This window comes from Felis catus, chromosome C2 (assembly GCF_018350175.1).
Source record: "Felis catus isolate Fca126 chromosome C2, F.catus_Fca126_mat1.0, whole genome shotgun sequence".
Lineage (NCBI taxonomy): Eukaryota > Metazoa > Chordata > Mammalia > Carnivora > Felidae > Felis > Felis catus.
The window spans coordinates 98,979,191-99,051,279 of record NC_058376.1 but is presented as its reverse complement, the minus strand read 5'-3'; positions in this window follow the sequence as shown (position 1 = coordinate 99,051,279).

The window sequence follows — 72,089 nt, the reverse complement described above, 5'->3', positions numbered from 1 at the left end:
TCCATAGTGGCTGTACCAGTTTGCTTTCCCACCAACAGTGTAAGAGGGTTCCCCTTTCTCCACATCCTTGCCAACAACAGTTGTCTCCTGTGTTGTTCATTTTAGCCATTTTGATAGGTGTGAGGTGCTATCTCATCGTTGTTTTGATTTGTATTTCCCTGATGATGAGTGATGTTGATCATCTTTTCATATGTCTGTTAGCCATCTTTATGTCTCTTTGGAAAAATGTCTATTCATTTTTTCTGCCCATTTCTTAACTGGATTATTTGTTTTTTGGGTCAAAAAAACTTACTGACTTTGGTAAGTTCTTCATAGATTTTGGATAATAATCTTTTTCAGATATGTCATTTGCAAATATCTTTTCCCATTCCAAAGTTTGCCTTTTCGTTTTGCTGATTGTTTGCTTCATTGTTCAGAATCTTTTCATCTGATGAAGTCCTAACAGTTCATATTTGCTTTTGTTTCCCTTGCCTCCAGAGACCTATCTAGCAAGAAGTTGCTACATCTGATGTCAAATAAGTTACTGCCTGTGTTCTCCTCTAGGATTTTGATAGTTTCTTGTCTTACATTTAGGTCTTTCATCCATTTTGAATTTATTTTTGTGTATGGTGTAACAAAGTGGTCCAGTTTCAGTCTTCTGCATATTTCTGTGCAGTTTTCCCGAACCATTTTTTGAAGAGACTGTCCTTTTTCCATTGGATATTCTTTCCTCGCTTTGTTGAAGATTAGTTGACCATAGAATTGTGGGTCCATTTCTGGGTTTTCTATTCTGTTCTATTTATCTGTGTGTCTGTTTTTGTGCCACTGCCATACTGTCTTGGTGATTACAGCTTTGTAATATAGCTTGAAGTCCAGAATTGTGATGTCTCCAGCATTGCTTTTCTTTATCAAGTGCTTTGGCTATTTGAGTTTCCACACAATTTTAGGATTTGTTCTAGGTCTGTGAAAAACACTGATGTTATTTTTGCCTTGAATGTATAGATTGCTTTGGGTAGTTAGACTTATTAACAAATATTTGTTCTTCTGATTCATGAGCATGGTATGTTTTTCCATTTCTTTGTGTCATCTTCAATTTTTTCATAAGTTTATATAGTTTTCAGAGTATAGATATTTTGCCTCTTTGGTTAGATTTATTCCTAGGTATCATACGGGTTTTGGTGCAATTGTAAATGGGATCAATTCCTTAATTTCTTTCTGCTGTTTCATTATTGGTTATGGAAATGCAACAGATTTCTGTACATTGATTTTGTATCCTGTGACTTTGCTGAATTCATGTATCAGTTTGGTGGAATCTTTTGGGTTTTCTACATAGAGTATCATGGCGTCTGAGAAGAGTGAAATTTTGACTTCTTCCTTGTTGATTTGGATGCCTTTTATTTCTTTCTGTTGTCTGATTGCTGAGGCTAGGACTTCTAGTACTGTGTTAAACAACAGTGATGAGAGTCGACATCCCTGTCTTGTTCCTGACCATAGAGGAGAATCTCTCAGATTTTCCCCATTGAGGATGATATTAGCGTGGGTCTTTCATACATGGTCTTTATGATGATGAAGTTTGTTCCTTCTAAACCTGCTTTGTTGAGGGTTTTTACCAAGAAAGGATGCTCTACTTTGTCAAATGCTTTTTTTGCATCTCTTGAGAGGATCATATGTTTCTTATCCTTTCTTTTATTAATACATGTATCACATTGATTGATTAAGAATGATTTATTAATGGGAAATGCCAGTCAGCTTTGGCTGGAGTGGTGAGTTCCTCTTGAAATTGGTAGAAAAAAATGTAGGAACATGTCAAAGATGTTCTGAAAGACTGGAAAGAAAAGTAATTTGATCTATAGAAGTTTAGGAGCACTGGGAAATGTGATGGCTGCTTTAGAATTATTTTTATTGGTACTATAGAAATTTAATTGTACAAAAGTGATTAGAAGTAAAAACAAATCAGAGGCTATTTTAGGAAATAGACAATGTAGGAATACAGGCAATGGAAATGAAGGAAGAGTAAAGTTTACACATACAAAATTTTCAGGAAGTTACAAAATACTATCAATGGTATGTGTGATAAATGTAGGAACTGAGACAAAAGAGTAAATAGGCGAAGGAAGAATAACATTTGTAATAGAAATAGTGATTTAGTTGGAAAACTAGTTTAATGGCATAAAATATTTATAGTATCACAAATTTAATTTAACTTTTAGTCTGGAAATGGATCTAAAATGAAATATATAAATGGATCAGCAACCCACATTAAGATATAAGAAGAGAATATTATTTCTCTAAACATCTTCAGTCTTCCTCCTTTTTCTTCCATTCTATTTTTTTCTTTTTACCTATTAATTTTCTCCCTTTATTGTGTCTAATTTTTTTATTTTTATTTTTTAAGTTTATTTATTTATTTTGAGAGAGACAGTATGAGTCCAAAGCAGGCTTCACACTGTCAGCCCAGAGCCCAATGCTGTTCCTAACAATGAGATCATGACATGAGCTGAAATCAAGAGTTGAATGCTTAACTGACTGAGCCACCCAGGACCCTTATGTGTCTAATTTTTAGATCTCTCTACTTAAATGTTGTAATTATAATTACGAAGTTCTTCCCTTACTTCCTTGAAATTTTGTGGTGTTTATGGTTCACTTTTCTGATGAAGAAAATCAAATTTCATGCTTCCAGTTCCTTTCAGCTGGTTAGGGTTTTTTTTTTTTAATACTTGGATGATCTACTCTGCATCCTCTAAGGGTTAGTCTTTGAAAAAAATCTATTAAATTTTCTAGGAAAATATGTATCAGTCCTGGAAATATTCAAATGGGACTTCTGTCCTGATTCATTAGGGGCTCTTCCTTGCTTTTTCATTATGTGCCATCTCTGGCCTTTATAATCTTTGCTGTCAGCCAAATTGTTGTTAAACAGCAATTTCAATTCTATGTCTACACAACTCTTCCAGATTTTCTGAGAAATTGCTATGGCTTTAAATGCCATTAAATTTTAGGGAAAGAATATATTTATAGTGTCTGTGTGTGTATAATGTGTATATGTAAGATATATGTGTATGTATATAGTGTATATAAAATACATACTATATATAATACAATATGTATATACAGTGTGTGTGCTTGTATGTGTTTATGTGTGTATCACCACAGTTGAATATTTGTTTCTTCCCCAGTGGCCATAGAAAATATTAATGGTAGGATGATCCTATTATTTTACTCATTTATCCATTAATTAATTCAACAGATATTTGTAGAAGACATAGTATGTACAAGGTTTGGAGATACAGCAGGAAACAAAGCACATACATTTCTGTCCTCAAGAAGCTACAAAGCAGCTTAGTTGGTAGTGGGATTGCATACAATCAATTAATAAATAAAATACATACTGTCTTAGAAGGTGGTAGGATCTACAAAAACACTGAGCAGAGGCACACCTGGGTGGCTCAGTCCGTTGAGCATCTGACTTTGGCTCAGGTCATGATCTCCTGGTTGAGGAGTTGGAGCCCCACGTAGGGCTCCCTGCTGACAGCTCAGAGCCTGGAGCCTGCTTCAGATTCTGTGTCTCCTCTTCCTTGCCCCTCCCCCACTCATGATCTTTCTTTCTCTTCCTTTAAAAATAAATAAACATTTAAAATATTAAAAGAAAAAAACAAAACCACTGAGCAGAGAGTAGAGACTGGGAATGTGTGGGATGAGATGTGACAGACTTGCAGTTTTAAGTAGAATGTTCATGGAAAATAACCTTTTAAGTAAACACATGAAGGAGGTGATAAACCAAGCCCTACTGCTCTCTGAGTGTGAGATATCACAGGTGGAGGAAGTAGTATAAACGAGGAATTTACTGAAAATGTTTAAGGAACAGCAAAAGGCCAGTGGGTATGGAGTAGAGTAAGAGAGGAAAAAACTAGTAGTAAATAATGTAAAAAAGGAAATTGGGAACCTGATCTTGTGGAGTCTTTGAGGCCATTTATACATACTCTGGATTGTTTAGTAATTAAATGGGAAGTAACTGGAAGGTTTTTAGCAGAGGAAAGCACTACCTAATCTTAAATATATACTTTTTGCAAGATCTCAAACTCTAAGCTTCTCTCTAATTTCAGATTCATTTCATTTGATATATTCTTCATCCCTCCACTATTAGATTGTTTAAACTCATCTCGAGCCTAAATTTTTAAACACACCAGAAAAATTAAATACATGGCACTAATACCATCCTTTCTCCTCCATAATTTATAGCTGATATCACTAATCTGGTACAGTAAAAATAGTTTGTCTTCTTGAGCTAGACAAAGCCTCTGAATCTTTTCTGTCTGAATCCTTCAGGTAGCACCAAAAATCAATAAAGTTAGAACCTAAAAGGAAATCTCTCATCAAGCATTCCAAATCCTGCTCTATAATAACTTGTCACCATTCCACTCTTCATCCATTGTCCCTCTATCTACTCTAGAAATCCTGAGTTCCTTTATGTACTTAAGTCTTGGTTTTCTAGTTTCAAAAGCTGGTCAACCCATGCTATTGAGTATTCTTTTCTTTATTATCAAGTTGCCAATTGTATGGAAGACAGAAAACATATTAATTTCATTTTTGAAACTTTTTTACCACTACTCCCCTGTTAGAATGACCAAAATCTGGGACACTGACAACAGCAAATGCTGGTGAGGATATGGAACAACAGTGTTCTCATTCATTGTTGGTGTAAATGCAAAATGGTACAGCCATTTTGGGAGACAGTTTGTCAGTGTCAGACAAAACTAAACATACCCTTACTATACAATCCATCAATCACACTCCTTGGTTTTTCCCCAAAGAAATTGAAAACAGGTCCACACAAAAACCTGCACATGGATGATGGTAGCAACTTTCTTCATAGTTGCACAAACTTAGAAACCACCAAGATGTCCCTCAGTGGATAAATGGATACATACTGGCACATCCAGACAATGGAATATTCTGTGTTAGAAAGGAATGAGCTATGTGATGCCATTAAAATATATGGAGGAACCTTAAATCATATTACTAAGTTAAAGAAACTAATCTGAAAAGGCTACATATTATATGATTGCAACTATATGACATTCTGAAAAAGGCAAAACTATTGATACAGTAAAAAGATCAATAGTTGTCAGGGGATGGGAGGAAAGGAATGAAGAGATAGAGAACAGAGGATTTTTAGGGCAGTGAAAATACTCTGCATGATATTATGACAATGAGGTCATTACACGTATTTCCGAACCACAGAACGTACAACACCAAGAGTGGACCCTAAGGTAAACTACGGACTTTGGGTGCTAATGATGTGTCAGTGTAAGTTCATCAAATGTAACAAATGCACCACTCTGCTGGGGATAATAGGGGAAGCTAAGTGTGTGTGGGGGCAAGTTGTATATTGGAAATCTTTGTACCTCTCTGTCAATTATTCTGTGAACATACAATTACTCTGAAAAAATCAAAGTCTTCTAAAAATCTTTAAACTCAACTGTGTCTTTAAACATTTTTTATAACATTACTCAATTTACATTTTTTTTTCACTTGTATTGCTCTCTTGAAGTCCCTGGTTTCCCTGGTTTCTCAACAGATTTTGACACTTCCTGTTTTATTGACAAAATGGAGATTATCTGATATGAGTTCGCTCAATTTTCAAACCTCTAAACTCTATAGGTAACTCCTCTTCTTCATTTGTGTTCCCTTCTTTCTGGACAAAATTTAAACTATAACTACCGATTGATGCCTTGAAAAGTCTTATCACTAGTCACTTTCCCCTCATGTAGCCCCCCTTTTTTATCCTTTATCTTCGGTAAGTTAAAATGTGAGAAAGTATTCTTATATTTTCCTAAGTTAAAAACAAACTTATAAAATCTTAAAGACTCCACACACATGCACACACACACACACACACACACACACACACACAAAACTTGTTAAAATTAATTTTAAAAAATTAGTGAAATTACAGGATACAAGATCAACATATAAATTCTATTGTATTTCTATATATGTGAAACTATCAGAAAGAGAAACTAAGAAATAGATTTCAGGGGCACCTGGGTGACTCAGTTAGTTGAGCATCCTACTCTTGATTTCAGCTCAGGTCATGGTCCCAGGGTCCTGGTCTCAAGCCCTGTGTCTGGCTCTGCACTGAGCATGGAGCCTGCTTAGGATTCTCTCTCTCTTCCTCTGCCCCTCTACCCTGTTCTCCTGCTCTCTCTCTCTAAATAATTAATAATAATAACAATAATAATAATAATAATAATAATAATAATAAATTTACAATTGCATCAAAAAGAATAAAACACCTAGGAATTAACCAAGAAGATGAAAAACCTATACACTGGAAACTACAGAACAATAATGAAAGAGATTAAAAAATACACAGATGGAAAAATATTTCATGCTCATGGAATGAAATAATTAATAGTGTTAAAATATCCATATTACCCAAAGCAATCTGCAAATTCAAAGCAATCCTTATCAAAAATTCCAGTGGAATTTTTCACAGAAGTAGAACAATCCTAAAATTTGTATGGACCTACAAAACCTCTTGAATAGCTAAAGCCATCTTGAGAAAGAAAAACAAACCTGGAGGCATCATGCTCCCTGATCTCAAACTATATTACAAAGCTATGGTAATTAAAACAATACAGTACTGGCATGAAAACAGGCACATAGATCAATGGGACCAGAGACCCCCAAAATAAACTTACTCATATATGGAAAATTAATTTATGGCAAAGGAGCCAAGGATATACAATGGGGAAAAGATAGTCTCTTTAATAAATGGTGCTTGGATAACTGGAGAGCCACGTGCAAAAGAATGGAGCTAGACCAATATTTTATACCATACACAAAAATTAACTCAAAATGGGTTAAAGACTCAAAGCCCTAATACTCCTAGAAGAAAACATAGGCAAGGTGTCTCTTATAGCTGGGATTCTCGGATGATCCAAGGCTCACCCAGTGGTCTCACTCCATTGCTCTGTGGAGGGCATCCAACCTGCTGAAAATGAGGTAGTTCTTTTAATGATCTCTGAATCTCCCTCAGGGTCATTTTTCCCTCTTCTTGAACAATAGTGAGTATTTATAGCTGATCAACTCTATTGTCCTGTCCTTGCAAATGTAGGAAGTCCAGCAGTTTCCTTCATTTCATCCCACTTCTGTTCACTTCAGTTCAAATTAGCAGTGTTTCTGCTCATAAAATTCCACGATATCCTTATAAGTAAATGTTTAGTCTTGGCGGTCATATTTGCCACAGCAAATTTAATTCTCTGCCATTCTAGCACTAAAGCAGCCATAGGTAGTATGTGAACAAGTGGATGTTGCTATGATGTAATAATACTTTATTTATAAAAAAAGGACATGAGCTGGATTTGGCCAGCAGGCCATAATAGCCTACTCCAATCTAAAGTATTATCTACAAAACCCTTTATCAATAAAAAAACAGCTTTAAATTTTAAACCTTATTTTAAGATTATAAAAAAGTAGCATTGCACAAACCATGCAAACATAAATTGAATGTTGTATGAATTGTTTTGTCCATGGCAAAATAATTTTTCTTTCTATAGTTCAATGTGGGTGTGTAGAAGTTAATTATATTATATAAACCTTGGGGTACATTTAGATACCAGTGTCTGTAAAGACAATGTATTTATGCAATGAAATAATTCATTTTCCCTACTTGATTTCATAGTATAGTGAAAGCTATATAAAGTTATCAGGGGATGATCCAATTCTTGGAATTATGGGCAAAAGTACAGAAACTAGGAATAATAAGGACACTTTAAAGATTTTTTTTCTCCTCTCCATATTGTCATATAACCTTGTTGTACTCTTTAAACCTACACAACATATGTCAATTATATCTCAATATAGTTGGAAAAAATATTTAATAAAAACAATTATCACTTCTACAATTGATCTCCATCTTCACAAAATGTGCTGGTGTATTTCTTTTGCTGTTATTATTAATGTTTAATGTTATTTATCATTTCTAATATTTATTGCTGACACTTTAATGAGAATTTGGTGGAGAAAAGAGATCAATACATGGGAGCAATCTACTATTTTTTTTCTTAATTCTTTTATTTTCCTTTCTCTTTCTTCTTTCTTCCTTCTTTCCTTCCTTTCTCCATTCCTCCCTCCCTCCCTCTTTCCTTTTTTCTTTCTTTCTTTCTTTCTTTCTTTCTTTCTTTCTTTCTTTCTTTCTTTCTTTCTTTCTTTCTTTCTTTCTTATTTTCTGTATTACTTAACCTTATCCTTTAAATACTCTTTTATACTGGCAATGGAGAAAAATATATGCTATCCCATTTTTAAAAATCTACTGTTGTTTATATAGTCAATTTTTAAAAGCAAAACATGTACCTTGCATCCTATGTTTCCATTCCCTTTTTTGCAGAGGCAACTACTTTTATTTAACTTATCCTTTGATTAACTTTCATACCATTAAATAGCATGCTTGTATTTCAGCTTCCTGAAATCATGTTGTGTATAACATCTAGAGTTCTGTATAATATGTGCAAATGTATATAAAATGTATATATGCTGAGTGTAAGTATATATACGTACATATACATCCATATACATACACATATACATATGTACATAATTTTAAGCACTTTTAATGACTTTTTAATAAGAATAAAAGAGATTTTTCTCTTTTTCTCCCACTCCCCTTACACACTCTCATTTTCCCTTTTGCTTTTTATCTCCAAAGGGTTCTATTAAAATGTATATTAGATACATGTATTCATTGTTTACACAATTTCGATTTTGTATTATTCAAAGCTGTGAAGTCCAAAGGATTTTGACTTTTTTTTTTTTAGTTTCATGCATAAATTTGTCTTATCCCTGGAGTTAATGATAGGCTTGTTTTTGTGTTGTTGTTTTTTTTTTTTTCACAATTTTCTGTGTACCTATCAATTGAAACATAAATCTTTTGCCAATGTTCTGCATCTGTAAATCTCATCTGGAGGGTCTCTCAATTTTATTCTCATGGAGAACTTCCTCCTGGAGTCTTCAAAATTACTGTTCTGAACTGGTGACTCAGTCTCCCTACTTTCTAACCATCACATTTTGAATATCATTTCTCCATGGTCCTGGGGATCCCCTTTCCTATCTTCTCTTTTAGTTCCCTTGTATGTGTTCTATGTCCTTCTCTTTATTAGTTTACTGCACTTTGAGCAGAGTATATCATATGGAGAAAGGTTGAATGGAGGCTACTTTTTAAGACTTTCAATTTTGGAAAGTGCTTTTACTTTACCTTTATCCTAGATACATGACTAATATAGGTATAAATTTAACTAATCAATAAAGAAATCTCCATTAAAACTTTTAGAAGCATTGCTCTATTTTCTTGCTTTCAAGTGCTGCTGCCAAATCATTTCAAGCCATTTTGACTCTGATCCTTTCTTCACTTTCCTTATTGTGAAAGCTTGTCAGATCTTCTTTTTGTCTTCAGTGTTCTACGCATCAGTGTGCACACTTAATAGAAGACTCTTCACTTCCCCTCACCTTCCAAGGTGACCAAGTCATTAGATATGCTAATCACTGAGAAGAAATTCTGATGCCTCTGTAAGGTGGAGAGAAGTGGACTGGCTACTCTGAAAAGAGGAACATGTCTGGAATCTAACTTAACAAAAAACAATAAGTGAGAAAGTAGTCTTTCCATTTAAGTCACCCTTACCAGAGTTCTGCTGCAGGCATGTTCTGAACATTTTGAAATTGTGTGGTATACATGGAGTTAGCTTTGTTCTTCCTCATTGTCAGCTTAGATGTTTGGCCTCCTGGCCCTCTCCCTCCCACCACAGATCTTCTAAGGGTTTTGTTGCATCTACCTTTCAACTTTTAAAATTTTTTGTTGCTTTTCTGTTCTCATCCATATGGCTACATGTGTAATGTAAACCCAAGCCAGGGAAACCACAGCAAACCAAAACAGATTTTTTTAAATACAAAATAAAAACAATAGCAATAAATAATCATGAACAGGGGAACAAAACAGGTATGTATTTCATATGCTTTATTTACAAATTTCATTTTTACTTTTGAAAATCTGCAGTTTTAACAGGACTGTATTTTGGTGATTAATTACCATTTTGTTAATTTTTCCTGGTACAAGTAAATACCAAGATTCAGGCTGTTATCCAGTTTAAGGAAATGTTCTTCTTCCATGTCATTTAAATATCGCCTGTGTTTCATGAATTCTGTCCTATTTTTCAGAGTGATTGAGATGTCACCTAGATATTGTGTCATTCGTATATTTTTAAAAATTTAAGAGGGGAAAAATACAGTACTATAATTTTCGGTCATTATATCTTAGTAAATTACTCTTGGAAAATTTCCCTATATTGTGATAAAATATTTAATAATGCTTGAGAGTAAGTGACTATGTCTAAAATATCTTTAATCATAATGTAAAACATTGGCTCCTGGCATTAAGATTCATGAGATTTGCCTACATTTTGGATGGAATCTTCAAAAATATAATGGAAATTCAGTTAGGGGAATAATCATTAATAATTTAATAACTAAAATTTTTCTGAGTATTGTTTGGGATAGAGGAATAAGTCACCATGATTTTGACCAAATAACAAATGAGTCATTTATTATAACATAGTATCTAGGGCTTTTGTTTGTTTATAAATTGGTGGCTCACGCATGTTACTCTTACCTTCCTTCCTTCAATGTCCCTTTGGTGTTTCAGTGTTTGACTTGGTTTGGTTTGATACGTGCTGCATTAGACTAGCCCAGATTAGATTCTCCTGTCTATATCATGGTTCTCCAGAGACATCTATCTATCCATATCTATCTATCATCTATCTAGAGGATTTATTTTAAGGAAAATTAAGTCAGTTATGGAGCATGTCAAGTTCAAAGTCTCTATGGCAGGCCAGCAGGGTAGAAATTCTGGCAAGAGTATGTTGCAGTCTTGAATCTGCAAGCTGAAAACTTGGGCAGAATCTCTATGTTGTAATCAGGACAGCAGAGTTTCTTCCTATCTTGGGGACTTCTTTAGGTCTTAAACTAATTGGATGAGGCCCACCCACATTATGGAAGGTAATCTGCTTTACTCAAAGTCGACTGATTTAAATGTCAATCACATCTAAAAATCCCTTCATAACAATATCTAGCCTGATGTTTGAACAAATAATTGGGCACCACAACTTAGCCAAGTTGAAACCTGAAATAACTATCAAACTGCTACATCTGTTTGTATATATATATATGCTTTGTATATATATAACACACATACATTATATATCTATCTATGTCTATCTATTGACACCATACACATACATTATATATCTATATCTATATCTATCTATATATACACATTATGTATATACTATATATATTTAAACTGAGTCATTTTCAAACAGGTAAATAAAAATATATGTAGTCTCTTAGCCATGCTTCATGTAACAAATTTTTGGAGAGAAGTTTAAGCATTGGCAAAACTGATCCCTTAAATTAACATTCAATTATAGAAAACTGATCAAACAAATTTTTAAAACTTCTTCTGAGCTAATTAAAAAGATCAACTATCTGAAAGGCAAACTGTTTTCAAACATTTTACCAGATAAGTTGAATTTATACTATTCCATTCTTAAGTACAGATTATTTAAATAGGGACTAATCCTTATTCTTTAAACTTTTTTTATTACCCAAGTTTCTGGGATGATGTGTTGGACTTTAACTTATTCACATTAAAGGTTTCTTATAATATTAATATCAATCTGTGTCCCATCTTTTATCTTTTTTACTTCCCTACCCAGCGAACAGCTTTTTAAAAAAGTTTTTTTGAAACTACTTTGTTCCTTGTGTATCTTACTTCTCTTTGTTTAGTTATTTTGTTATATTTTACCACCTATGAACTCCAATTTATCTGATATTTAATTTTCTTTCATTGGATCTGCTTATCACATACAAATCCAATTACTAGTGCTGCCAGTGTGGTTGATTTACCCAGGGGTAAAACAGTAATAAGGAAAGAAAGGAAAAGAAAAGAAAAGAAAAGAAAAGAAAAGAAAAGAAAAGAAAAGAAAAGAAAAGAAAAGAAAAGAAAAGAAAAGAAAAGAAAAGAAAAGAAAAGAAAGAAAAGAAAAGGGAAGAGAAGGGAAGAGAAGAAAATAAAAAAAGTAAAGGAAAAGAAAAGAAAAAAGATAAAAGATAATAAAATAAAATAAAATAAAATAAAATAAAATAAAATAAAATAAAATAAAATAAAATAAAATAAAAAATAGGCATGTACAAAATGTACAATTTGGAAAATATTTAGGAAATACTCACTGAAAGCAACTTCACAATTATTATTCGCTTTTATTTCCCTAGGTTAATTATATTTGAGACTCCTTGTCCCCTAAATTTATTTCTTAGAAAAAGTTTTAATGCCAATAACAATTGAACTAATGTCCTTTAGGAAAGTCCAGGGTAGATGTTGTGTTAAAATCAGCCTGTCTTGTCATAGATACCTAACCAAGCCTTTGTACTGCAGGGGGTAGAATTTACTCTGACCCTAGTTACTGATTATGAATACACAAAAGCAAAAGGATTGGCAGTCTTAGGCACCTACAGTAATGGGAATACAGCTGTTATTCATCTAAGTACTTCTTTTAATGAATTTTATGTGACTAAGTAGCTTTATATGTTAAAGTTTCACAATCAGTCAACTGTACCTTGGATATATTTCTTTCTCTTTATGTTTTTAATAAATGCACACTAGATGCCAAAGTGTGTTATTTTGTTTTTCTTGCTTGTTCTAATCAGAAATAAGTAGACACACACACACACACACACAAACACACACACACACACAGAAAAAGAAAAAAAGAAATAAGTAGAAACACAAAGTTCAAGCAATTGTATTAATTAAAAATTTAAAGTAGAACATTTAATTTTATTTAATCCATAGTCTTCAGCCAGCAAAATAGAAATTATGATTTTAAATCTCAGGACTATGATAGACTGGTTGCATTAATGGCCCCAATTCCTTGGTTTTACTGAATGTACACTTTGCAATGTTGCTTTGCAGATCCTCCCATGAAGCATCCAGTATAATTTGTCATATCTTGATTCTGAGTTCAGATATGTGACTTGTTTTCACCTTTGGGATGCTGGCAATTGTGATAAATAAGGGCTGGCAAAGACCTGGTGCCTTCATTAGTGAAGCTCACTCAGGCTACCCACTGGAAGGATGTAAGAGAGAAACGAAACAGAAGAAAGTTGCTATGGCCAATAGCCAGCCCACTTCCAGGTTCTTGATTCCCCTGGAATAGCCAGGTGAAACTCTGATATGCTTCTGAGTCTAGGTGAGACCAGAAGATTTGCCCAGCTGAATTGCCAGTCCACGGACTCAAAATAAAGTAAGTTCATCTTGTTTTAAAACATTGTGTTTTGGAGTGGTTTCTTATGTTTCATTAATGTAGTAATAGACAACTGATAGAAGAGTAAAAAATTCAGATTTTCTATTTCTGTTAATAACAAATAAATGGTATAATTTCTCTCACTTTTTAAAAGTGTGTATTTGTGGATACACTAACTTATTTATTCAAATTCATTCCAATTCCCCTCTCCCAAATAAATTTATATAAGTTGTGCTGTACTTTTCTGTGTGTGTGAAGTTTTAACTTACATATTGATATTGTTTGGAGGTTATATCTGTCTCTTTTTGCTTTTTAAATGTATCTGTGTCGTTCTGTGTATATATTGATTGTTGACTACAAGTGTTATATAGAATCCCACAGTGCGCACTAGTCATATTTTACTTACCCATTGTTCTAGAGATGGAAATTATGTTGTTCTCTATCTTCCTACTAACACAAGAAATATTGTAATGAAAATCTCCATGGGTGTCTGTGGGAGAAATTTTGATAACATATAAATATATATTTATATATGTCTTAATATATAATTATATATTATATATTATATAATTTTATATGAAGACATATATAATATATATTTATATACATATATTACGTATATAATGTATATTTATAATATGTCTTCGTATAATTATGTTATATAAATAAATATGTCTCAGAGTATCATTGCATAAATTTATTTCCTAAGCAAACTACTGTTTATATAATTACCTGATTTTATAATATTTTATATTATAATTATAGTTTTATTTTTTCTAGTTTTGTCAATATTTAGGCATTTCTTCAGGTAGTAAAGCCTTTTTTTAAATATAGAGATTATGTTTATGACCCTCCCCACATCCTCTTTCACATAAATCCTACATAAGAGAAAACAATTTTAAATTATAATAGGGGAGATTTGTGTTGTCAATCTGTGGAATTATTATAAATTTAAATAGACATCAGGACAATAATTGAGAGGTTGCATAAGTGATATTTTCTTGAAAACTAATTTGCAATTATCTGTCTCAGAATGTATGAATATAGAAGTGGAGCAAATGGTCTCTTGCTTGTTCTGTTCAGCACTGGCACTCAATAAAACCAAAATCATCATGAAACAAACAATAACATCATGTCATCATTTTAAGAAAACAAAAGTATATGAGAGAAGTGGGAAAATATTAAAATAAAAAGGATAGACCCATATAGGGAAACAAATATGATCATTATGAAGTTTAAGAAAACAGACACAATCTTAAAAAATATTCTTAATTCTGTTATCTGGAGATGAACTTTTTAGTATTTTAGTTTATGTTTTTAGATCTATCCCTCTGCATATATTTTACAAAAATATTCAGAGAAAATTTGCAATTAGCCAAAATGAAGATGAAAGATTGTTCTGCTAGTTCATGTTTCTCAACAAGAAAACTATTGGTGTTCTTAGTGGGGCCACTCAATTCTTTGGCTATTTTTTCTCTCAATCTCTCAATTGACAGAACATTTAACACCCTTAGACCTCACATCCAAAATGCTTTAGAAATGGAAGAACATTTTAGGATTGAGAATATTTTCTTTCATCTTTTCTCTCCTTAGACATAAACAATTCAGTCTAGCTCAGTAAACCCAACTGTGCAATAGTGCTGGGTGTATATAGCAGCCATAGGGTATTAAATATACATTACATTGTAACTTACTCATCATATAATTGGAAATTTTTGCCCTTGACTGACATCTCCCCACTGCCCTCACCTCCGCAGCCCTGGCAACTACCATTCTACTCTGTTTCTACAAATTTGACTTTTTAGATTCCATATATAAGTGAGATCACATAGCATTAGTCTTTCTCTGACTTATTTCACTTAATATGATGCATTTAAAGTTTATTCATGCTGTCACAAATGACAGGATGTCTTTCTTTTTCATGGCTGAATGATATTCCATTGTTTATATATACAGTAAAACTTTGGATGCAAGTAACTTGTTTTGCAATATATCACTCATTTATCACGTTAAAATTTATTAGAAATGTTTGCTCATCTTGTGTAACACTTGCAGAACAAGTTACTCACAATCCAAGGTTTTACTGTATCACATTTTCTTATCCATTCATCCATCGATGAAGACTTAGGTTATTTCTCTATTTTGGGTATTGTGAATAACACTCCAATAGATATAGAAGTGCAGATATATCTTCAAGATTCTGATTTCATTTCCAGGGTTATAAACCCTGAAGTGAGATTGCTGGATCATACAGTAGTTGATATTTTTTTAATTTTTTGAGGAAACTTCATACTGTTTTTCATACTGGCTGCACCAATATACATTCCCATCAACACTATACAAGTGTTGTCTCATGTGTATATCATATAGACGGCTTTCAAATATTTTCTCCCATTCCATATTTTGCACTTTCATTATGTTGATTGTTTCTTTTGTGGTGCAGAAACTTTTTAGCTGGTGTAGCCCTATTTCTTTAAATTTTATTATTATTATTTATTCATTTATTTATTTATTTATTTATTTTCAGACAGCGAGTATGAGTGGGGGATGGGGAGAGAGACAGACAGACAGAGGGAGAGAGAATCCCAGGTAGGCTCTGCACAGTTAGTGCATACAACTTGACATGGGGCTTGAACCCACGAAACCATCAGATCATGACCTGAGCTGAAATCTTATGTTTAAGTCTTTTTTTTTTAAGTTTATTTACTTTTGAAAGAGACAGAGTGTGAGTGAGGGAAGCACAGAGAGAGAGAGAGAGGGAAACACAGAATCCAAAGCAGGCTCCAGGCTCCAAGCTGTCAGCACAGAGCCCAACGCAGGGCTCAAAATCATGAACCTCAGTATCATGACCTGTGCCGAAGTCAGACGCCTAACCAACTGAGCCACCCAGGTGCCCCATGATTGAGTCTCAAATGCATTTTAAATTAATTATTGTGAATAGTGTATCATCATGTAAAGGTATATATTGCTTAGTTTTGCAGCCAGAAAATTTTCTCCTAATTCTCCATTTAAAATGTATACTTATAGGGATACCTGGGTGTCTAAGTTAAGCATCTAACTCTTGATTTCAGCTCATGTTGTGATCTCATAATTGTGAGTTCGAGTCGCACACTGGGCTCTCTGTTGACAGCACAGAGTTTGCTTGGGATTCTCTCTCTCCTTCTCTCTCTGCCCCTCCCCAGTCACACTCTTTGTCTCCTCTCTTTCTCTCTCAAAATAAATAAACTTTAAAAAGATAAAGTAAAAATAAAGTGTATGCTTTTAAATTCTCTAAAAACTATTTTGACTATCTCTTACAATGATACACTTTCATCAGTATAAGACTAAATTTATAGGTATGGTAAATTAAATAATTTATAGTTATCTTAGAACAATGTTAGAACAATGTTAACATAATATATAATGCATCTGTGTCTCATTGTAGTCAAATCATATTTTCTCTGTCTTATAATAAACTTGGCCACATGACTTGCTTTGGCTTATGTAACATGAAGGTTTGACATTTACCAGGAGCTTTAAAATTTCTTGCTCCATTGCTTCCTTCAGTTTCTTGACTCTACCCTTGAACACAAGAAAAAAAGAAAATGACCCAAGCAGTAGTTATTATACCATTCAGGGCCCAAAATAAGGAGATATATGGAACATAGCAGAGCCATGGCAAACAGAGCCTAGCAGGGATATAGCTGACTGATAGATTCATGAGATAGAAATATTTGCTGTTGTAAGCTAATGAGAGTGGTTTGTTAGTGAGTAAAGCTGAAAAAGCAACAGTTTTGAACATCTTGATGTATATCAATTAAGTGGTTGATATTTGAGAAAATAATTTAGAAAATTATTAAGAAATATTATTTCTTATATATATAATATATAATATAATATATATTATATTATTAAGAAAATTATTAAGAAAATAATTAAGAAAATAATTGCTAAAATTATTTGTAGGTTGTTTAAAACTGTAATTAAAATTTTACTTTAGATTAGAGGTTCCAATGATTTGGGAAGGTTTTTGTTTTTTGTTTGTGGATAAATTCACTGAATACTCAGTAACACAAAAGGGTTTCTTTAATCTTTATTAAAGAAAATAATGCAGGGTGCCTATGTAGCTCAGTCAATTAAGCGTCCGACTCTTGATTTCAGCTCATGTCATGAGCTCATGGTTTATGAGATCAAGCCCTACATTGGCCTCTGTGCTGACCAGCCAAGCCTGCTTCAGAGTCTCTCTCTTCCTCTCTCTCTGCCCATCTCTCACTTGTACTCTCTTTCTCTCAAAATAAAGCGATAAACTTAGGGGAAAAAAGATAAAATATTGCAGATACTAAACACAGAGGGTTTTTTTTGTGTTTTATTTAATTTGTGTTTTATTGTAAGTCCTGTGTAAAAGACATGGTAAGGAAAGCCATCAGACTTAAATATTTTCTACTTCTTCATTTAAGTTGCACTTTAAAAATGATTTTAATGTTTAATCACTTTTGAGAGAGAGAGACAGAATGTGAGTAGGGAAGGGCAGAGAGAGAGAGAGATAGAATCTGAAGCAGGCTCCAGGCCACACAGAGACTGATGTGGTGCTTGAACTCACAAACCCTGAGATCATGACCTGATCCAAAGTTGATGCTTAACCACCTGAGCTACCCAGGTACCCCCACTCAAGTTGCACTTTTAATTATAGAGCTAGCATACTGTAAATATGACATCAAATTCCAGGCTTAAGTGATGAGTACTTGGTTTTAATTTTCAAAATAAAATTATACTAAGTACATGTGTTTAATGATTATGGGGCAATCAAATACGAGATCAAACTTGTGAAAATATTATTATTTCAGGTTATTTCCTCATACCACAACATTCTTACATATTCATGCATCAATGCACATTTGGGGGGGGGGAATAAACTTTGAATTTCATACATTCCATCAACAATATTTCTTTGAATCATTAGGCAAAATTTATCTATGGAGGCAAGGGAAAACAAAATGATATATTATTTTGAATAGTTACTTTTTTATTATTGTGCCTAATGAGACATTTTCTTCATTTCTTTCATTTCTCTTCTGAAAACTATACCTATGCTATACCATACTATACTATACATACTATGTATACTTATTAACTTATATGTATATGATGATATAATAAATTCTAAATTTTAATTTACAAAGTAAATAACAATGCCATCTGTATACAATTTAGTACAAACCTGTCAATTGATATATATTATTTTATACAGTAAATATTTTATACAGTAAAATATTTAAATGACTAATAACATTAATGAGGGAGCATGGGGCAAGCTGAGGGCAAAGCACAGGCTAACAGCACCTCCCCCACCCAGGTAGAATATGTGTGATATTCCTTGGACACTCCTGGCTACTCAAGAACAAAGAAAAGGGGTTTAAATTCTTGCCATAGTGATGTGGGAAACTAAGGCAAATGAAAAACTAAATTCCCTTACTGCCTACAGCCCACTGACAAGTCCTTGCAACTGGCAGAGTGACCTCTCTCTAGGAGCTCATCTGCCGTTATGATGACACTTTGCTATAGGCAAAAGGGAATCTTGATTTAACATTATCCTGACCCCTCAGGATCCTGTAAGTCTACTTTAACATATAAAAATTCCTTTGGAAACTTCCTTTATCTCAACTCCCCCAAGATATAGGTTGGCAATCTTACTCTAAGCTTATGGCCCCCTGATATACATCTGAAAGGTCTCATGACTAAGGTTTTACTGAATAGTAATAAATGGCAATTTTCCTAATAGCAGCTAGCCCCTCAAAGTCCTGGAAACCTTGCTTCAAAATTCCTTAGAGACTTAAACTGTCCCTAACCTCCCAACCTTAGGGTATATTATATAATCAATTACCTGTCACAACCCCAGTGCAGCTCTTTCTGCCCGTGGCTCCTCTCCCTGTGATTTAATAAAAATCACCTTTTTGGTACCAAAGACGTCTTCAAGAATTCTTTCTTGGCCATCAGCTCCAAACCCCCTCACCATCACCCAAAAATCCATCAATACTACATCTTAAATAAATTGTACTCTAGTTCCTCAAATACAGTGTAAAATTATATTGCATATAGTTTCATGATAATCTTTTTATAACGTCTTTTATACAAAGCATTTGGCTAGATTTTGTGGGGCAGTAGAAATATCAAAGGGTTAAAAGGGATAAAACACATTTAGACAGATAATATACATAAGCAAACCCAAGATTATTTTTCACCTATAAATATTAAATATTATATGTGTTCATTTTCAAATTTCACCAAAATCAAGGTGCAAGATATTTTAAGATGTGCCATTATTTTATGTACATTTATGTAATTAAAAAAAAATGCCCCCATGAGCAAACTAATAGAAGACCTCCACTTAAGGGTGAGCCACAATAAAGTTATATCCCCCTTGTAGAGGAAAAGAAGAAATTAAACTCCACAAGAAAAAGACAGCAAGAAAACTCACAAGTCTCAACCTTGATACTGAGTGGAGGAAATAAAATTTCTCTGACAATTTAAAATCATTAGGTATTAATCAATCAACCAATCAACCAATCACTGGGTATGATCTTGTAAGGTCTGCACTTACTGGTATCCTCCAAAAAAGCCTCAAGCAGAGAATTGAATGAATGCTTTCTCAGGTTGTTTATGCCCCTGTAGGGCTGAAAGAAGCAAATGCAAATCCTCTTGGTGTCAATTTATGCTAATCCTGGTTTGTAACAAGTCATTACTAGGAAGATGAACCCTCACTTCAGAAATGTTAAAATGTATAACAAACATTTTTAAGATCTATTACATAGATATCATACAATGAAATGTAATGTGTGTTCAATGGAAACATCAGAAAACACCATTGATTGATATTTTTATATTTGAGGGAAAGGGAAAAACTAGAGAAAACATTATTTAAATGACAGTAATAGTAACAACAATAGCAACAGCAGCAGCAACTTGTAGCTCTTACTATGCTCCAGGAATGATCCAAGCTATTTCCATATATTCCATTATTTAATGCTCACAACAGCTCTTTGAAACAACTATGATTTTCCCCATTTTATTAATGAGGAAACAGAAAAGCTGGACTTAAACCCAAGAAGTCTATGTGCAAAGCCCTGTCTTAATCACCTTTGCTTTAATAATGAGAGATGTTTCAGTCATTACTGATCATGTGGAAGGCTAGTCCAGAAAAAGGGAACACAAAGAACAAAGAGATAAAAGAAAATGACATTTCTTAGAATGCCAAGTGGACTAGGAGGGTTGAGACAAAATAAATGAGATATAAATAATTAGGTGATGATACTGGCAACATAGATTGAGGCCAGCCATATATGATTTAATATTAAGGTATATGAGATTTATTCCTATAACTAATGAGGATTCATTGAGACTTTTGGAGGAAAAGAATATCATGATTGATGTTTTCAGACAATAACTGATATCAGTGTGATGCACTGACTGAAAAAAGTGACAGCCACTCAATCAGGCATAAGGGAGTCTGTGAAGAAGCAGTCAAAAGTCATAACTAATATTATGTATAAACAACATGTATAAACAACTGCAAACTTTTAAACTATGTGTTTGGAAGGAAGCAGATGTTTTCAACTGAGTAAGGGAACAAAGGTGGTAGGGGGAGATTTTTGGCAAAGGAAATAAATCCAGCTAGAGACCTATAGAGTTTGAAGTAGCTGTGGAATTTTTATGTGATTCTGTTCTGGTCTAAGAAGTAGATGGATTTCTGAGATGAAGAACATCATTAGAACTGTTGGGATTGACAGAATAAAAAATAAATAAATAAATAAAAAATACCAGAACAAATTTGCATAATAGTTGAAACAAATTATATGGGTGTTTTCTTATACATATTTAATAGTATTAATTAGATTAAATGGCATTTAATTGATTTTCTTTCACTATTTTTTAGAGAGTGATATCTTTATTTATAATGAAACTAATATATGACACTTTAAGTTTCTTTTATTGTGGTAAAATGTACATAACATAAAATTCACCATTTTAACCATATATAACTGTAAAATTCAGTGGCATTAAATGCATTCACAGTGTTGTGCACCCCTTACCATTTCCAGACCTTTCAGAACTTCTATTTATTTATTGCTACTTTTTAATCTTCAGAGTTATTGTCTTTATGTTGGTCAAATAAATCACATATCAGGGTTGGACTAAAGAAAAGGAAGATTGAGCCAAAACCCAGACTGATATAAGTTATTTTTGTTGTGAAATCGTTTTTTAAATAACTCATGCTCAAGTATATATGAACAAAACTTAGGTAATTAATGATTTAAGAATGAATAATAGGCAATTGAATATATAAATTAAAACTTTATTCAGGTTCCTGGGTGGCTCAGTCAGTTAAGTGTCTAACTCTTGATATTGGTTCAGATCGTGATCTCTAGGTCATGAGATGGAGACACATGTCGGGGTTGGTGCTAAGTGTGGAGTCTGCTTGGGATTCACTCTCTCTCTCTCTTTCTGCCCCTCTCCAGCTCTCTGTCTCTCTCAAAAGAAAAAAAATGTATTAATAACCTAACTATTAAGTAGATGACTGTAATCTTTTCTCCAGTGCTAAATGAGAGATATCAGATTCATGGCTCTGCTATTTGTATTGCATTTGTTAATTCATTTTCTTTTTTTTAATTTTTTGTAATGTTTATTTATTTTTGAGACAGAGAGACAGACCATGAACGGGGGAGGGGCAGAGAGAGAGGGAGACACAGAACCAGAAGCAGGCTCCAGGATTGAGCCATCAGCCCAGAGCCCGACGCGGGGCTCGAACTCACGACTGGGAGATCGTGACCTGAGCTGAAGTCGGATGCTTAACCGACTGAGCCACCCAGGCGCCCCTGTTAATTTATTTTCAAAAGCCAAAACATAAACCAAACGATTACTTGTTCTAGACAAGACTCTTATCCCTTGCCTGCATTCTGCCATTGGCAGGAACGATGAAAGAACCCAGAGGTCTAAGAACTCTTGGCAAGAACACCAACTTTCTCTCCCCCAAATCTTACAGTCTCACCTTAGCTATGTGCCTTGAGGCCACCATGACTATGCTCTTGAGTTCTATTACTTTAATCACTCCAAGAAGGGCAACGTTCTCAGATCATCACTGGCTTCCCACACTAGCATTTTTATAAGATTTGTACCTCATGTCCTATACTTTCTCTTCCATTGTTCTTTTTGAAAATTGTGGTTTATCTTCTCAACATTTCTTCTGAGTTTTCTCTTTACCATCTTTATTTGCAGTCTGATTCTCTCTTGAGGGCGCTGCCACTCATATAGATTTCTCAAGTTGCAACTGTTTTCTCTGGTATGTTGTAATTTGGGTTAGAGGTTGGGTAGTTATTTTCATTGTTCCTCCATCACCATTAGACCACTATCCATTCCTTTTCCTTAAGGAAATTGAGCTTCTGAGGCACATTTATCAGACTATGCCACTTGATGATATTCCTTGTTAGAATCATTTCTAGATCTCTCTGCCTTTTTCTGATATTCCTTATAGATTTGAGATCATAGAGGAGAAAAACTTTTCACCATTTAATTTTGGTTCTTTTGGCTGGTCTATTAATTAAATGAATGTAAAACATATTAGAGAAAAACAAATTTAATTACATATGTACTGGAGCCCTATGAGGATATAGGGACCCACAAGCAATCAGATAATTGAAACTTGTATGCCATCCTGAGCTAAGGAAAGGAGGTAGAAGTCTGATACTCTAGAGGGAAGGAATATGAGAAGAGCAAATGTTTGGTAAACAAATGCTTGCCAGGTACAGAGACAGTAGGCCACAGAGAGGAATTTATGTCTGGGTCCTGCAGAGGTCCACCTCCCCCACCCCACTTATCTTGCTTACCTTTCCTAACCCATCTTCTTCACAGTTACCTCTGGTGATAGTTCTCTTCCTGGACCAGACTCTCTATCTAAATTCTTTTGGGCAGTTGGAGAATTTGGGTGACTCATTTGGTTGAGTGTCTGACTTCCACTCTGTCATGATTTCACGGCTTGTGAGTTCGAGCCCCACGTCTTGCTCTGTGCTGACAGCTCAGAGCCTGGAGCCTGTTTCAGATTGTCTCCCTCTCTCTCTGACTCTCCTCTACTCATGCTCTGTTTCATTCTCTCAAGAATAAGTAAACGCTAAAAAAAAAAATTCATTTGGGCAGTTAAGGTAGAGGTAAAAGCTCTTTCGGAGTCTTTTGGGCCTTGACTAACTAAGCTCAAAGTATTCCACATGCCAAGTAACACATTCTGGGGAGATCTTGGATAATTTTTGCATTCTCATCTTAAAAGTTGATAATTTCAGTTTTCACATACAAGATAACCCTAATATTCTCTACATTCCATTTTTCTCCCAGGCTCTCCTCCAGTGAGCTTATAGTTTGACCTATCAGCAATATACTAGCAGAGCCATATAATAGAAATTGCCATCTTTACTTATTTTGACTCTCTACATGATGGTTAATTTTATATGTCAATTTGAATGGCCCAAGGGATGTCCAGACAGCTGGTAAAACATTATTTCTGTACATGTCTGTGAGGGTGTTTCTGGAAGAGATGGACATCTGAATCAGTAAACTGAGGAAAGATCACCCTCACCGATGTGGGTGGGCAGCATCCAATTACCTTGAGGGCTGAATAGAGCAAAAAAGTGGAGGAAGATGCAAATTAATTCTCTCTGCTTGAACTGAGATATCTATCTTCTCTTACCTTTGGACATCAGAACTTCTAATTTTGGGGCCTTAGGACTCAGAGCAGGACTAACACCATCAACCTACTGATTCTCAGGTTTTTAGACTGAAACTAGGATATACACACCATCAGCCCCCTTTCTCAGGGTGTCCAATAGAGACTGAATTACATGACCAGCTTTCCTGGTTCTCCAGTTTGCAGATGGCATATCGTGGGACCTCTGGTACTGCATAAGCCAATTCCTGTACACAGTCTATCTAATCTATTGATCTATTCCTCTATCAACCCATTGATCTATCCATCTAACTCTATCAATTTATTGATCCATTATCTGTATCTATTTATGTATCTCCTCTATGGTTATATATATACATCTCTCTTTGATTCTGTTTCTCTGGAGAATCCTAATATATCATTTTTTATAACATTTTAGTACTCATTTTTTAAATGAAAAAAGTTAGGTTGAATGATAGACTAAAGAGACTGAATGAAGAATTTTTTAATTTTTATTTATTTACATTCAAGTTAGTTAATGTACCGTGTAGTATTGGTTTCAGGAGTAGAACCCATTGATTCATTACTTATATAAAACATCCAGTGCTCATCCCAACAAGTGCCCTTCTTAATGCCCATCACCCATTTATTTAGCCCATTTCCCCATCCATCTCCCTTCCATCAACCCTCAACTTGTTCTCTGTATTTAAGAGTCTCTTATGGTTTGCCTTTCTCTCTGTTTTTATCTTATTTTTCCTTCCCTTCTCCTATGTTCAACTGTTGTGTTTCTTAAATTTCACACATGAGTGAAATCATATAATATTTGTCTTTTTCTGACTTCACTTAACATAATGCTCTCTAGTTCCATCCACATTGTTGCAAATGGCAAGATTTCATTCTTTTTTGATCACTGAGTAGAATTCCATTATATATATATATATATATATATATATATATATATATATATATATATACACACACACACACACATACATACATACACACCACATCTTCTTTTTTTTTTAAATATATTTTTTTCAACGTTTATTTATTTTTGGGACAGAGAGAGACAGAGCATGAACAGGGGAGGGGCAGAGAGAGAGGGAGACACAGAATCAGAAACAGGCTCCAGGCTCTGAGCCATCAGCCCAGAGCCTGACGCCGGGCTCGAACTCACGGACCGCGAGATCGTGACCTGGCTGAAGTCGGACGCTTAACCGACTGCGCCACCCAGGCGCCCCCACACCACATCTTCTTTATCCATTCATCAGTCAATAGACATTTGGATTCTATCCATAATTTGGCTATTGTTGATAGCACTGCTATAAACATTGAGGTGCATGTGCCCCTTCAAATTAGCATTTTTGTATCCTTTGGATAAATACCTAGTAATGCAATTCCTGGGTCATACGGTAGTTCTATTTTTAATGTTTTGAGGAGCTTCCATACTGTTTTCCAGAGTGGCTGCACCAGCTTGCATTCCCACCAGCAGTGCAAAAGTGTTCCCCTTTCTCTACAATTTTTTTTATAGATTTTGGATACTAACCCTGTAAGTCAAATGTACAGTTTCTAAAATACACTAGAAATTGTACATAAGTTTTTATTCCCTATTTAATTCTGAGAGGCCTGTCATAGACTCTAAGTCTAAAGTTCTCTCTTGGCCAGCAAGAGACTGGACACAGGATTAAAATGTGAGGGATGGCTAATGTCTGGGAAAAGACAAGAGCCCCATTAAGGGTCCTTGCCCCATATTTATTAAGATCAGAAGGCTTACAAATGTGATGGGCATGCACAAGGAGACAACAAATCGGTGAACATTAACTCATGGGCATGAGGGAAAGGGGGTTTTGAAGAAATACGGTGTTTGGGATTTGGGTCAATATAAAACAAAATCCTGGCGCTGGGCAGATGGGCAGATGGTTGTTAAAGGCAGACAGGAGGAACCCTTCTGTTTATTTTAGCTAGCCTTTATTTTAGCTAGCTAGACAGATAGAGCTAATAACCACAGGATTAACAAGGCACCTTTTCTTTTGCTAATCAGCTCTGCTCTGGGCAGCATAACCCAGTCTTTAGCCCTATTTACCTGTTTACCTAATTTGGTCCTTTCTTCCTGTGAAAGCAGATTTCTGCTTTAGTACTAAATTAGGGGCATTTTGCCCTCCCCTCTCTATTCTGGGGGCCTTTTCCCCTCCCTACTTTATTCTGGGGCCTAATCTTGTTTACCCACGCTCAGGTGAGAGCATCGTATGGCTTTATAATTCTATATGCCTTGATAACTCATTGGTGCAAACCCAGGAAATTTCTAAGCTTATTCCCCACAGGGCCTATAGAGATGCCAACATAAATACACTTTTTTTAAATATGAAATTTATTGTCAAATTGGTTTCCATACAACACCCAGTGCTCATCCCAACGGGTGCCCTCCTCAAAGCCCATCACCCACTTTCCCCTCCCCCCACCCCCCATCAACCCTCAGTTTGTTCTCAGTTTTTAAGAATCTCCTATGGTTTGGCTCTCTCCCTCTCTATTTGTTCCCCTTCCCATCCACCATGGTCTTCTGTTAAGTTTCCCAGGATCCACATAAGAGTGAAAACATATGATATCTATCTTTCTTTCTCTGTATGACTTATTTCACTTAGCATTACACTCCAGTTCCATCCATGTTGCTACAAAAGGCCATATTTCATTCTTTCTCATTGCCACGTAGTACTCCATTGTGTATATAAACCACAATTTTTTTATCCATTCATCAGTTGATGGACATTTAGGCTCTTTCCATAACTTGGCTATTGTTGAAAGTGCTGCTATAAACATTGGGGTGCAAGTGCCTTAATCCATCAGCACTCCTGTATCCCTTGGGTAAATTCCTAGCAGTGCTATTGCTGGGTCATAGGATAGATCTATTTTTAATTTTTTGAGGAACCTCCACACTGTTTTTCAGAGTGACTGCACCAGTTTGCATTCCCACCAACAGGGCAAGTAGTTTCCCATTTCTCCACATTCTCTCCAGCATCTATAGTTTCCTGATTTGTTCATTTTAGCCACTCTGACTGGTGTGAGGTGGTATCTCAGTATGGTTTTGATTTGTATTTCCATGATGAGGAGTGATGTTGAGCATCTTTTCATGTGCCTGTTGGCCATCTGAATGTCTTCTTTAGAGAAGTGTCTATTCAAGTTTTCTGCCCATTTCTTCACTGGATTATTTGTTTTCGGGTGTGGAGTTTGGTGAGCTCTTTATAGATTTTGGATACTAGTCCTTTGTCTGATACATCATTTGCAAATATCTTTTCCCATTCTGTTGGTTGCCTTTGGTTTTGTTGATTGTTTCATTTGCAGTGCAGAAGCTTTTTACCTTCATGAGGTCCCAATAATTCATTTTTGCTTTTAATTCCCTTGCCTTTGGAGATGTGTCAAGTAAGAAATTGCTGCAACTGAGGTCAGAGAGGTTTTTTCCTGCTTTCTCCTCTAGTGTTTTGATGGTTTCCTGTCTCACATTCAGGTTCTTTATCCATTTTGAGTTTATTTTTGTGAATGGAGTGAGAAAGTGGTCTAGTATCATTCTTCTGCATGTTGCTGTCCAATTCTCCCAGCACCATTTGTTAAAGAGACTGTCTTTTTTCCATTGGGTATTCTTTCCTGCGTTGTCAAAGATTAGTTGGCCATACTTTTGTGGGTCCAATTCTGGGTCCTCTATTCTATTCCATTGGTTTATGTGTCTGTTTTTGTGCCAATAGCGTACTGTCTTGATGATTATAGCTTTGTAGTGGAGGCTAAAGTCTGGGTTTGTGATGCCTCCTCCTTTGGTCTTCTTCCTCAATATTACTTTGGCTATTCAGGGTCTTTTGTGGTTCCATACATGTTCCATACAAAGCTTGTTCTAGCTTTGAGAAGAATGCTGGTGCAATTTTGATTGGGATTGCATTGAATGTGTAGATTGCTTTGGGTAGTATTGACATTTTATCAATATTTATTCTTCCAATCCATGAGCATGGAATGTTTTTCCATTTCTTTATATCTTCTTCAATTTCCTTCATAAGCTTTCTATAGTTTTCAGCATACAGATCTTTTACATCTCTTGTTAGGTTTATTCCTAGGTATTTTATATTCTTGATGCAATTGTCAATGGGATCAGTTCTTTATTTGTCTTTCTGTTGCTTCATTATTAGTGTATACGAATGCAACTGATTTCTGTACATTAATTTTGTATCCTGCAACTTTGCTGAATTCATGTATCAGTTCTAGCAGACTTTTGGTGGAGTCTATAGGATTTTCCATGTATAATACCATGTTATTTGCAAAAAGTGAAAGCTTAACTTCATCTTTGCCAATTTTGATGCCTTTGATTTCCTTTTGTTGTCTGATTGCTGATGCTAGAATTCCAATACTATGTTAAACAACAGAGGTGAGAATGGACATCCCTGTCATGTTCCTGATCTCAGGGATAAAGCTCTCAGTTTTTTCCCATTGAGGATGATATTAGCTGTGGGCTTTTCATAAATGGCTTCTAAGATGTTTAAGTATATTTCTACTATTCCGACCTTCTTGAGGGTTTTTGTTAAGAAAGGATGCTGAATTTTGTCAAATGCTTTTTCTGCATCGATTGACAGGATCATATGTTTTTTTTTCTTTTCTTTTATTAATGTGATCTATCACATTGATTGATTTGCGAATGTTGAACCAGCCCTGCATCCCAGGAATGAATCCCACTTGATCATGGTGAATAATTCTTTCTATATGCTGTTGAATTCGATTTGCTAGTATCTTATTGAGAATTTTTGCATCCATATTCATCAGGGAAATTGGCCCGTAGTTCTCTTTTTTTGCTGGGTCTCTGTCTGGTTTGGCTTCATAGAATGAGTCTGTAAGTTTTCCTTCCCTTTCTATGTTTTTGGAACAGCTTGAGAAGGATAGGTATTATCTCTGCTTTAAATGTCTGGTAGAATTCCCCAGGGAAGCCATCTGGTCCTGGACTCTTATTTGTTGGGAGATTTTTGATAACTGATTCAATGTCTTTGCTAGTTGTGGGTCTGTTCAAGTTTTCTATTTCTTCCTATTTGAGTTTTGGGAGTGTGTGGGTGCTTAGGAATTTGTCCATTTCTTCCAGGTTGTCCAGTTTGATGGCATATAGTTTTTCATAGTACTCCCTGATAATTGCTTGTATTTCTGAGGGATTAGTTGTAATAACTCCATTTTAATTCATGATTTTATCTATTTGGGTCATCTCCCTTTTCCTTTTGAGAAGCCTGGCTAAAGGCCTATCAATTTTGTTTATTTTTTCAAAAAACCAACTGTTGGTTTCATTGGTCTATTCTACAGTTTTTTTAGATTCTATATTATTTATCTCTGCTCTGATCTTTATTATTTCTCTTCTTCTGCTGGATTTGGGGTGTTTTTGCTGTTCGGCTTCTATTTCCTTTAGGTGTCCTGTTAGATTTTGTATTTGGGATTTTTCTTGTTTCTTGAGATAGGCCTGGATTGCAATGTATTTTCCTCTCAGGACTGCCTTTGCTGTATCCCAAAGCATTTGCATTGTTGTATTTTCATTTTTATTTGTTACCACATATTTTTTTTAATTTCTTCTCTAATTGCCTGGCTGATGCATTAATTCTTTAGTAGGGTGTTCCATGCTTTTGAAGGTTTTCAGACTTTTTCCTGTGGTTGATTTTAAGTTTCATAGCATTGTGGTCTGAAATTGTGCATGGTATGATCTCAATTCTTTTGTACTTATGAAGGGCTGTTTTGTGACCCAGGATGTGATCTGTCTTGGAGAATGTTCCATGTGCACTTGAGAAGAAAGTATATTCTGTTGCTTTGGAATGCAGAGTTCTAAATATATCTGACAAGTCCATCTGATCCAATGTATCATTGAGGGCCCTTGTTCTTTATTGATCCTGTGTCTAGATGATCTATCCATTGTTGTCAGTGGGGTATTAAAGTCCCCTGCAATTACCACATTCTTATCAATAAGGTTGCCATTTACATTCAGTGTTATTATTGAAAGATATGGGTTTAGAGTCATTGTGATGTCTGTAGGTTTGATATAAATACACTTTTCAGAAGAATCACTTTACTCTTGCTTCTTGTTCATATAAAACTGTTTTTCCTTTACCTACACATATCATCTCTCAATTTAATATGTTTTTCCATCTGCTTATCTTCCTCTCTGAATTAATTTAGTACCCTCATTTTGGTCTGCCCGGTGCTACTCATGTCCCTAAAAGTCCTGCCCCATTTAATCCTGTCTCATCTGGCTTCTTCATCTGGCCACCAGTTAAACATTAACCAGGCATTGGAATCAGTGTTACTGAAATAGAGAAACAAGTATCGAATTCATTTGGAGGAAGTAATACATATGATGAAAAAGCATGCACAGCTTGGTTCTAAATCCCATTCTCCAATAAAAAGAAATGTAACCCAGAATTAGCTTCCCCTTTGGTGGAACTCAAGCCAAAAGACACAGCAAAGCCAAAGAATAGTGAAAGGAAAGGTTTTATTTGCAACAAATAAAGGATAACTTTGGAGATATTTCTCAATGCAATTTCTTCCTAAACAACAAACTGGGGAAGTTTTAAGCTAAGGGTGCATGTATATACATAAAGGGGCTTGGCAAAGGGGAGTTCAGTATAGAATTGAGCCAGAAGTCATCCTACACTGACAAAGTCCAAGTCCTGGTGACTGAAGTCATGAGGGTTGGCAAGAGTCAGTATCATCAGTACTCTGGTTCCAGTTGGTCCAGTGTTTGACGGCTTGAAGGGGTGGTACGTTATTTATTTATTTATTTATTTATTTATTTATTTATTTATTTATTTAACTTATTATTTAGATTCTGGTATAGTTAACATTCCGTGTTATGTTACTTTCAGGTGTGCAATATAGTGATTCAACAATTCTATACATTACTTATCATAATAAGTGTACTCTTAATCCCCTTCTACTATTTCACCCATCCCCCTCTCACCTCCCATCTGATAACCACAAGTGTGTTCTCTATAGTTAAGATCCTGTTCTTTTGATTTCTCTCCTTTTTCTTTGTTAGTTTTGTTTCTTAAATTCCACATATCAGTGATATCGTATGGTATTTATCTTTTCCTGACTGACTTATTTCACTTAGCATTATGACCTCTGGATTCATTCTTTTTTATGGCTGAGTAATATATGTGTGTGTGTGTGTGTGTGTGTGTGTGTGTGTGTGTGTGTGTGAATATATATATATTCTCCTCTTTATCCATACATCTATCCATGGACATTTGGGCTGCTTCCATAATTTGGTCATTGTAAATAATGCTGCAATAAATATTAAGTTGCACATATATTTTTGAATTAGGTTTTTGTTTTTATTCTTGTTTTTGTTTTTGCTTTTTATTCTTTGAGTAAATACCCATTAGTGGAATTACTGGATCATATAATAATTCTATTTTTAATTTTTTGAGGAACTTTCATATTGTTTTCCAAAGTGTCTGTACCAATTTACATTCCAATTAACAGTGCATGAGGGTTCTCTTTTCTCCACATCCTTGTCAACACTTGTTGTTTCTTGTGGGTTTGATTTTAGCCATTCTTACAGGTGTGAAGTGATATCTCATTGTGGTTTTGATTTGATTTCCTGCTGATGAGTGATGTTGAACATCTTTTCATGTGACTGTTGGCTGTCTATATCCCTTCTTTGGAGAAATGTCTGTTCATGTCTTCTGCCCATTTCTCAATTGGGTTATTTGTGTTTTTTTGTTTGTTTTTTGTTTGTTTTTTGTTTTTGTTTTTGTTTTTGTTTTTTTGCTGTTGAGTTGTGTAAGTTCTTTATATATTTTTAATACTAACCCTTTATCAGATAATGTCACTTGAAAATATCTTCTCCCACTCAGTAATTATCTTTTTGTTTTCTTGATTGTTTCCTTTTGTGCAAAAGCTTTTCGTTTGATATAGTCCTAATAGTTCATTTTTGCTTTTGTTTCCCTTGCCTAAGGAGACATATCTAAACAAATGTTGCTATGGCTGATGTCAGAGAAATTGCTATGCCCTCTTCTAGGATTTTTATGGCTTCAGGTCTCACATTTAGTTCTTCATTCCATTTCGAGTTTCTTTTTGTATATGGTGTAAGGAAGTAGTCTAGTTGTACGTAGCTGTCCAGTTTTCCCAACACCATTTGTTGAAAAGACTGTCTTTTTCCCATTGCATATTCTTGCCTCCTTTGTTGAAGATTAATCATGGGTTAGTCATTTAATCATGGGTTTGTTTCTGGGTTCTCTCCTCTGTTCCATTAATCTATGTGTCTATTTTGTGCAAGTACCATACTGTATATCTTGATATATGGAATGGATTAGACCAGAAATAAAATAGAAACAAACAAAAACAACAGATCAAAGAAATGAGGAGTTAGTTTTGAAAAGATCAACAATATTGATAAACCTTTATCCAGACTCATCAAAAGAGAGAGAGAGAGATTTTCCTTTAAAATCAGATATGAAAGAGGATAAATAACCACCTACATCACAAAAGTACAAAGGATTATAAGAAGATATTATAAAAAGTTAGATGTCAACACATTGCACAACCTAGAATAGATAAATTCTTAGAAACTATAACTTCTCCAATTGATTCAGGAAGAAAGAGAAAATTTGAACAGACCAATTACCAACAAGGAAATTGAATCAGGTATTAAAAAAACACTCCCAACAAATAAAAGTTCAGGATGAGACAGATTTACAGGTGAATTCTACCAAACATTTAAATAAGAGTTAATACCTATTCGACTCAAACTATTCCAAAATATATGAGGAAGGAAAGCTTCCTAATTCATTCTACGAGGCCAGCATTATACGGATACAAAAATTGGATAAATACACTACAAGAAAGAGAACTATAGGTCAATGTCTCTGATGAACATAGATGCAAAAATCCTCTATAAAATATTAGCAAATTGAATCCAACAATACATTTAAAAAAATCATTCACTATGATCAAGTGGGATTTATCCCTCGAATGAAATGGTGGTTCAGTATTCACAAATCAATCAATGTGACACATTTACATCAACAAGAGAAATGAGAGGTGACTCAATCAGTTGAACATTTGACTCTTGATTTCTGCTGAGGTCATGATCCCTAGGTTGTGGGATGGAGCCCCGCATAAGGCTCTGTGATGATCCTGGAGCCTGCTTGAGATTCTCTTTCTCTCTCCCTCTACCCCTCTCCCCTGTTCACTCTCTCTCTCTAAAAAAAATTAATAAGAGAAATGATAAAAACCATATTATCTTTTCAATAGATGCAGAAAAAACATTTGACAAAGTACAACATCCATTTATGATAACAACTCTCACAAAGTAGGTTTAGAGTGAGTGTACCTCAACATAATAAAAGTTATATATGAAAAGCCCACAGCTAATATCATCCTCAATGGTGAAAAACTGAGAGCTTTACCCTAAGATCAGGAATGAGACAAGGATCTCCATTTTCACCACTTTTATTCAACATAATACTGGAAGTCCTAGGCACAGCAATCAGACAAGAAAAAGGGAAAAAAAAAGCATCCAAATTAGTAAGGAAGAAGTAAAACTTAGACTATTTGCAGGTGACATAATACTATATATAGAAACCCTAAAGGCTCCACAAAAGAAAAAAACAAAAAAACAAAAACAAAAATATTAGAACTGTCAGTAAGGTGACAGGATACAAAATCAATTGCATTTCTATACAGTAATAATCATATAGCAGAATGAGAAATCAAAAGGGTTTAAATCCTGCAATAACTCAAGAATGTGTGTTAAGTTGATCTTTACTTTTGAAACAGGACTGGGAGTTTTAACCTGATTTATTGTCTCTGATATAGTTAGACTATCTCCTAGGTTGGTACTGGCTGCTTTTACATTCTTTTTTCCCCCTTAAATATTATTAACTATACTAAGATCTATTTTTCCACAATTTTAACATATCCCAGAATGTTCTGCAAGAAATGTGCTTGGACAAGTAGTGCCAGTCATGCATATATCACAAAATAGCTGAGGGACATAAAAGGACCTACCGTATGTTAAGAAAGCTATGTCACATCTTTCTTTTTCCAGGGACCCCTTACTTTATCTGCCTATAGAAACAGAGTTCCTTTAAGTAGTAGTTGATTTTAGGCTGGAGCAGAAAAAGTACGAGAGAGTGTAGAGAATCTTTAATGCCTATTGCCTGTTTGAAAGATTCAACTGTATACCATATCCTTTAATGTATCTTTACTCTGAGACAGTTCAACTTATTCAGATTCAATCTATTATTAGATAAAAAGTCTGGCTTTACGATGGCTAACTGTGAGACCCGAAGCCATAAAAATCCTAGAAAAGAGCACTGCAAGCCATAGCCTCAACTTGATGTTGGGTAGGTCTGAACTTGAATAGCTTATAGTTATTCAAAACATTTCTCAATTATTTATGCTTGAGCTTGAATTGATCCCTCCAAATTTATTATTTACTCATTGCTAACAGGACAGTTCTTTTCTGAGCTTATCAAATTCTTCTAAAATCTTGCTAAGTCAACTTCAACTTGCCAAGTTGAAGCCAACTTCAACCAATGTTATTAATATTTTGATCCTTCAGAATCTTCCCTAGAATAACAAATTAGTTATATATGGTTTCTATCTTAAATGTTATCTCAACAAAGATTTTTAATATTTTTTTAATGTTTACTTTTGAGAAAGAGAGAGAGAGAGAGAGAGAGAGAGAGACAGCGTGAGCAGGGGAAGGCAGACAGTGAAGGAGACACAGAATCCCAAGCAGACACCGGGCTCTGTGCTCTTAGCACAGAGCCTGACATTGGGCTTGAACTCATAAACTGTGAGATCATAACCTGAGCCAAAGTCAGATGCTTAATTGACTGAGCCACCCAGGCACCCATCACAACAAAGATTTGTATCAAAATGAAACTTTCTTCTAGTATATCACATGTAAACTTTATGCTAAATGTGTTACAACAGTATAATATGGATTACATCTTTACAATTCCCATAGCAGTTTATTTTTTAATTACTCCCCCCTTGATCCTTTGTCAAAACATTTTTTTTCTAGGTAGTAATCCCTTTATAAATCAAGAAGAATAGAGAATGCTATGACAACAACTCTACAATATCAGTGGCTGAATACAACAAAGATTTAGTTCTCTTTCATGTCACTAAGGGCTCGTACTGACTCTAGAGACTTGCCTCCATTCTAGGGAGAAAGAATATAGGAATGTTTCACCTTTGCTTTTAATTTTTCTGATTAATTCTATTCATAACTAATTGCCAGAACAAGTTCTAATTCACCAAACTCCAGGGAGATAGGATATTCAATCTTCACTGTGCTGTAAAGATAGGAAAACTAAACATTAGTTAGAAAACAGTGATTAAATGGAACATTCCTTCTTTTTATTGGACTAGTGTTCTGTGTAAAAACCTGAGATATGCTAGCTTAGCCTATACCATAATTTACTGAGCAATTTCATGTAAACTTCTACGAACATAGCCTAAATATAATATTTCAGTTTTTGGTGTGAAAAGATGGAGAGTTTCCAAGTGAAAGTTTGTATTCCAACTGGCACCATCAGTTTCTATTTAACATTGTTCATAGATGTTTTCACTGTGAAGATTTTTGAATCTCATTATTTTAAATATAGTTATTCTTCCAAATTCTTCAAACTGTCTGTATTATGCCAAGTAGTTTTCTGGATCCATTGAAGGTTAATGAAATAAGCAATCTATTGTATAGTTTTGTTTGTATGGCTTGTTAAAAAAAATAACATTAATGAAAATGTAAACTAAAGCATATTAAGGTGGCTAAAGGCCAAAAGTTGACAGAAGATTATTTATATTTCTATAATCAGACATCAAGATTCAGATAAGGTAACTTTTTATTGGAAGTGTTGGTCTTTATTTCATTTTGATGCCAGTTCATATATATTGAGCACTTACTAAATATAAAGCATTTTACAGTTGTAATGTGACAATTATATATGTGTATTCTCTACCCAGGATCCAGTGGGTTGGGGAATGTAATGTTTCATGATCAGCAATTATGCATTATTGACTATTTACATTTATAACTTAATATTATCTAATTGCAGTATAGTACAAGAAGACCTATAATAACATGGTCATGTGTTACTTTTATAGTCTAAATTATCCAATGATTGTTCATTGCTGAAAAGTGTATTATTTTGGCTTAAAAGTTTGAATATTTTGGTGATAGAGGTTAATTGTTTTGTGACCATGGCAGTCTCTCCAGTTTCATATCATTTACTCCTATTTTTTGCCTGAGCCTTGCCTTAACTAGTTGTACTTAATTCGTTGTAATTTTCATAATAAACCATGCTAAGATGTATCTTTATGCTTCTCCTCATAGCATTGCCTTTGCCAATATTCTCTTATCTTGGATATTTTTTAACGGCATGAAAATGCTCACAATATATTAAATGTGAAAACTGATTAAAAAACAGTAAACCTGTATATATGTTATGACTCATTTTGGTAAAAATGCAAATATATTCATAGAGCACTATTAGAAATGCATGATTCAATACAAAATGTTTATATATTGTTGACATAGTTACCAGCTTTTCATAGGTATTTATATTTAATGTTCTATAATAAAGATGTATTATTTGTGAACAGGAAAAAATATTGAAGCCTGTTATTACTTTGAAGTAAAAGAAACAAAAATACTAATTCCATTTATTCAACTGGTAAACTCCTACTACGAGCATCTTAATCTCAGACTAAAAACCACTGCCTCTGAAAAAAATTTCCTTCTTCTATACTATTATTGTGTATTCTGTAACTCTCTGGATTTTTAATTAGTCTATTGTACAATATTACTTCCCTACTTTTATATTAATCCATAAGATATTTGAGGTCAATGATCATAATATTCACTCTTTTTATGTCCAACACATAGTACAGCAAATGCATGTATGGAAAGAATAAATTCAAGTAAAATATAAATAAGTTGAATTAAATAAGTGAACTGAATTAAACAGCTACAAAGTGGAGGCACAGGGAATGAATAAATGCAACAAAAGTAAATGTTTCAGTTTGTCCAGAGAAATCTAGGAAGCTAAATATGGAAACTGACCTTTAAAAATTGTTTTTGTTTTTGTTTTTTTTAATTTTTTTTCAATATATGAAGTTTATTGTCAAATTGGTTTCCATACAACACCCAGTGCTCATCCCAAAAGGTGCCCTCCTCAATACCCATCACCCACCCTCCCCTCCCTCCCACCCCCCATCAACCCTCAGTTCTCAGTTTTTAATAGTCTCTTATGCTTTGGCTCTCTCCCACTCTAACCTCTTTTTTTTTTTTCCTTCCCCTCCCCCATGGGTTTCTGTTAAGTTTCTCAGGATCCACATAAGAGTGAAACCATATGGTATCTGTCTTTCTCTGTATGGCTTACTTGTACCCCAAGGTTTATAGCAGCACTCTCAACAATAGCCAAATTATGGAAAGAACCTAAATGTCCATCAACTAATGAATGGATAAAAAATTGATTAAAAGCGTCCTACTCTTGATTTCAGCTCAGGTCATGATCTTACAGTTCCTATGACTGAGCTCCATGTTGGGCTCCCTGCTTACAGTGGAAATTGCTTGGGATTCTCTCTCATTGCCCCTCCCTTGCTCACTCACTCTCTCTCTCTCTGTCTCAAAAATAAATAAATAAACTAACAAATTGTTTTATTAAAATGTATGTCAGATGATGTCATTTTCCTCATTGGAAACTTTAATGGCTCCAGTCATACAACATGTAAATCAAATGCTTTCATATTCCTGTAATCCTTTTACCTTTTAATAAAATAATTAGGAAATAAAGTTGTGGTAATTTTAATGGACACTTTTTTTGACAAATGAAGTTTTTATTTTAGAAGAGTTTAGATTTACAGAAGATTTGCATAAATAGGATGGAGAGTTCCTCTGTACCCTATATACAAGTCTATTGTTATAATCCTACCTCACTATGTTATATTTGTCACAATTTATCCTCTAATGTTGATATATTATTATTAAGTGAATTCCATATTTTTTTAGATTTTATCAATTTCCCTCAATGTGTGTTTCTTGTTACAGAAGCCCATCAAGGATACCACATTATATTTAGTCGTCATGTCTCCTTAAGCCTTCTCTGGACTGTGAGTTTCCTAAACTTTCCTTATTTTTCATGACTTTGACAGTTCTGATGAGTAGTGGTCACATACTCTAAACTTGGGTGTTCTCAATGTTTTTCTCATAGTAAACTAAGGTTATGAGTTTTTAGTAGGAAAACCAGAGGTAAAGTGTCATTCTCATCACATCATATCATATTGTTGAGGTAGTGTTTGTTAGGTTTACCCACTTGAAAATTACCCATGTCCCTCTCATTTCCATACTATACTATTTGGAAGGAATTCACATATGGCAGCTCATACTTAAAAAGGGATGAAAGTTAAGTACAATGTCTTTGAAGGTGAAGTATCTATATAGGTAATTCAGAATTCTCCATGAGATTTAGCTATCCTCTGCATTTATTTATATCAGTTGCACTTGGAGATTTTATATTTTATACTTTAAGTTTTAATGAAATATTACTTATTTACATTGTTCCAACTTTGGCCACTGAGAAGACTTTCATATTGGTTTCTGTACCCCACTGACATTTTGGCAGACCTTCATCATTTTTTGTTTGTCTGTTCACACCTTCTTATTTTCTGGACAGGAAAAATTTCACAACTTTAAGTATCAGAGTATTCTAGTTTGAGCCAAGGTACAACTTCAATAAGTAGGAAGAATGCAGGAAATTCTCAGTGTATTGGAGTCTGTCATAGATTGAGCCAAGAGAAAATTTAGGTTTCCAGTGAGAGAGGAGCCTGGAAATAGAAGTGGAGCCATATAGCTAGATTTGAAATGTTATATAAAGGCATTTTGCCTTATTGCATACATGGTAAAAATATTTTAATAAGGAGAACAAGCATTCTCTTTCCCTCAAAATAAATAAATAAGCTTAATATATATTAAATATATAATATATACAATAACAGTGTTATATAACTGGTAAATACCAAGAAAGAATAATAAAATTTAACAAGGGAACACACATATTTTTGATATCAGAAATAAAAAAGAGTTAGCAATACAGATCCTACAAACATTAAAAAATTATTAAAGATATTAACAACTTTATGTTCATAAAGTTATTATTTTAGTTTAAGAGAAAACTAAGAATAAGTATATAGCTTTAAAAAACTGAATATGTAAATAAAATTACTCATAAAAATAATTCTGAACTTGGACATCTTCACCAGATAATTCTAACAGTTTTTAGGAAATAAATAACATTTATATACCAACCCTTGGAGAAAATATAAAATGTTGAAATAATTTTCAAATACTTTTGCACACTGTTTTATTCTGACACTCATAATTGATCACAGCATTGCAGGAAAAAATATTCAGGGACACACTTTCCCTCAAATATGTAATTAATATCATGGGGAACATATTAGCAACTTGTTCCCAGGAATTTATTTAAAATATAATAACAAGTTAGGTGTATCCAAAGAAGAAGGTCAAATATTATTCAAAAATAATCAATATAAGTCAACAAGTGGCCATAATAAAGGAGAAAAAAAGTTTAGATATCTATGGAGATAAAGTTTATTTATAGCTGGACTAGAATCCAGACTACATAAGAAACTCTTTTTTTTAAAAAATATATATTTATTTATTCTTGGAAAGAAGGAGAGAGAGAGAGAGAGAGGGAGAGAGAGAGAGAGAGAGAGAGAGAGAGAGAGAGAGAGAGAGAATCCCAAGCAGGCTCCACACTGTCAGCACAGAGCTCAACGTGGGCTCAAGTTGGGGCTTGAACTCATGAACCATGAGATCATGACCTGAGCCTAAATCAAGAGTCTGATGCATAATAGACTGAACCACCCAGGTGCCCCGCAGACTACATAAGAAGCTCTTAAAGCCAAAGTCACTCCCCATTTCTAAATATATGGGCAAATGACTGAGTCATTTCATATAAAAAGATGCACAAATAGGATATAAGCATATGTAGACTCCAAGATCATTAATCATTAGGAAAATGAAAAATCAGAATTAAAAATGCTACTTCAAATCCAGTAGAAAGTTCATAAATGTCTTATGTATTATACATACAAGCTAGAAACAACAAAAAAGTTAATCACCAGCATGGATTATAGTATACTCAGCAATGACAATGAATGAAAATGTTATCTGATAACTGCATGGATGAGTCTTAACAAGAAAACCAGACACAGCGAGTGCTTATCATTCTCAGCTTTAGCTCAGAAATATAGGGAGAGCTATATGTCTTATTCACATCTTTGCAAGACTACAAACATTTCAGAAGCAGGAATAATGTAGAAAGTTCTTTGTATATGAGAATTTGTCATGGATGAATCCAAGAAAGAATTAGGAAGACAGTTTAATACCATACAAACATCCCACTACTAATCATAATAACGAGTAGATTTGGTATCCACTAATGTTTTTTATTCAATCCAGTCTTTCCTGTGATGGTTAACATATGATAAATTTCCCCACTCCAGACACTTTCTCCACTGTTCCAAATAGTACTCATCATTCTACCATAAGCAAGAGGCTTCCATTCTCTTATATTAATTTAAGCATTCATCATCAGTACAGATGTGCCTAACTTTTTATTTTTTTTCAATTTGGTGCCCCAATTGTCCCATATTTGGCCAGTATCATGTTCAGAAGAAAACTTTGTCATTGGTTTTGCTTAGAGTAGCCAGCACATAAAAGGCATTCTCTTATTGCCCGAACCTGGCAGACTGTCTCACCCTATTGATATGCCATTGATGACGATGGGAGAATGTAAAGCACGCATCACATGAGTACCAATGGCAAATCATGAAGAATTGATATGGTTAATCTCTGAACCCCTAGATTTACTAAAAATGCCTTACAAACAAAATTTTGAAAATCAGTTTAACTCCAAAGAATTTTAAAATATTGTAAATATCAGAATACCAAACAAATGTTAATTATAGCCTCAACCAGGTGCTTTCTAGATAATTCTTTCAGCATTTCTGTAATGACACCAACCATGAGAACCACATGGTATATTGAGGGAATGTGTGCCATTCCATGTTGCCTTATTGTCCATTTCTGTGTGGCTCCCAAAATATCCCAGTTGTTTTGGCCAGTGAGGACTAAAATAGAATAAAAAAGAAGGAAATAATAAGAAAATTATTCCATTTACTATCTGAGATGTGAAGAAGTTCCTAGCATCCTCAGCTTATTAAAAAGAAAAAAAAAAACAATTCTAACAATATTTCTTAAGAATCATTCTAATCATATACATATAGAGAGAGATATATTTCTAAAAGTAACTCATTTTAAGTGAATATGCATTCATGTATGTGAATCTTACTTAAAATATATTAGTAATGATAATTAATGCATTAACACTAAATGGAAAATAAAGAATTTGCAGAAACTGGCTTTCATATTACAAAATACTCTGTTTTACCATCCACAAATATTAGCTATGAGAATCAATTTTCTGGAGAGTAATGGACTCAGCATGATTTTTGTGAGCACATTATCGATGTTCTTATAAAAAGGGTTGTTATGAGAATAGTGTCCTTTAATTAAATGAGACTATTAGCCAGTTTCACTCTAACCAACCTCTTCATTTTTATCAGAAAGCAACTGATTACACCATTCTGTAATTAAAGTGTAGAAGCACATGCCAATGAGAATTTGACTATATTGAGACTCATATAGTTACCACTTAACTTTAAAAGTTTTAAATAATGAAATCAAACATTTGCATATTATACCATGTTTCATTATCAGATCCGATGTAGGCTGCTAACTTTCATAAAGTAAGAGGAAAGATAAAAATTGACTTTTCTGTAGAACAAAAATATCCATGCTGCTTTTAAGAGAAACCTGAAATACGAGGGCCCAGGAATACTGAAAAAAAAAAAAAAAAGGACGGAAATAAGACAGATTATGCCAACATGAACAAAAAATACTGGTATAGTAAGCATGTTAATTTATTTAGCTAGATCAATGTTCTTCTTCTGCTTAATAGCATAGGCAAGCTGTAGTCCAGTTCTGTAGTCTAGTATGTGCTTTTCATAGGATGTGATTTTTGACGATGGACAAGATATGAGTAATCACCTGCTCTCTTTTTTTATATCCTCTTTCTTCTGCACCTGTGCCATCAGTTCCTATGATGTACAGATCTGCCCCCTGCGGATTCCAACTCATTGACATGTACCAGAGATGCAGCCTTGAATAACTAAAGTGAATCAAATGTTTCCAAAAGTCAAATCCCAAAATAAGTAAGGAATCCTTTTTAAATGAGTTGGATCTATTTTAAGCAGCTACCTGGTATTACATTGGGAAACCTCTTTTCCCTTCTTCTTTTCAGGACACAGAATTTAGGACACAACACTATTGGTATCCTTTCAGTTTCAAGAGCTGGATTCCAATCTTGTCTCAATTAATTCAACATTTACTTATTGAAGATACTGAACAATATGCTAGTAACAAAGCCAGATTCAATGACTAGAAAAATACATAAGAATATCTCTGTTTTTTGAGGAGCTGACAGGATCTTGGGGATGCAGAAATTTAACAGTTACATAGCAGTATAGTAAATGATGCATGGATTTACCTGACCCAATTTGAGTGGGTAGATTAGAGTTGTAATAGCTTCAGAGGGTTTGACCATTTGCATAACATGAAGTTTAACTTCTTTCCAAGGGACCAGTTTAGCACAAGGGCTGCAGGAATAAAGAACCATGATTTACTTTCCTCAGATTCCTGTTTTACATAGAAAGAAGGCAAGATTAAGGGATAAAGGTGGCCATGGAGGCATGAAATCTATAGTAGTTCTCCTGGATTGTTGCCGAAACAAAGCCTGAGATTCAGGGAATGTGTTCCATCAGCACATAATTAGTGAAGTTAAAGAAAGAGACATTTTGCAACATGTTTTTAATGTAAAATGAGCAAATGTTTTAAAAAGAATTACACCAAGTAATACAAGTTTAAGTATTATTTTTCTAGCTGACAACTACATTTAATGCTTGTCCTCTGTTATTTTATAGTGTTCTGGGCAACTGTCAAACTTAGATATTGAAATAATCTGACTACACATGCCCTCCCCATTGGGCAATCAACATGATGAGGAACAAAGCTATGTTTTATTCACACTGTGATCTTTAGCACAGATACCAGTGCACAGAGATATTGTAATATGTAGAACAGCAAGTCTCCTAATATTTTTATCTGAATCAAATTGCTGAAGTTAGAGGGAAAAAGGCAAAACATACAGAATAAACACACTCCGGTTAATGTCTGAAACAAAATTATATAGGCAAATATACAATACTTAAAACTAAATTTTTTGAATTGAGCAAATTTTTGTACAATTTTTGCTGTTTATCATACATAAAGAGCTGCTCAGTGATTACATGGAGATATATTTTAAATTATTTCAAAGATTCTGAATGAAGAAAGAATGAATACATTGATCTTATTTCTTCAAAATTAAAGAAGCTTCAGGGCACCTGGGTGGCTCAGTCGGTTAAGCATCTGACTTCTGCTCAGGTCATGATCTCACAGCTTGTGGATTCGAGCCCCACATCAGGCTCTGTGCTGACAGCTCAGAGCCTGGATCCTGCTTCAGATTCTGTGTCTCCCTCGCTCTCTGCCCATCAACCATTTGTGCTCTGTCTCTCTCAAAAATAAATGAACATTAAAAAATTTAAAAAATTAAAGAAGTTTCACTGGTTAAAGTTAATTCATAAAGACTCAAACACTACAGCTTCTAGTATTAGAGTGTCTGGTATACCTTTAGGTTGTTTGATACACCATAAATATATGTGCTTTTTATAGTTTATTATAACATTCCAAATCATAAGCTGTGATGGTTATATTATTTTGTATTTACATATATGTTAGATATTTAGAGATATAGCAATACTTGGAATCAGAATATTTGCATTTAAGTAATAGATCTAGCAATTACTCCTTGACAAATAGCAAGTCAGTTTATCATTTTGGGCCACAATATCCCAATTTATAAAATCTGGGCAAAAATGTAATACGTGAAAGTGCTTTGCAACTATAAATTGTGTTTTGAAATTGTTTATTAAGATATTATCCATGGCCTTCAAATTTCTCAAATATCATTGTTATGCTTCAAGGATGAAGTATGTTTTTTTCAGAATGTATTTTATGCAGGACCAAGGGAAGTATCGAGTACTCTTACCAGTAAGAGCAGAACTACATTCATTATTATTGTTGAAATCAAATATCTGATTCAACCAACAGTCACCACCAGACCCAAAACCAAATAAATAAATAAATGTAAGGATTGGTAGGTTGAATTTTATTTATAAAAGGGAGAACGAATGGGAGAACAACAACAATAGGTATCATAACATTGAATCAGGGTACAAAACCTACATGCAAAATAGGATTGCCCTCAAGGCATCTATTTTTTTTCTTTTATTTGTTTTGTTTCACTTGTTAGTGGAATCTACCACATAGCTTTAGCATTCTCTCTTGATACAACTTTTCATAAGACTGGCTTCTTTTATACATTTTCATGTCCCAAGAGAGAAAACAACCAATCATCCTGTAGCTATTGAAAGAAGAACAATTCTGAATTCTCTTGTGAATAATAGAAAATTTAGAAAAATACTGAGTTTACAAAAAAATCAAACTGCAAAAGGCTCCAGCAACAAGGTGGTATTTATCACCAAGAAATATCCTTGATATAAAAAAAGAACAAGGTGTTTAAATTTTGAGGAAAGGCATTTACTACCCAGAATTAAATCAGTTTTATAACTTGCAAGCTGCTTTAATCTGTCACAGGAAGGAAGGATGATGATTATATATTATAGGTAGTTAGAGGTGTGGTTTTTAAAAACAATTATTTGAGTTAGAATGAACCTGAGAACATAAAATAGTCTCATGACCCATCCCATCCATTATGTTTGCAATAATAGTCCTAGACAGTTATATGGCATAATAATAAATAGTCTCTTAAGTTAACAAATTTAAAAGTGTATTCTTCATCATCAAGATCACTAACTAGCAGTTATTGAACATTTAGTGGAAGCTTGACTCTAATGGATATTGACCCTGTAAAGAATAAAATTTAAATAGAGAATGCTTTCCTATAAGACAGACATTGCAGTCAATCATGTCAAATGGAGTGATTTTTGTCTACACAGGTGCTCTGTATAAAATCAGAAAAATGAGTTTTAATTTTTAATCATTATACACCTGGCTATACACTTGAGATGGAGTGGCATAGAGAATTACACAGGTTCTACATAAATATATCCAAGAACAACAGGAACTAGGACATTATACAGTTGTTCTGTAATCTACAGAATATTAAGGTAAAAATAATTAAATTGCTGAAGATCCAAACCACTCATCTGGGCACTCACATCATGCTGGACAACATGCTCCTGGACCCAGCAAATACGATCAACCCAAAAATGTAACAAGATCTTCTCTTCATGAAGCTTAGTGGCTGGACCATATGTTCAGGTCCCCCTTGTACCCATGAACTTGACATTACCCTGCACCCTGAAGAAAGTTTCATTGTAAAGAAACTCTTAATCTTTGTTTTAGCTGCTTTATGAGCCATAGTGAAGTTTTAAACCAAGTTACTTACTCATGCCACATGTTCTGCTCAGGCATCACTGGTATATTGAAGGCTAAAGTAAGCACTGCTAACATCTATTTCATACGAGGTGCTATGGGCTGCGCTAAGATTTTTAATTTGTATTAGCTGATGCAATGATGAAAATAAATGTACAAACTATCATTGTTATCTCCACTTTACAGATAAGAGTATAAAATACATAAAGTTTAACATTCTTGCCAAAAGTTTAAAGGAGAAGATATAATTCAGAATTCAAATCTAAGCAGTTCAGTTCTTCATCCAGCAATGCCAAGGCCTTGCTGGCTTTCAATTAATCCTAGGGTAACATGAAGTGACAATGTCCCCAAATTTTGTCCTCAGTGTGCCAAATCCCCAGACCCCTTATGCAATTTCTAGGTTGAAATCTGAATAAAATATCACATTTCATTACTAGCTGAGGCTTCTCATACATACAAAGATAATGCCTTCAAGGACATTTTTTTTTTTTTTGAGAGAGAAAGAGTGCAAGTAGGAGAGGGGCAGAAAGAATCCCAAGGAAGTTCTGTGCTGTCAGCTCTGAGTTCAATGCAGGGCTTCCTCTCACAAACAGTGAGATCTAGACCCTAGTGGAGACAAGAGCCAGATGCTAAACTGCCTGAGCCACCTGGGCGCCCCAAGGACAACTTTTTCAACAACATGTCCATAGCTGCATCCTTTAGTTTTTGTTGTTGTTGTTGATATTGTTGAAGTATATTCCTTCTAAACTCACTTTGTTGAAGGTTTTTTTTTTATCATGAATGGATGTTAATGTTTGTTAAATGCTTTTTCCGTATCTATTGAGATAATCATATTTTTTGAGATAATTATTTAAATTTTATCCTTCTTTTAGTTGATGTGGTGTGAGTAGCCATTTTAAGCAGTTGAGATTTTTTGCCTAGACCCCATGTCTGCTAGTTTTCTAGACTTGCCTACATACATATTTATATTAGAGATAAGAGTGGTGGCAAAAAACAAAAATAGAAACAAAACAAAAACAAAAACAAAAAAACAGAGCCTAGTATTGAAAACCAAAAAGCAGTTTAATATGATGGTCTTTCACATCAAGTTTCTATTCCAATTTCTAGAATTATATCTTTTTTAAAAAATTTAATGTTTATTTATTTTTGAGAGAGAGAGAGAGCGTGAGCAGGGGACGGGCAGAGAGAGAGGGAGACAGAATTGTAGTATATGTGCTGCCAAAGTGAGCATGAGAGACACAGAATTCAAAGCATGCTCCAGGCTCTGAGCTGACAGCAGAGCGCTTGATGTGGGGCTAGAACTCACGAACTGTGAGATCATGACCTGGACTGAAATTGGATGCTTAACCAACTGAGCCATCCAGGTGGCTCAGTTACACCTAGAGCCTAGAATTACACCTTTTCTATGGCATTTTTATATTTATTGCACAGGAAACTCATCAATGCACATTAAAAACAGTTTCAAACTAACATATCATAATGAAGCATTGCAGGGGCATCTGGTTGGCTCAGTTGGTTGAGCGTTCAATTCTAGATCTCAGTTCAGGTCTTGATCTCAGGGTCATGAGTTCAAGCCCCGTATTGGTCTCCACACCCAGCATAGAACTTACTTAAAAAAATGAATATAATAATGTAGTATTCCACGAAGTCTTCCTTCTTGATTTGTTAAATCCAACTGTTATCATACCTGTAAATTTATAATTTTTCCCTGAATGCTATTTAAATTATTGTTTAAATATTTTTTTCTTCTCCTATTAACTTTTGCCCTCTCTCCATCCCTTTCTCCTTTCCTTTTCATTATTTTCTTCTGTCCTTCATTTTTTAAAATCATAAACATATGTGATAATAAAAATACATATCAAGCCCTTGTGATATTAAATGCGGGCTCCCAAATGTGTGCTCTCAATTGTGTTTCCAAACTCTAAATGAGCTATTTTCATTTTTTTTTTTTTTACTTAAATATTGACTTCTCCTCAGCTCTTTCCCTCCTTGAGACAGTTAGCAGAATATGAGGTCTGGGTCACACTGTTTATACAATCACAGCTTTTTTATATATATATAGGTATGGCCATTGTGGGAATTTTATCACTCCTGCTTTCTTATTTGTTTTATTTGTCAGTATATGGGAAAAACAATTGGTACCCTTAAACTTCTTTTACCTTTCAGAGAACCAAATATTAGAAAAACCATAATTAATAACTTTTAGTAGCTCTGAATTCCAACAGTGTTTACATATGGGAAATATTATTAGGCCAGTTACCTAATCTATATCCAGCATTGGTTAGGTGGTCTGCCATCTAACTGCACTATAATTTGTTTCTCTTTCTCTTCTTTTGTGTTCTTTCTCTCTCTTTTGCTGACTTCCACATGTTCTCTGTTTTGCCTCTGCTCTTAGATGTATCACTTTTGCCCAGTCACAAGTCCACTTGGCCACCACACCTACCAGGTGTGTTCTGTTATTTCATTTTGTATACCTTCTTGGCTCTATTTCAATGTTAGGTTTTTCATAATTTTTTGAATCAATCATTGAATAGTTTATAACCTGTTTATAGTTTATTTTTTTGGTTTATAAGCTAAATATTTGGTTTATAAGCTAATTACATGATTTTTCTAGTTTCATTTTCTTTGAACTACTGATAAGCTTGTCTACTATTGTTATTTTGTATAAATTCTAGAGAATTCTGTATATTATTTATATATCCTAAATTAACTTGTAGTTATATGTGAAAATATTTTAGTTTTAGTTAAAAATATGATTTCTACTATTCTTCCTAGACTTAAAAGAACATGTATTAATACATATTATTTGTATCATGGAAATTTGATATATAGATAATTAATTAATATTTGTTATCTTTTTCTAATTTCTAACAGTTTTCTCTTCAAGGGAAAAATAATGTTTCTAGTAAATAATATTGAGTTAAGAGCATTGACTTTCACATTGAAAGAAGATAAGTGGATGATTTTATAAGGAGATAAGACAATAAAGAGATTAGGTAATATGATTACAATATAAAAAGATAATATATGTGTGTTAGTTTCCTATTGCTGCTGAAACAAATTACTACTCATTTTCTCTTTGTACTTAGGATAGCACGAATTTATTATCTTTAGTTCTGGAAGTCAGAAGTCCAAAGTCAGTCTCACTATGCTAAAGTCAAGGTGTCAGCAAGGCTGATTCTTGTTTGAGCCTCTAGGAAAGTAACTATTCTTTGTTTTTCCAGCTTCTAGAGGCTACCAATTTCCTTGGCTAGTGGCCACATCACACTAACCTCTGTTTCCATCTCATTTAATTCTCTTCATTTGGCTCTTTTATGAGGACTATGTGATTATATTGGGTCTACCTAGATAATCCAGAATAATCTCCCCATCTAAAAATGCTTAATTTAATCAGCTGTGAAAATGTCTTTAATTTGTATTTTATTATTTATGTATTTGTTTATTTATTTAAATAAAACAAATTTAAAATTTATAATGAAATTATGCAAAATCATGTGACACAACATGACAATAAATTAAACTTTACATAATGTAGTAGTTAAAATACCACATTTGCAAAATCTCATTGCTAGGAATCATATTTACTTGGAATTTATCTTTTTTTGGGAAGTGCTGAATTTATATCATTTAAACTAGCACAGAGAAGAGAGTCAACATGGCAGAGAAGTAGGGGACTCAAAGTTCCCTTGTCTCTCAAACACAGCAGTATTGAGTCCAGAAGACTTGGAATTCTAGGAATCTGGGCTACAAGTGACAGAAACATCTCCAGGGGTCCACAGGGACAATCTGGTGAGCCATTGGTGCATGATTATGAATTGGGAGAATTAAAATGGTCAGCATAGGCACAGAGGGGAGGGATCCCCCTCTGTGGAGAGACAAAAGGAAGAGAGAGGCTGTGGAACTGTAGGATTATATTTGGACAAGAGAAAAACCATAGACTGGGGAACAGAAAAAAATGGAGAAAAAACGAATTTCTATAAGGAAACAATTTCTAACTTGTTCCAGTATTGTGGGGCTTTACCTGTGGCCCTGTTCACACAGCTGGTGGGGGAGCCAGCCCAAGGCTCAGTAGTGAGCTCAGAGGTGCAGTTGGAGACAGTAGTCCCCTCCCTTGATTGCCGTGGGAAGAAGGTATATAGCTGGTCCAATGACAAAAGACCCTGCAGGCACCCACCATCCAGAGACCTTTGGCAGCTGGGTGGAGTGACACTACCCCAGAACCATGGCCTGAGGAGCAGGATCCTTTAAGACATTGAGATTTGAATCCTAGCTGAGTGCCAGGGAAGTATGGGAAACAGTGCCATGGGGCACTGTGAGATAGGCCTGAATAGAGTGGTCTGGGACACGCGATCTAGAGAAGAGACAGGGGTATCACCATTTTTCTCCCCATCACCAACAAGGTGGGGCTTCAGGGAACAGGACAGCTGGCCCACAGGGTAGGTGGGACTCACCTACACCAAACCACACCCCTCTGTGCCTGGTAACTGTGTATCTACATGAGACAGTTCGTTCTGACTGAATCAGACAGCCCATCCTTCAGACCAGGGCAGCCACCAGTTCCAAGGCACCATCAGATATCAGTCCAGAGGTTTTGCATTTTCTGATTTGATTCTTGGTCAATTCTTACTATATATACATATATATATTTTCCTCTTCCTTTCTTTCTCTTATTTCTTCCCTTCTCTATTCTGGTTATTCAGGTTGTTGGTTTGTTTAAGCTGACATTAAAAAAAAAATTAATGTTTACTTATTTTCGAATGAGACAGAGATAAGAGTGTGAGCAGGGGACAGGCAGAGAGAGAGAGAGGGAGACACAGAATCTGAAGCAAGCTCCAGGTTCTGAGCTGTCAGCACAGAGACTGATGCAGTACCTGAACTCACAAGCTATGAGATCATGACCTGAGCCGAAGTAGCATGCTTAAGCAACAGAGCCACCCAGGTGCCCCTTAGGCAGATATTTTAATCTATTCTTTTTACACCTCTTCTGTATCTCCTTCTTTATTTTCCTCTCTCTCTGGGTTAAGCCATATAGTTTCTCTGATTCTCTGCCTGGTCAATTTTTCTTTTCTTTTTCCACATCCTTGTCATTTCTCTATTTGTATGGGATAAAGCTTCTTCCACCACCACCCCTTTTAAAATTTTTTCCAGGGTTACTTCAATGAACAAATCAAATCACACCTGATGGAAGGTCCAAACCACCACTACAAGTAGGGGGATAAAGCAACCAGAGTCACAACAACAGAGAACACACAACACACTCAACACACTTCAATAACACCTCCTGAGGGGCCAGGCCCTGGACACCCCTTTTTAATATAGTAGTGTTTGTAGGTGCAGGACGCATAATAAGCTGTTTAAACACATAAGGGACAGAAAATTAGCCAAAATGATGAAACAGAAGAATTCGCAAAAGAAATTCCAGGAAGAAATGACAGCTAGAGAATTGCTCAAAACATATATAAACAATATATCTGATCAAGAATTTAGAATAATAATTATAAGATTAATAGATGGGCTTGTAAAAAGCATAGAAGACAGCAGAGAATCTATTGCTGCAGAGATAAGGAACTAAGAAATTGTCATGACGAATTAAGAAATGTTGTAAATTAAGTGCAAAATAAACTGGATGCAGTGACAGCAAGGATGGTGGAAGCAGAGGGGAGAATAAGTGAAATAGAAGATAAAATTATGGAAAATGATGAAGCTGAGAAAAAGGGACATAAGAAAATACTAGACCATGAGGGGAGAATTAGAGAGCTAGGTGGTTCAATGAAGCATAATAATGTCCATATCATAGGAGTTCCAGAAGAAGAAGAAAGAGAGAAAGGGGCAGAAGGTTTACTTGAATAAATGATAGCTGAGAACTTCCCTAATCTGGGGAAGGAAACAGACATCCAAATCCAGGAGTCACAGAGAACTCCCTTCAGATATACAAAAATAGGTCTTCACCACGGCATATCATAGTGAAACTGGCAAAATACTAAGATAAAGAGAGAATTCTGAAAGCAGCTAGGGACAATGGGCCTTAACCTACAAAGGTAAACACAAAATGGTAGTAGCAGACCTGTCCACTGAAACTTAATAGGCCAGAAGAGAGTGGCAGGAAATATTCAATGTGCTAATTAGGGAAAATATGCAGCCAAGAAGCCTTTATCCAGCAAGGCTGTCATTCAGAATAGAAGGAGAGATAAAGGATTCCTCAAACAATCAAAACCGAAGGAGTTAATGACCACTAAACCTGCCTGCAAGAGATCCTAAGGGGAACGCTGTGAATGGAATGCTGAAAACTATAAAGGACCAGAGACATCACTATAAGCGTGAACCTACAGATAACACAGATACTAAATCCATATCTTTCAATAATAACTCTGAATGTAAATGGACTAAAAGTCCCAATCAAAAGACATAGGGTATCAGAATTGATAAAAAACAAGACCCATCTATTTGCTGTCTATAAGAGACCCATTTTAGACCTGAGAACACCTTCAGATTGAATGTGAGGGGATGGAGAACCATCTATCATGCTACTGGAAGTCAAAAGAAAGCTGTCCATACTTATATCAGACAAATTAGATTTTAAACTAAAGTCTGTAACAAGAGATGAAGAAGGGCATTATATCATAATTACGGGGTTTATCCATCAAGAATAATTAACAATTGTAACTATTTATGCCCTCATTTTGAAAGAACCCAAATATATAAATCAATGAATCACAAACATAAGCAATTATATTGATAAGATAACCACAATTGCTGAATACTTAAACAAATGGACTGATCATCTGGGCAGAAAATCAATAAAGAAACAATAGCCTTGAATGATACACTGGACCAGATGGACTTGACAGGTGTATATTCAGAACTAGTCATTCAAAAGCAGCAGAATAAACATTCTGCTCGAGTGCACATGGAACATTCTCCAAGATAGATCACGTACTGGGTCACAAAAAGCCCTTAATAAAAATAAAAGAATTGAGATCATATTATGTATATTTTCAGATCACAATGCTATGTAACTTGAAAGCAACCATAAAAAAAAAATATGGAAAGCCTACAAATGCATGGGGGTTAAAGAATATCCTACTAAAGAGTGAATAGGTTAAGCAGGAAATTAAAGAAGAAATTTAAAAATGAATGGAAGCAAATGAAAATGAAAACACAACAATCCAAACCCTTTGGGATGCAGCAAAGGCAGTCCTAAGAGGAAAATACATTGCAATCTAGGCCTATCTTAAGAAACAAGAAAAATCCCAAATACAAAATCTAACCACACACCTAAAGGAACTAGAAGCAGAACAGCAAAGAAACCCCAAGGCCAGCAGAAGAGAAATAATAATATTAAAGCAGAAATAATATAGAATCAAAAAAAAAAGAAAAGTTAGAACAGATCAATGAATCTAAGAGCTTGTCTTTTGAAAAAAATAAATAAAATTGATAAGCCCCTACTCAGACTTCTCAAAAAGAAGAGAGAGAACTCAAATGGATAAAATCATGAGTTAAAGAGAAGAGATCACAACTAACACCACAGAAATACAAACAATTATCAAAGAATACTATAAAATGTATATGCCAATAAATTAGACAACCTGGAAGAAATGGACAAATTCCTAGACACCCAAATACTACCAAAACTCAAATGGGAAGAAGTAGAAAATTTGAACACACCCATAACCAGTGAAAAATTCAATCAGTTATCAAAATCTCCCAACAAATAAGAGTCCTGCACCAGATGGCTTCCAGGGGAATTCTACCAGACATTTTTCTTAATTTATTTTATTTTATTTTTTCATCAAAACATTGGTTATTAGTTTATTTTAAAAATATAATTTATTGTCAGATTGGTTTCCATACAACACCCAGTGCTCATCCCAACAGGTGCCCTCCTCAATGCCCATCACCCACTTTCCCCTCTCTCTCACCCCCATCAACCCTTAGTTTGTTATCAGTATTTAAGAGTCTCTTATGGTTTGCCTCCCTCCCTCTCTGCAACTTTTTTTCCCCCTTGCCCTCCCCCATGGTTCTTTGTTAAGTTTCTCAGGATCCACATATGAGTGAAAACATATGGTATCCATCTTTCTCTGACTGACTTATTTCACTTAGCATAATACCCTCCAGTTCCACCCACATTGCTGGAAAAGGCCAGATTTCATTCTTTCTCATTGCCAAGTAGAATTCCATTGTATATATAAACCACATCTTCTTTATCAATTCATCGATTGATGGACATTTAGGCTCTTTCCATAACTTGGCTACTGTTGAAAGTGCTGCTATAAACATTGGGGTACAAGTGCCCCTGCATCAGCACTCCTTTATCCCTTGGGTAAATTCACAGCAGTGCTATTGCAGGGTCATAGGGTAGATCTATTTTTAATTTTTTCAGGAAACTCCACACTGTTTTCCAGAGTGGCTACAACAGTTTGCATTCTCACCAACAGTGCAAGAGTGTTCCCATTTCTCCACATCCTCGCCAGCATCTATAGTTTCCTGATTTGTTCATTTTAGCCACTCTGACCACTGTGAATTGGTATCTCAGTGTGGTTTTGATTTGTCTTTCCTTGATGAGGAGTGACGTTGAGCATCTTTTCATGTGTCTGTTGGCCATCTTCTACAAGATATTTAAAGCAGAGTTAATACCTATCCTTCTCAAGCTGCTCCAAAAAATAGAAACAGAAGGGAAGCTTCCAGACTCATTCTATGAAGCCAGCATTACCTTGATTCCCAAAGCAGAGACCCCACTAAAAACGAGAATTACAGGCCAATATCCCTGATGAATATGGATGCAAAACTTCTCAACAAGATACTAGCAAATTGAATTAAACAGTATATTAAAAGAATTATTCACCATGATCAAGTGGGATTCACTACTGGGCTGTAGGGCTGGTTCAATATTTGCAAACCAATCAATGTGATACATCACATTAATAGAAGAAATGATAAGAACCATATGATCCTGTCAATAGATGCGGAAAAAGCATTTGACAAAATGCAACATCCTTTCTTAATAAAAACCCTCAAGAAAGTCAGGATAGAAGGAACATAACATCATAAAAGCCATATATGATAAGGCCACAGCTAATATCATCCTCAATGGGAAAAAACTGAGAGCTTTCCCCCTGAGATCAGAAACATGACAGGGATGTCCACTCTCACCGCTGTTGTTTAACATAGTGTTGGAAGTTCTAGCATCAGCAATCAGACAACAAAATGAAATAAAAGGCATCCAATTTGCAAAGAAGAAGTCAAACTTTCAATCTTCACAGATGACATGATATTCTACCTGGAAAACCTGAAAGACTCCACCAAAAGCTGCTAGAGATGATACATGAATTTACCAAAGTCTCAGGGTACAAAGTCAATGTACAGAAATCGGCTGCATTTCTATACACTAATAATGAATCAACAGAAAGAGAAATCAAGAAATTGATCCCATTTACAATTGCACCAAGCACCATAAAATATCTAGGAATAAACCTAACCAAAGATGTAAAAGATCTATATACTGAAAACTATAGAAAACTTATGAAAGTAATTGAAGAAGACATAAAAAAATGGAGAAACATTCCATACTCATGGATTGGCAAAGCAAATATTATTAAAATGTCAATATTACCAGAGCAATCCACACATTCAATGCAATCCCAATCAAAATTGCACCAGCATTCTTCTCAAAGCTAGAACAAACAATCCTAAAATTTATATGGAACCACAGAAGACCCTGAATAGCCAAAGTAATGTTGAAAAAGAAAACCAAAATGGTAGGTATTACAATCCCGGACTTTAGCCTCTACTACAAAGCTGTAATCATCAAGACAGTATGGTATTAGCACAAAAACAGACACATAGACCAATGGAACAGAATAGAGAACCCAGAATTCGACCCACAAATGTATGGCCAACTAATCTGACAAAGCAGGAAAGAGCATCCGAGGGAAAAATGTCAGACAGTCTCTTTAGCAAAGATGCTGGGAGAACTAGTCTCTTTAGCAAAGATGCTGGGAGAACTGGACAACAACACTCAGAAGATTGAAACTAGACCACTTTCTTACACCATACAAAAACATAAACTGAAAATGGATGAAAGACCTAAATGTGAGACAAGAAAGTATCAAAACTCTGGGGGGAGAAAGCAGGTAACAACTTCTTTGACCTCAGCCACAGCACTTTCTTGCTCAACACATCTCCAAAGGCAAGGGAATTAAAAGCAAAAATGAACTATTGGGACCACATCAAGATAAAAAGCTTCTTCACTGCAAAAGACATTGTCAACAAAACTAAAAGACCGCCAATGGGATGGGAAAAGATGTTTGCAAAAGACATATCAGATAAATTGGTTAATATCCAAAATCTATAAAAGAACTTACCAAAGTCAACACCCGAAAAAACCAAAAAATCCAGTGAAGAAATGGGCAGAAGACATGAATAGAAACTCTTCCAAAGAAGACACTCAGATGGCCAACAGGCACATGAAAAGATGCTCAACATCACTCCTCATCAGGGAAATACAAATCAAAACCACATTGTTCAGATATATTGCTTTCATCTGTTTTGAGCAAATACCTGGCTGAGATTTCTTCTTGATCTTTTTTTTTAAGTCTATTTATTTATTTCGAGAGAGAGAGAGACAGAGAGAGAGAACAAGTGAGGGAGGAATGGAAAGAGGAAGAGAGAATGAATCCCAAACAGGCTCCACAGTGTCGCCACAGAGGCTGATATGGGTCTTCAACTCACAAACCATGAGATCATGATGTGAGTCAAATTCAAGAGTTGGATGCTTAGCCAACTGAACCACGCAGGATCCCCTATCTTTTGGGGGAGAATTCCTCCATCTTGTCATTTTTCTCTAGGTTTTTCTCTTGTGTGTGTGATGAAAACTTATGTTTTCTGCTCCTGAATATGATGTTATATTAAGAAGGGGTTATACACTGTTCAGGGCCTGATGCTTCAGGAAATGTTTCTGGTGTATGATATGTGCACTCTGTCTGCTGTTGTGACTTGGCTGCTCTTTCCCCCAACTTTAGTCCTCTGCAGATTTCCTCCCACTCCTTGCTTGCAGTGGGAGTGTTTGGACCTTTAACTAGATGTGCTTTGATTTGTTAAAATAAGCCTGATTAAAAAACAAAAACCGAAAAAACCCTGATTCAAACAAGAGAAATGGAAACAAAGCAAAAGAAAACAAAACAAAACAAAAAACAAAGAATAAGAAGCCTATAAGCCTGTTTCCAAAGGAAAAAAAACAAACAAAACAAAACAAAACAAAAAGAAACCGAAAGCCTGGTCCTATTTCCATCAGAACCAAAGCTGTTGCTTTGGAGCACTCTTTGATCAGTACATTTGGCGCTTGGTACATGCTGGGGGCCTGTGTTGGTCTTCTGGAGGAGATGCCCGCTGTGCTGGCTCACAGTCAGACCTGTTCTAGGAAAGATGCCCCTGCAGGGCACAGGGGAATGGGGTTTGTTGTAGGTGGCTCTAGCCTCCAATGGGTGCCACTGAAGTCCCGCCATGCTGGTGGGCATCACCCCAGTCTCTTGTCCCCAGAGGGGGAAGCTAGCACCTGCTGCTATTCAGGAAGACTTCACAGAAAAACAAACAACCTCTCCCTTATGTCTCAGGCCCCTGTCATATCCCTGCCTTCACTGTGTCTGTGCCTGGGCCATCACATCTGGTGCCACAGTTTTCCTGTGTTTTATCTCTGGCACATGGTTGGGATTCAAAAGTCCAAATCTTAAAGGACCTGGCAAGGCACAGACCCACTCCCCTCCTCTGTTTGTTTGTTTGTTTTTAACTTTTAAAATTTATTTTTGAGAGACAAAAAGAGACAGAGCATGAATGGGGGAGGAGCAGAGAAAGAGGGAGCCACAGAATCCGAAGCAGTCTCCAGGCTCTGAGCTGTCAGCACAGAGCCCAACACGGGGCTCGAACCCACGAACCATGAGATCATGACTTGTGCCGAAATAGGACGCTCAACGACTGAGCCACCCAGGCTCCCCTCCCCTCCTCTGTTTGAGAGCCTTGTGGCACTATGTCTGGTGCTGTTTTGTCCCAGAAAAAAATTCACATGGCCACACAGGTGCCTGGAGTTTCTGATCAAGTACAGTGAAAAGCAGCAACCAGGTTATCTGCCCTCTGCTTAGACTTCTGTCCCTTGCTAATGAATAGCCACTCAATAGTGCCGGGTTTTTTGTCCTTGGAGAGATAATATACCCTTTCCAAATGTACTCCAGGAAGGGGACTATTCTCTCTCATTGCAACTCAGGAGATCCCTACACCCTGCTGTCCACTCCTGGGCCTCCACCATTCTTTTCCCCAGGAGTACTGCTGCCCACCCAGCTCCAGTCTGGAGAATGGCACAAACTTCCAAAACCTCAGAATTTGAGCTCCACTGTTTATAAAACTTGCAATAGTTCATTCCTCTTGATTCCCCAGTAAGTGTTTTTGAGGAAGTGTTTTTCTTCTGTGAACCCAACACACTGCTCTTTTTCCTTCCCTTTCTCTGTCTCTCTCCTCTTTGTGAAGAGGGCTGCCTCCCCTCCATGGCACGGTGGCTTTTCTCCACCAATTCATGTCTCTAAACCTTATACCTGTCTTATTCTCGCCCTTTAATTGTGCAGATTGTTCTTTTAATCCTCAGATCGATTCCCTAGATGTTCAAAATGGTTTCATGTTAATCTAGCTGTGTTCAAGGGTTGAAGAAATTCCAAGGTCCCACTCCTCCTCTGCCATCATAACTCTCCCTTGAAAGTCTCTTTTTTTAATGTGAGGAAATATATCCATAAGTTCCTGGAATTAGGACAAAGGCATTCTTGTTGAGCCATTGTTCCACAATAACTTATGAAAAAATACTTTCTAAATTAAAAGCAAAATGTAAATGTTAAATTTTATTATTTTCATGTCAAGTAACCAAAGAATCACTAATAAGATATAGACACTAAAGGGTAATATTCATAGTCTTGTTTAACTTGATATTATGTTCACTGCTATTTTGGACTTCAGAGAAATCCTAATAATGAATGTGTGGGAAAATACCATGGTTCTCACTCTATAGAAGCGGAAATAGGTACAGTTTGTTCTAGTCACTTGCTTAGGTTGCATGTGTAATTAGAGACAGATTAGAGCTAAAACCCAGATTCCTAAAACCTAGTCAAGTGTATTATTCATTATTCTCCAATATTTTTCTTAAGAGAAAAAAAAATACATCAACCATTAGAGCTAGAAAAGATGGTCTAAGAAGTCTGAGCCCAATAACACTAGTTAACTCTTCAAGTCAGGACATATGGCATATTTATCTTTGCATCTGCAGGAGTAAACAGTGACTGGCTCATAGTAGGTGCTTAAGTAAAGTATGATAGGGAATAATGATGAACTGAAAATTTGGATTATACACATAAGTTTGTCTGTAATTTTCCCTATACATTTGATTTATTTAGTACTGATATGTGATGTTTAGTGAAACTGAAATATTAACTTAAAAGGGAATTATTAATACTTACAGATATTTTACTTCGCTTTCCTGATTGGACACCTTCCTATACATTTATTTCCTGCTGGCAGCAAAACATGAAAAATCAAAGTCAGAGTAAAACTGAAAACAAAAACTAAATAATCATTACTAGATATTTCATGTTTAGCTAAGATTCTGTAACATCACCACTTCCTCATCAGGTAGTTATGATGGAGAGTTCCTTCAAAGATTCTCTATATTTACTTGTAATTTATTTGTGTTGAAAATAAGATCAATGCAAATTTTAGGACTTTAATAACAGAACAAATTGTTCAGTGAACCAATTTCTCTACCTTCTCTGTGATTTTCACTGCAGGCAACAAAGATCTATTTAAGGGTGTGTTACATATTTCCCCCATGAATTCTCTGTGCCAATCTGTAGTATATTGTATGTTGTATGACTTTGTTTCCTGCAGTCTTCCTATTTTTGAATGCCTTTAGTACCTCTGATCATTAAAGCACAGTATACTTTATTTCTCTGATTTGGACATTGGCCCCAAGACTTGCTTTGACAAGTAGATTATGGGTGGTTGTAGTGTCTTCAGAAAGTATAAATGTGCTTGTATAGTATGACCTGGTCCTTTCACTTCTGCTATTCTAGAGAACATACCTTAGGTAGCCTCATAACCAAGCAAGATAAATACACATAACACAGACATGGGCCCCATCCACAGACTGGATCTAAGCTGAATGTAACCACTGACTGAGGCACATTTGCCCATCCAGTGGCCCAGCTGGTATTACCCAAGCTTCTTCCAATTCACATATCTGTGAACATGAAAAAAACATGTTTGCTATAATAAACCACTGAATTTGCGTTGATTTTTAAAGAGCATTTTTGCTTTAAAAACTGACTGATGAATCAACCTTTCCAAATTAAATTCAAAGTTTACCCAGGCTGGCTAGTAAATTCCTATCCTCACTCCTCTCTCTCTTCCCATAGTCTATGACCCTAGCTTCTGTTAGAGCAAAGCTACACCTCATTTGCTTTTAAGATCTCTTCCTCAAAATGTTGAGAGAAAAAGCTGACATTCAGAGATAATTTGAATGTTAACTGTAGTGAAAGAGCTATTATTTGCATTCTTTTTATTTTTCATTTCATGAAAGTCTGAAAATTACCTAAATAATGAATTATATTTCAGGTTATGACTGGGTGGTATGCAATATCTTGCTCAATATATTGCCTTTTTGCTATTTATGACAAAGTAAAGGGTGATCTCGGATTTAGAATGTCAGTCTTCTCCTCATTGTTTGAATTTTCCAAAGTTCTATCTTCCTGCCCCATGAAGTGAGCCAAGGAAGACAAATGACAAATGAGAAATATTGATCCAGCATGAATGTGTTATACATTTGCTTCACCATTTTTTAGTCCTTGTTCAGACTTTACAGTGTGGAGTATAATTAATGTAAAAATATCTCTATCATTTTAGGTCATAAATTATTTTATTACATTGAATACTGCTTTTTAATGATTAGAATAAAATTTCTACTAATTTGTCTGTATATTCACCATTATAAATCCACTGATTATATCTGTTGACTATTGATCTGCAAAGACTTTTCTGTTTGCTGGGACACAATATGTCCATGTTTTGTTGGTGATTCTTCAACGTAGACTAACAAAGTCTTATGCAAATCATTTGATTCCAAGGCAGCATTTGTATTTTTTTATCATAAAAATATTAATCTCCTTCCCATATTATAGCTATTACTTTTCTCCTATGCCCTAAAAGGCCCATATCTAATGTATATCAAATGCTATTTTTGAAGCCCTTAATCCATAACTATCTGATTCAAAGATACTAATTCTCTCAAATATTTTTGGTAAATTACAGTAATATAACTTATTTTTGCAGTAGGTTCTATTTGCTTCTAGAAGATTCCAGGTAAAGGAAAGATCTTATATCTTATTGTTTATGTTCAGATTTCACACATAATCTCTGTGAAATGGTTGGATTATCATATGCTTTAAAACTCTCTCACTAATCAAGCATGAGAAGCCAAAAAAATTTATACTGCACAGATGGGCAGTTAATTTCTTTCCCATTGAGCTTGCAATGTGCTCCATGATGTTGCAGCAGCTGTGATGAGAATGGTGGATGTCCCCAATCTATGCTTCATTTAACTTCAGGAATTCTAAAAGATTGCATTGTGTAGAAAATAAAAATGTATTTTAAAGCAATGGGGCTTGGTGTCCTGAAGCAGCATTTCTTTTTTAACAACTGAAGTTTTAGCGCAAATGTTGGCACTTGTATATTTCTTTCTTTTGACAACTTTACCATCAAATTAGGTTGTATTTCATCACTAAATACATACTGTCGACCTAGTCCTAGACACTTTATGAAAATCAATGGGGTTTTGATGCAGGGAATGGAAGAATTGTATGGGAAATATTGTGTTTCTATTGTTTACCACTCGTTTATTTTTCACAGACACTGATAATACCACATTATATTTGTATAGTACTTTTTGTACTCAAAAGCATTCCACTGTCAAATGGGAATAAAAATGTTTGTCCTACCTTCTTCACAGAGCTGATGATGTGATTACCTGATATAAAGGAAATGAAAAAAATGCTTTCTAAAGTAAAGAGTACTATGAGTGGGATTATCATTGTCATCATGCCTGAGGAGAATTTTATAGTCAGTAAAAAAATGTAGAGGCTTTCAAGTAAGACCTCACTTCAGTTCTGTTGCTATAAGTTATAATATGTGTAAAAGTTGGTAATTTCATTACTTTTACAGTGAACCTATGTTTTTTGTGGAAAAAAATTAAATTAGAAACCAACAAGGTGTGTGTCTGCATGTGTGTATGTGAACACACTTTAAAATTATAGTTTATATGCAAAAAAAGTGCAAAGTTTGATGTTGGGTTAATATTTAATAGTAATTTAAAAATTTAGACACCATAAAAGCCATTATTTAAAAGTATTAAGTTGGGTCACCTGGATGGCTCAGTTGGTTAAGCGTTCGACTTAGGCTCAGGTCATGATCTCATGGTCTTGAGTTTGAGCCCCACGTTGGGTTCTGTGTTGACAACTCAGAGCCTGGAGCCTGCTTTGGAATCTGTGTCTCCCTTTCTCTCTGCCCCTGTCCTGCTAGCACTCACACTCTCCCTCTCTCTCAAAAGTAAATAAATGTTTAAAAATAAAAAAGGAAATAATCCCTGTTAAATTTCAAATTTCTGGAGAACACTTAAGACTTGACCATATCATCCTCTTCCAGTCTTCAAGAATTGGTCAAGTCACTTCAACCCCAAGAAGAAAAAAGGTTATTCAGGCTTTATGATAGTGAAAGATTTGAACTACCATGACGATGGACATTGTTAGAATTTGGAATATACCTAGTTATGGTCCCTTTTGAGCCTTCCTCCAATGTAACCAGAATGGTAAAATGTAGTTGTTATTTTCTTTGATTTCCTTTTTTTGAGAACTGTTTTGCCTTTAAACTTTTCTCTCCACATAATGGAGAGGAAATCAAGGGTTCATTTTTCCATAGAAGGTGCTCACTAATTTTTTATATTCCTTTAGTTGTAATCAATTCCCTTTCTTGCTTTCTCATTTCCACAAGTCTCAAGGGGACATAGACCAAGGTCTTCTTTTAGAAAACAAAAACAAAAACAAAAAAAAAAAAAAAAAAAAAAAAAACAGTCCTACTATCTTTTCTTTCATCTTCCCTTAAATTCCAGGCTCAAAGGTCTGGAGTTGATGGATTAAACCCCTTTCTTCTGTGGTGTGGAGGATATGCTTAGATCAATCATTGTATCCTCTCCCTCTTCTCAGTTTTCTATTTACCAATCAAGCTTTAGGCTTTATTATTTCCTTATTCTCTGATGCAACTATTCTCTTATTTGTTTACATGCTTAATGTCTATCTCCCCTTTTCTTCCAACTAAAATATAAACTCCAGAAAGGCAGGGGTTTTCATATATTTTTTCCTATTTCTCAGAAGAGTGCTAGTAAGTGGCAGGTACAAAATAAGTAGTTGATGTAAAAATAAATCAGTTATTAAATGCAAATCTTGGATTTCAATTTAAAGAAAAGACATATTTCCAGACTTTGGCCTGCCCATTATAGTCATCTTCATGTTCTAAGAACACTGGAACTCTACCATAGAGTTAAGCCAAATCTCAGCTAATAATAAATTACTGCTTTACTTTCTTTGTGATTTTCTCTTTCAGGATGCTTGCAGTTTATGCCAACTAAAAGTGGTAAGACAAAAGATCAAGATAATACCACATTGATATTACTACCTAGTAGTACATCAATCCATTATTTTCAAAAATAACATAATTTTCCTGATGACGAAAGAAATTATAATCATTTTATAAAACAAATAACAAAATTAAAGTGTAGGAAAAGTACACATAATCCTAATACAGGGGAAAGACAAAATACTTTTTATTTCAGGAATTTTTCCTAGGAATATTTTCAATGTCAAGTTAGGTTCATAATTTTTGTTATTGTAATTATTCTTTCCATAATATCAGGAATGCTATGCCTTGTCATTTGCTTTATATAACATTAATTGTAAAGTTTGCATAGGGTACCAAATTACCAGCCCTACTGTATTTCAGTTAATTCCTTAATGTTAGAAAATTGTTTTTTGTTTGTTTGTTTTATGCTCTATTTTCATAGTTTGTTAGCAATGTTTAATTAGAAATTATCTGGGAAAAACTCCTTGACCTTACAGAGAATAAAGATTAGGTCCATGTAGATTGAAGTTAACTACCCAAGCATCATAGTTTCAGAAACTTAGAATATGAACTCAAGCTTTTACATCTTATTCCAGTAGTCTTTAAAAAAATGCACATAAGGGATGCTTGGGTGGCTCAGTTTGTTGAGCATCAGACTCTTGATTTCATCTCAGGTCATGATCCCAGGATGGTGATATCAAGCCCCGCATCATGCTCCACACTGAGCATGGAGTCTGCTTAAGATTCTCTTACTCTCTCTCACTTGCTTGCTCTCTGTCTCTAAAAAAAAAAAAAAAAAAAAAAAAAAAAAAAAAAAAAGTGCACATGGTCATGAACAATAAGTGGCATACGTATTTTTAACATTAAGTTAAATTGTTCTCTGTGGGTTTTTTTTCTTTTTGTTTTTGTTTTTTTATGTTGAAGAAACCAGTGAAGGTAATACTGGAAACCTCTTATAACTGTTGGGGAAGTTTTGAGTCAAATTTTTTCACATCAAGATTTTTATTTGTAATGAAAATATATAATAAAAATGTATTTATAAAATTAATTGTGTTTAAAATAAGCCAATAAAAATATGACTACTCAGAGATTTTGAAGGGGGTGGCTTCTGTTCAGCCAGGTGGCCAAGCATGTTTGGGAATGTCAGGAGAGACCACCTTGTGAGAGAAGGCAGAAAGGAGGCTTATAGGCACTGCAGTAAGCCTGTATTAGTTCCTCAGCCTATGTCTTATAGCCATGGATGAAGAATGGTATTATCCTGCTATATGGAATGCATAAGAATTCATGGATGAGGAAAAGAATAACCACATTCATTTTAAAATGAGTATGTTCGGTTATATGTACATGTGTATGTGAGTGTATATAATGTTTGTATATATATAAGAAAGTTATGCATACATATTTATACATGTTACCAACAACAACAACAACAAAACCCTTATGTTTAAAAATACTGATTTAGATAGAATAAATATGTATTTTGCTTTAATAGTGTTATACTATTTTAATTCCACTGGGTATTACTTACTAAATTTTGAAGGGAAATGAAAATGAAGAGAGATTCTAGAAAATCGATTGTAAATAATAATTTAAAAGAAAACACTAAATGTTGAGGTCTTCTTGTGTTCATTGTATTTGAAAATGAATACAGTTTAAACTAATAGTTCTTTAAATTAATTCTAAATTATAAGGAAACCCCATAGATATCATTAGGGCATACATATTATTGTTATGTGAGTTTCTCTAGATGGATGTTATAAGAATAATTACCAAAGGAACTGATGGCAATAAGGTCCTAATTTTTAAATGTTGCTGACATATTTTAATTTGTAATTTTACCTAAACTTGGGCAAGCCTGAAAGTAAATGTTGAAAGTAGTTTCCAAAGCCAAACAGGTGTTCTGGTCAATAGCTCAACTTTGTTGAAATTCAGTGAGAGTCTTGAAAACTAATTAAACATTTGAAAAAGAAACACTCCCTTATGAGAGCTTCACTTTTCCTGTGAAGCCTTTTTGGAACTGCCATATTCAGAGCTGGAAAAACTAAACACCTGCTTTTAAGGGACTCATGAATGTTTAATACTGATGAATAGATTACTCCAGTGGGATCCAGGCAAACACAGCAGATCAAGTAAACATGAAAACAAAATACTCCCTTCTCCAGAGGAATTTCCTTATGTGGCCTTCCTTCAGTCTATTTCTCTACTTAATACTTGTATTTTCTATTATTCGTGATTTCATATATATGTTATTGCATATTCTTGCAAAGCAATGAGCATATATATTAACCATAAATAAGACCATTTGAAAAGACTTTAATCACTTTCTTAATCTGTTAATAATTTACATATTATGCATTAATTAATATTTCATGTTTGAAAGTTAATTTCACTTTATTTTAGTAGCTGAAGTTAATCATAAGGAAATCATTTTTTCCCAGTATAAAATATAATATTTTCTTTAAATAATGATTCGTAAAAGTACCTTAAGTATGCCTAAGTAACTTTGGGAAGGGGAAGAACTATACACTCAATGGGTGATTTTATTTATGTATAAACTATGGATCCCACTTTATTTGAGCAGAATTAATGTGTATCATGTAAGCATTGTGAAAAGCTGACAAAATGCAGGATTGGAGGATTGAAAACTCCTGTATGAAATATTAGATAGATGATAGATAGATAGATAAATAGGTAGATAGGTAGATACATACATACATCTTTACTTAGACTTACTTATAAACTTAGTACAATTTCAATCAACCAGATTATTTTGTGCTGTTTTATTTTACAATCCATCCCTCAATCTATTTACCAGCAATTTGTAATTTCAAAGGAGTAGGAGAAGGGAATTTTGAGGGTGATGGAATCACATATGTCCCAATTATAGTGGTGGTTACAGAAATCTACACATGATGGTAAAGATGCACACTAAAGAGTATTCAAATTTTCTATGTGTTCATTAGAAAATAATTAAATAATTATCATTTACAGTTTTTCAGTTGGCCAAATATGATTTTGTACCTTTGAATAAATTACTCAACTTCTCTAGCCAGAGTTTCTGAGTAACTGAGAATAATGGCATTATTTTTAAAGGACTGCTATTTCTAAAATATATTGTCTCCTTATCTTATCCTTCTGTCTTCTTTGGTTAGTCTTATTTATTCGGTAAGTATAGAGAGATGCATTGTTTATATTTCTCAGGAGAAATTCAATTGATCCACTTGTTTCTGTTAATGCAGCCTATATAGCTACCTTGTTTTTCTCAGGGAACCAATTTTGTTGGAATCCCCATGATTTTATATAGCAGAGTGGGTGCTTTGCAAACAATGCATACAGATTAGAAGTTAACATAATTGCTAAATCTCTTTCTATAAAAATATAATGATGACAGACTAAAATACTCTAATTATACCTTTCAATGTGGAATTGATATGCTTAAATGAGCAATTTTGAAATAAGTCAAGGAGCCGTCCTAAAATTTATTAGGCCATACTGAATCATATTTTCCTAATTCAAGTATAATAAAATGTCTTAACTTTTTTTATTGACAATGCAGACATAAAAATCCCTTTTCAAAACAATGATCCTCAGGTGTCATATATCTAAATTTAGATAGATACGCAACATGTTTATTTAGCCTTCTCGCAATTACAAGGAACCATGTGCCTCTTACTGATTTAATATGAGAGGTGTAGAATATCTCTGCAGTGAAGGGTGATTATTATATTTCTTTCATGAGTATGAAAGTCTCATAACTCACAGACATCGCAAAGCGCCTACGGAGTTTGTGAGTTATTAAGGTCAGCCATGGGAATAAAGAAGATCATCACTTTTTACCAGTGAAATATTCAATTTATTTTATGAGAAAACCTTTTTTTTTATTGATTACCAGTTCAAGAATGGCAGAAACTAATAAAGCATCCATGGACTTTTCTGTCCATTTGTCCATCATTATTGACCATTATCATACTATGTCCTTGATTGTTTTAGCGATGGTCACACACTCAAGCCATAGCAGAGAAGAATAAAGATTTCATTTAAATTTGTGAATTAAAAAAAAAATTAAGTATAAAATGACTGTTCTCTGCTTTACTCATTAATTTATCTTCAGGGAATAGGTAAGAAACAATACTGGCCTACTATGTCAGGGACATAAAGATGTAGTTTCTGGCTTTCTAATAGGCTTTCCTTCAACAGCAAGGGCAGTAAAACAAATAAATATCAAGGACCAGTGAAGAATTCTTGACTCCAACATCTAAAGTACTTTGTTTAAAATATGAAATTCATCTTGATAAGCTTCTGTTTGTAAAACCCCCCAATAGAATTCTACTGCTGTGAATTCACAAAAAAGAAAAAAAAAAGAAAGAAAGAAAAGAAAAGAAACAAAATGAGCATGATAAAAGAACCTTACATTTCCTGAATAGCAAATGAATTGTGTGGGTGAGAAAGTGTGTGTATATGTTTGTGCTCCACTCACTTACAATGCTAAGACTATATAAAATTTAGAAAAGCACGATACCAAAGAAAATTTAGGTAATCTCGGAAATCAGTGCTATTTTTTCACCAATATGCACTTATTACTTATGATAACTATTTTGTTTTTCTTGTATTCACTTGTTAATTGTTGATTCATTCAACTTTTATTCATTCATTTCTTAGATAGGTCTTTATTTCATTGAGAAAAATTTCTCTCCGAGAAGTTTTTATTCCCTGGAAATAGTTCTATTCCTTATCAGTATTTCAACAATTCTTATTTTATCTTCTCAAATATTAGAATAATAATATTATTTTCTCAAATTTATCCTTTTCATAATAAAAAGTTACAAGGTCAAGATTTCCTTATTTAACTTAGTTTGAAGTTCCCTCATTGTTCTGCCTATTTCTCTTATTCAGTTTAGTTCTTGCAATGATATTCTAAAGTTGAAGTTTCTGTGTGGGGCACAGACATATGATACATGTGAATTTCAAAAGCAAATGCAATATGTAGATTGTCAAAACAAATTGAAGAGAGTTTGTTCCAGGGTTCTTGTCGACTCTTAAACAGTTTCCCTTACATGAAGAATAATTAAAACTCAAGAGAGTAGCAGAAGGGAAGGTTGTGAAGACACTTATTTGTTAACAGGGAATAGGTTTGTTTTAGATTTTGCTTACTGCAGTCACCTGGAGGGGAGAAGCGAGGTCAGTGGAAGGAAATTTAGCAAACCAAGGGAAGTCCTGGGGCTAGGAAGAGAAATGTTCACAGCCACAAAGACTCACTCTCTTGGGTAAGAACTGTTCATGGATGTGCCAGTGATGGAGATCTCCATCTCAAAAAGCTCTCAAAAACACCGTGAAGAAAAACCTAGCTTTAAGCCTCTGACATCTTAGAACCCTCTAAGCCAGATTTTGAAGATGCTAATTCAAACAAGAATTTATTGATCCTTTTCATTCTTCCCTTCGCATATTCCTGCTCCAACAAGGGGAAGTGTTGTACTCCAGATGGTCCTATTTGTGACTTCATTTTGATATATTATTTTAATTACAACTCATATTTTCCCTCCTGAAGGGACGTCATATTTTCCGAATTCTAGACTACATGTTTATTTTAGTTATTGTTTTCTTTGTTGTCATTATAAGTATTTCTAAACTATCTGGGTTTGAAAAAGTTAGGGGTTCACAATTTTAGTCCCCGATATCTTTTGAAATCTACGTTAAGGAAAATAGACCTAAAATAGCTTCTGTATATATTTTTGGTTACATTTTAGGTCATCCGTTTCTTTTACTTGATAAATGTTTTTGAACCAACTAAAACTAATCAAAATTAAATAAACAAGGTGTTCTAGCAAGTTCCACTTCTCTTATACTTAATTTGTTCTCTTATTCATGATAGTCCCTTTCTTTTTTACATTTATCCTGTTAGTAACTCTGTGACTCCTAAAGCCTATTACTATGCTCAAGAGTTTTTAAAAGTAGTGCCACTTCTGTATTTTAGGTGTTTATAATTTATTTTTAAATCTGTGAAATCACTGTTCCTATCAACTAAATATCTCTCCTAGGTATTATCAGATATATTTTTATTCCATTCTGTTATCTTAATATCTTAACTTCCATTCTTTAAGCAATGGATTCTTTTTAATCTGATGCAATTATGAAGTAGTTTTTACCTGAAGTTAAATATGTTCTTACATCTATTGTATCTTTCATCTGTTCTTTCCTATATAGGAATTTCCTATATCATTTAGAATTTTTCCAAAACATCTGTGTCATTTTTAAACTTTTGTTTATTTCCCTGTTTATCTTTTAATGACAGCAATAATATCATGGATCCCTATAAGTATAGATATGTACAGGAGTTTTCTTTTAAAAAACTTATTGCACTGATTAGGGAAAAACAAATAATAAAAAAAATCAAATGTATTTATTGGTTAATAGTGAAACTTTGAAAAAGCTAAAGCATCTTTTAAATTATCAGAAATTTTTGCAGTAATATCGTGCTATTCTCTAATGTTAATATTTCCAAACATATAAGAAAATATGCCAGTAAAAAGTAAGACCTTTTTTTTTTTTTTAACCAAAAACTCAGGGACATATGTTCCTCTTGAAAATCTTCTACTTTTGACAACAAAAGTAAGAACTAACTTTGGTAAACAGTGGCCAAAGTATCCTATTCCTTTAGGTGATATCTTGAAAATTGAATGATTCTACAGTTTCTCTACAACAATCAATTAAGGTGAGCATTTCCTATTAAGAAAGTTGAATTTCAAGGGGAATTCATCACAAGCCACACTTACTTCTAAGTGTTTTGGCTGGTATATGAATGGTTCTCAGGAATGAAGAAATAAAAGAGTATGGCTACAGTTGTTGTCAAGTGTCTATTCTTGGCTTCTATGGTCTCAGTTAAGATATCTCGTATGTATTTAGGCTTAAATTTGTTATTCTACAAGGTTTCAGAAATTACATAAAGTCTTAAATGGAGGATTTGAGTTATATATTCGTACCAGATATGATACTTATATTTTACAATATGTCTAGGACAGTGGCTTTAAATTTTTAACTTTGTCACATAAAAAAATATACTTTTTACATCTTGACACCACACACACACACACACACACACACACACCTAAAATGTATGTTTATGCATACAATCTATGATACACTCTGTTAATTCTCTTTTTGTCTATTTCATTATAAATTATAATAATGGTTTTTACCAATTAAATTTATTTTGTATACCATAATTAGTGGCAAACAACAAATTTAAAACACTACCCCAAAAAGCCAAGGCCACAATATTTTGAGTTTGAAACCAATTTAGAAAGATAGAAGCGTATGAAGCCAAAGATAATTATACTAAAGTATAAGTTTTGTTATTAGATTGAGACAAGACCTAGAAAAGATGAAACACAGGGATTCTCACATTTTATGTGATTCACCTCCAGGTTTATTCAAGAATATTTCTATTGCCTTTGTCTCATCAGAACCTAGAACTCTCTGCATCCAACAGACTCAGCTAGGTTTCTCTGTGTAGAATTCATCCTCTAAATGAGTCCATCTGAGATACTCTAGGCTCTTTTCTTTAGGAACTGTTAAACCATGATGTATATTGATAATATATATTATCTGTTTTGTCATTAAGCTGTCAGGTATCGAGGTGATAGTACAGTTTGGAAGTTTGGTTTCTGGAAGCTTTTTCTCTGAATGTGCTTAAACAGAAATACCTTATTAAGATGAGAGATGGGTTACTCAGGATTCTCGATATTTTGACTCACCAGAACAAGCTAGAAACTTTCTTTAAAAATTGGGCTAGAGAAAAGTTACTCTTTATTTGTTAGTTTAGTTAATATTTCTACATAGTCCCTGTTTCAAAATTTTGTGAAGGATGTTTCCTTTCTGTTAAGTGGCCTTCCCAACCTACCCATGGCTAAGAACATCTTCCTTCACAACTATTTTTGGTATAAAATAAATAACTCATTTATTTGCTGTCTATCTTTTAATAATATGTTTGAATGTTTATTTTTGAGAGTGAGAGAAAGAGACAGAACATAACGGGGAGGGGCAGAGAGAGAAGGACACACAGAATCTGAAGCAGCCTCCAGGCTCTGAGCTGTCAGCACAGAGCCCAAGGCGGGGCTCAAACTGATGAGCCACAGGGTCATGACCTGAGCCAAATGCTTAACTGACTGACCCACCCAGGTGCCCATTTACTGTCTGTCTTCTAGACTTATCTTCACCAGCATGAATTTGGGGATCACCATGTTCAAAATAGCCAGCCACATCTCTACCCTTATCCGTAAGTCTGCAGATAATAGAAATTTTTTACAAGTTTTTAACCTAATTACTGTAACAGTTCAAATGAATGGTAAGTATAAAGGTAGACTACTGACATTCTTTTTCTATGTGTTCCATGGTATTCACACACAGATATAGTAAAAAAGTATTTAAAAATTATGGAATGTGGGGGCGCCTGGGTGGCGCAGTCGGTTAAGCATCCGACTTCAGCCAGGTCACGATCTCGCAGTCCGTGGGTTCGAGCCCCGCGTCGGGCTCTGGGCTGATGGCTCAGAGCCTGGAGCCTGTTTCCGATTCTGTGTCTCCCTCTCTCTCTGCCCCTCCCCCGTTCATGCTCTGTCTCTCTCTGTCCCAAAAATAAAAAAAAATAAATAAATAAAAAAAAAAAACGTTGGAAAAAAAATTATGGAATGTGGTGTAAGTATTCCTTAGTTTTAGAATATATTTTTCAAAT